Source organism: Adiantum capillus-veneris, chromosome 2, assembly GCF_014529385.1.
Source record: "Adiantum capillus-veneris isolate H3 chromosome 2, ASM1452938v2, whole genome shotgun sequence".
Lineage (NCBI taxonomy): Eukaryota > Viridiplantae > Streptophyta > Polypodiopsida > Polypodiales > Pteridaceae > Adiantum > Adiantum capillus-veneris.
In genome coordinates, this window is record NC_140932.1 from 131,000,526 (window position 1) to 131,072,614 (window position 72,089).

Here is a 72,089-nt window from a genome sequence, read left to right on the forward strand (position 1 = left end):
TCGCATCGAAGGAAATGGGAGCTAAGCCGAATTGTTGCGATAGTGCGTATCGCGGACAAGGGAATAAGCTCAAGCATGTAAGTGTGAGTACGGTTTCCTCTCTCAGCGAAGAACATGGTTTTGTAGTTGGGGGCAATATAGGTGGTGTAATGTATGAAGCGTGACCCACCGGATTTCTCCCAAGCCGTAATACATTGGCGTTGTAGAAAAGCTTCATTCACTTGAGAGTCAATTGAAGCATCATGTAGCAAGTGTAATGCATCTCATCTCCCAAACCACTTCTTTATGTCTTGCATCCATCCCGTGCTCAAGATCTTGCTTTTATGCGTCTTTTGAACTTTTTTGCTTGCTTCCCATGCAATTATAGGAAGTCGATGTGAGGGGTTTTGACGCATCTTTATCATGTACTCCACAACCCTTTCCATGCCCATAACCTCAATTGGAAGAGATCCCAACTCAAGAAGTAGGAGCATATATGGTGTTTGTTTCTTAACTTGGAGACAGTTTGTAAGAAAACGCTTTTGGACATTCTCAAACTCTTTCCAAGTAAACTTTGAGATGCTCCCGCCCCACACTTCAACTCCATAAAGAAGAATCGGTGTCACCAATGCATCAAAAAGATACTTCTTGAGAACCCAACACTTGATGTTTCCCGCATTACACATGTTCTCAAATGCATAATATTCTCTCTTTCCCGCTTCCAAACGACGCATAGCACATTCATGCCACTTGTGATTGGATGGAACCTCAAGGCCAAGTTACTTAAAGCTCTCAACAACTTCAAGTGTCTCGTTGTTGTACACAATGCATGGCTTCTCCTTATGGTTGGTTTTCACAAGCATAACCTTTGTTTTGGATTCATTTACAATCAGCCCACTATGCAAGCAAGAGAGAGAGAGAGAGAGAGAGAGAGAGAGAGAGAGAGAGAGAATTTCAACGTTGTTGGAAGCTATCCCAAGAGACCTCAATTATCTATCCAAGAGAGCTAAGTAATGAATCATTACCAATTGCCTCATTGTTTTAAAACATTATGTAAGCAAGTATGAGGCACAGGAGATAGACAGAGTGAGATTACCAAAGAGGGAACAGGTCGGCCAAGGTTTAGTCCAAGAATTGTCAACTAGATAAGTGTGTGTGTGTGTGTGTGTGTCTTGCCCTCCCCCATCCCAGAGGAGAGATCCACTTGGTAGAGGATGGTCCACCAAGTGGACCAATTACCACCGATTGTAGTACATGCTTCCTAAAAAAAAATGTCTATAGCTCATTCACTTGTACTGTGTTAAAAAAGGTTTTAGATGTGCGCATACCCATCAATAACGTGTTGAACAAGGTGTAGATGTAACAATACCCAATTTTTGTATGATAAAGGGGTCCTCCATGGAGGAGAGTATGGTTTAGATGCGTGAATACCCATCTGTATTGTGTTGAGCAGGGTTTAGATGTAATAATACCCAATTGTTGATTGATAAAAGGGCTCCTCTAGGGATGAGAGTATGGTACTATGAAACCTACATACCTATCATCTCATGCTTTTGATTGATGTGTCATCTCAATTTTGTGAACTATGTCATCATCGTGGTTACTATACAATATTTCGATCCTGCAAGATAAAAACCATTTGAAATGTCACACCTGCTCAAGGGTGGATAATGATTACAGTATATGGATTATATGTAAGCATGTAGGTACTTGATCAATTTAGGAGCTGAGAGCTCCAACCCATCCCTTTGGATTAAATGGATCAAGCTAATAATAATATAATTTGTATCAACTTGACCTAATTAAGGAGCTAAAGATCCCCAACCCATCCCTTTGGATTAGGTGAGTCAAACTATTAATAATAGACATTAAGTGCTCCAATTCCTAGGGAATAATTATACAAGAGAGCCGCCAATCCAATTCTGAGGGTATGAATACCCATATCCTGACAGAAACCATTTGATTGAAGTCAGGATAAATTGGAGTAGCTAAATTATTATTTAATATATTATCTAATTCCAATTGTTAAGTATGGCACTAGTCCAAAGACTAGTAGGGAAAAGGAGTGTGTGTTTAAGTATGAAAAATCCCTTCATAATTGAACCATACTTAGACAATATATTGAATAACAATATTTTAAAATAAAATGTCATAAAACTCGATTAACATTTCATATACAGCAATACAACATTCTGTATCTAATGGATAATACACTTATTTAGATTAGAAATTTGATCTCTAATCATTACAAATTGATATCTTATCGTTGTATCTTTGTGTGTCCACCCTTTGGGATGAGCTTCCACTACATCTACATGGAGAAGGATCCAACTGTTACCTGCATCCATACAAAAACATTTAGTTAGAACTCTCTATGTTTGTGCATTTTGCAGGTGTTGACACTGGATCCAGTTGTCATCCATGTCACACCTGTAGACCTACTTTACAACTTACCCTTAGGATTGACTATTAAGCTAATATTTCAAGTAAGATAATCTCTAAATGTATATGCATGTGTAACCCAATACTCATCGAGCTCTCTCAAAAAACTACTACTGTGGATTACTATATATGATGCAAATACGTATGTACTTCTGGGTTATCTATCAATGTAGAGCACCTGGCAAAAATCGGACAACACCTCCTTTGTAATTCAAGTAGTATTTAAAAAAAAACCCAGTTTATTCCATCTCCCAACGAGATCCTCCACAAGAGGTTTATGGCTTCAAGAACTAACATATATTTCATGTATCAAAACCTAGCAGTATATCACATGTTACTAGCTCATAAATATGGTAGCATCCTCAAAACATATTAGAGACTAATGTACTCTGCAAGTGATTCCTTTTGAACCTCCTATCATATCATATATATTCAATCATGAATAAGAATCAATAGTCTTCACGACCCCATCAGTATCACGATTTTCAGTTTATGTAATGTCAAACAATCACCATGCTAGAATACGAATGCAATGTTTATACCCTTTCCACCAATTATCTCAACAAAAGCTAAGTGTTTATTTGTTGTTCCAAACCATTGTTTTTTTGTAAGCAAATCTAACCAATTTTGGTCATCAGTGAGTATGATAAGTTAATATGATAAATGGGGTTTGACCCAAAAAAAGATCCTTTTAGTATGATAAATGAGGTTTGATCCTTTAACTTGGTACGATAAAAAAGGGGTTTGACTAAATTTTGACAGAGTTTTGTTTGTATTTTGGGGAAATTTTCAAAAGAAACAATATACACCATCTCCTCAAGAGACCCCACATAGTAGGTTTGAGGCTACGAGATAACCCACCAACAAATATCCCGTGTATCAACATGCATCATACTTCATGAAGACTCATCCCAGTATCATTCATTGAAGTGGAGATCAAAAAGTATAATTGTAAGGTTATCCACCTAAATTAGCCTTCATTTTATGTCAAATATCTTCATCCCAGCTAGGTCATTCAACCAATAGAAAGTGTGTTATATTTTAAAGGTCTCAGATATCCTTGATCTTGTTAGTCTATGTCATGCCATTTTATGGCCATGTGTGATTTAAAACATCCTCGATAAGCAATGCTTTTCAACAATCTATTAGTATAGTTTGTACCGTCGTGAATATGCACTAATACCATCCCACAACCAACAGTACAATCTCCCAACTCACAATATGGCATTCAACAATCACAAAATGTCCTTGAAAGATATTAAAAATTCTAACACATAGGTTCTAGTTTATTTTATTTGTTACATCAAGCTTGATGTTTCAAAAAGAGATTGAAAAAAACTAGAAAAATTATTGATATAATCATGTCCAAATTCTAAGCAGGTGCCAGGGCACCTACCTGTGGTCTTCATCTTGTTCCATGAAGTTGACTTTGTATTTTGTAACAAAATTGACTCCCTGATCCGAGTTTCCATTGAGGCCTATTGCCGCAAAGGGCATTATCAATGAACAAGCCTGCATGAACCAATTGCCCTGAAATGGTTGCCATCTAGGAGAGTGTGAGTGTGTGTGTGTGTGTGTGTGTGTGTGTGTGTGTGTGTGTGTGTGTGTGTGTGTGTGAGAGAGAGAGAGAGAGAGAGAGAGAGAGAGAGAGAGAGAGGGAGCAGAGAGATACAGTGTATGCATACGCATAGAGTCAAATACACAAATAAAGATGGCAATCAAGGAAGCTTGGTAGAAAAACTTGATGAGCATGGGATTACCTCACACAGCTAATCCTTGACAGGGATCTAAGAGCAAAAAGATAAGAGAGAGGAGCATATCCCGTCCATCAGATGGGCTACCGAGTATGGTCGTCCTTCAGTATAGCCAAAGAGCCAGCATGTCGTCCATTGAGCCAAAGAGCCAGAAGAGTTGTCGAAGCCCAATATTGCTAATAAAGCCGGTAATGCACAGAGCTCCAAACTCACAAGGCACAGAGAAATTCCCTTGTGTGTGTGTGTGTGTGTGTGTGTGTGTGTGTGTGTGTGTGTGTGTGTGTGTGTGTGTGTGTGTGTGTGTGTGTGTGTGTGTGTGAGAGAGAGAGAGAGAGAGAGAGAAAGAGAGAACCTGAGAACAAAAGCTCTCCATATTTACTAGAGCAGCAGAAGTGTGCATTCGACAGTGTGTGTGTGTGTGTGTGTGTGTGTGTGTGTGTGTGTGTGTGTGTGTGTGTGTGTGTGTGTGTGTGTGTGTGTGTGTGTGTGTGTGTGTGTGTGTGCAGGCGTGTGTGTGTGTGTTGAGTGGTTCCTCTTGCGCAATCTCATCTTCTGCGCACTCTTAGAGCCAGGCTTGGTGAGTGAAACCAAATTTCCGCTTAAAAATCAAAGAAACCCTTTCCATGTGTAGTTATGAGGCCAATGACGCAGCTGAGAGGGGGAGTTATGAGGGCTCATGTTGTGTGGGTTAATGTATATATGCACAACCTCATAAATTTTCCCAAGGATATACCATTATGTAAACTAGCCAGTTGCCAGCATGATCCTTCATGCGGTGGTTCAGTGGACAGAGTGACATGATCTGTAGAGTGATTCAACAAGAGTGGTGGTTGCCCAAGGGAGCCATTTAAAGCGAGAAATACCAATATGTTACATAAGTATCATTAAAAACCAATACCGCCACTCCTATGAGAATATTACAGCTCAAGGATTATGCAAAGAATACAAAAATGAACTGATCATGTGTCGTGATACTGTACGAGGGATAGTGTTAGAGAGAGACAGAGAGAGAAAGAGAGAGAGCAAGAGAGAGCGAATTTCAACGTTGTCCTAAGCTATCCCAAGAGACTTCAATTATCTATCCAAGAGAGCTAAGTAATGACTCATTACCAATTGCCTCACTGTTTTAAAACATTATGTTAGCAAGTATGAGCCACAGGAGATAGCCAGAGTGAGATTATCGAAGAGGGAACCAGTCGGCAAAGGTTTGGTCCAAGAATTGTCAACTAGATAAGTGTGCGTGTGTGTGTGTGTGTGTGTGTGTGTGTGTGTGTGTGTGTGTGTGTGTGTGTGTGTGAGAGAGAGAGAGAGAGAGAGAGAGAGAGAGAGAGAGAGAAAGAGAGAGGTATGTCATGTCCATGGTGCAAAAAGAACCTCTGTGGAATGTGCAAGAAGAAAGACTCCATTGTGTAGTGTAGCTGTCTCATGTAAATACATCCTCCCAAGAATTTTCTTGATTATTTGTTAATGTACTGGAAGATAGATTTTGAACTTATTTTGTGTTGTAAATTAGTTATTAAAGGAGCTATCTTGTGGCTATTGAAAAAAAACTTCCCACCCCTAAAATCGTACCACCCACTCATGTTTCCACCCAGATGTGGCAACCCTTACCACTGCTTCAAAAAGCGAAAGCGCATCACTTGCAAGTACAACCCGTGGCTTCTTTTGGATGTGTGGTGTGCTCCACAGTGGTTCAATTTCAAGGCACACTCACGAGGCATTATTAGATACTGATAGCACCATTTCTTCTATTAGCTAGTACTTAGTTTTCACATTAGGTTTAAGCACAAATACCACAAACCCTTTTGTAGCCTTTACCTTGGAGATAATAGTCAAGTGTATCACTATCACACAATGGCTCATTGCACTTTTCTTTTCATAGTACATATTCTCATGATTTTTATGTTCTCTCTCGCAAAAATTTCCTATCACACAAGGGTGTAATTGGTTTGTCAACTCTAAAGGACGTCTTCAATTTGGCATTGAGCACTTAATTACTCACAACAAACTCCTTGTTCCCTTTATCTCCTATCATGAAGTCCCAAACTTTGTCCACGTCCAACACACAGATGTCAATGTAGATACCCGCACACACAACCTACATAGACTACTTAGTCACCCTCTTGGATTGTTTCAAAACAGAGAAGAAAGCGGCATAGATCAACCCTCCTATTTTCACGATGATATTCTTGTGCGACCAATTCAACACAGTTAGAATATTTCCCTCACAAAGATCCTCCCTTGCTTCCAATGTTGAGATCAACACGGCCATATAAGACATGCTAAAAAAAAAGGTTGTAAAATGGTCCTTCGAGACCCATCTTATTTGTAAGAATGATGGCATGTAGTTGGATTGATTTTAGTCCACTCAGTAGGATCACTACCCATGACCTTTACCCCTCGCATCAAGTAGACAACCTTCTAAATGACTTACACAAGTCACGCTCCATTCCTACCCTAGATCTTTCGAGCCTCTAGAGATTGGTAACACTGGCTCTTTAGCATCAACTTGTAGGTGGAGTGTGGCTGCTTGTGCACTCTTCCTTTGGGCAGAGAGGGCTGTTTTCTTTTGCTGCAGTACATGCAGCATCAATTCCTAACCCTCTTTGCCCAAAAAACATTTACAGGTTTGGTCGTCTCAGTACAAAATCGGGTATAGGTGCCGATAGACACTTCAAAACAGACATCAAAATATTTAAAATAAATATTGGTGCGTCTAAGAGCGTGTGTTCCGATGATTATTTCATAGTCTATTCCGACGGTGCACATATCAGTGCATATACGGACAATGCGATACCGACGACTGTTCCGATGCCTATTTAAGTGCATTTTAGTTTTAAAACAAACTTTGTCTCATCGCTATCTGCACCGATTTTTGTGTGGCGTGTTGTAGTGATTGTACTTGAATAGAGATTTTGATTCTGTAAATGCGTAATTTTTAATTCTGTAAATGCGTTATAAAAGAAGCTATCTTGTGGCCTTTGAAAACAACTTCCCACCCCTAAAAGTTTACCACCCACTCATGCTTCCACCGTGATGTGGCAACCCTTGGCACTGCTTCAAAAAGCAAAAGGGCATCACTTACAAGTACAACGAGTGGCTTCTTTCAATGGATGTGTGGTGTAATCCACACTCATTGATCTTTAATTAACACTAGGTTGGTAACCTAACAGGACATAAAAGTGTTGTTTCAGGGTTTTGAAAAAAACCTCCAAAACCATAGTAGATCCATTCATTTTGTAAAATCCTTTCATGAGGTTATAGTTCAAGGCCTACTACACATGGAAAAAATAAGAAACTTGTAAAATTTCTCATCTTTTGGTCACACCAAGCCTCAAATATGATGGACCAGTACATTTTCATCAAAACAGTCATTTCTTATGTTTTGTTGCATAAAAATAAGATTAGGGATTTTTGTAGGACTTGAGATAAATTCCCTAGTTAACTTCAATGGGTTGGTGATCAGAACATATGATTGCTTCTCACTCACTATTTTTTTTTGCCAAAAAAATAGGTACAAAAAAGTTGAATTTTTACCATTCTGCAAACCTATCATCAAAGTTTCTATAGCCACGCTCAATACAAATAATATATGCATGTTTTCTTAGTTCCCTATTTTCCTTTAGGTTCATAAGGAGCCATGGAGCATGTCAAAAGAATAATACATTTCTTACCAAGGGGAATCTTTGGGACAAAGATGAAGTACTAAATACAGCAAACATGAAAAAACTGGGTTCAACATTATGAGTTGTAGAATCACATAGAAACTATTCAATATCTAGCCAAATTTGATCCTTATGACTAGATATGGTTACTACCTACAAAATGCATGTAGTTGTCACAAGAAACTAACAATATTGACAAAGCTATACTTGATATACTAGAATGTTTTGTTTTCTTCTATAATTGAAAAAATCAACCATCGTTGTCTACTATGCAAAATAGGGTATTAGGTGCCCCAAAACTCAAGGAATATTAGCTTTATGTTACAATATGGGACATAGAAAATCAAAATTGTATTTGGATATCATGAAAGCCACCAAAAAAATCATAGAAGAGCTAAAATTGGCTAAAAAACTGGATTTGACAATTTTTGTAATTTGGTCATAACTTACAACTTTAGCATTTATTTCTCCCTAGAAGCATCAGGACATATTGAGGACTACTAAAGATAGTTCTCTAGCATTATAGACCTCACAAACATGAATTCTAGAGTGGTATAGTTGCAAAAAGTTGAAAAAAGCCAAAAACAGGACCCTTTTTTTCACACAGTTTAGGTTGTGAAATGTTGTGCAAGGACAAGGTTAAAGATGGAATTGATATTCCAAAAAAATGTCGAGTTTTTTTCAGGTTATGAGACAACTTTCTAGACAGATAGCACCTCAAAATCCATTTTGAAACTCTTGACATAATTCAAGGAAAATGGTCACTTAACAAGACATAAAAGTGTCCCAGGACATAAAAGTGTCCCATTACCAACCTTGTGTTAAGGCACACTCACGAGGCATTATTAGATAATACTAGCACCATTTCTTCTATTAGCTAGCACTTAGTTTTTACATTAGGTTTAAGCACAAATACTACAAACCCTGTTGTATTTCCTTGGAGATAACAATCAAGTGTGTCACTATCACACATCCCCTAATTGCACTTTTCATTTCATAGTACAATATATTCTCATGATTTTTACGTTCTCCCTAGCAAACATTTTCCTATCACACATGGTGTAATTGGTTTGTCAAATCTAAAGGATGTCTTCACATTGAAATTAAGCACTTAATTCCTCCGAGAAAGCGCCTTGTTCCCTTTATCTCCTATCAAGAAGGCCCAAACTTTGTCCACGTCCAACAAACACATGTCAATGTAGACACACACGCACGACCTACATAGACTACTTGGTCACCTTCCTGAATTGTTCCAAAACAGAGAAAAAAGCGGCACAGATCAACCTTCCTATTTTTGGCACTAATCTTCTTGTGCAACGAATTCAACACCGTCAGAATATTGCCCTCACAAAGATCCTTCCCAGCTTTCAATGTTAAGATCAACCGGGTATAAGACATGCTGAAAAAGGGAGTTATTATGGGCCCATCTCTCTCCCCCTCTATCTTCCTCTTCACTACACATGAAATTTGCCTTATCTCTCTCTCTCTCTCTCTCTCTCTCTCTCTCTCTCTCTCGTTTGCGCACGCCACGTGCAGGTGCATTATGAATTGGTAGCTATTTGAAGTCTAGCAGTTGACTAATCATGGTTAATCATTTCGAGAAATTTCCAACTATTTTGGAAGGTGCAAAGAGTTAGTAGCAATCGTGGCTAGTTCTTACCTCCCTTATCAAGGAAAACGACAAAGGTTTACAATCTTCAAAGCTCTTTTTTAGTGAAGATTTGACGTATAGAGAGATAAGGCCGATGACCGATGAATGGACAACAAGCTCCAGAGTAGGGCCACATGACCAGGTCTATGACTACTATATGATAGCTTTTGGAGAGCTATCAAAATATATTAGCTAGAAGTAGATTCCCAATAGATATCATATACCTATCTGTAGACAATGTGCTTCATTCATAGGGATCAAGTAAGCTATTAGATAACGTCTAGACCCCTTTCAATGGAACCTAATCTAAACCTAATCTAGAGCTTAAAGGTTCATTAATCATGGATATAAAATGACTTTTGTACGTATTTAAAAAGATTTTTAAAGATGACAAGAACCGTGCAATCAAATTGATTTTTGATTGTGAGTAGTTCAAAAGATAAGTAGACAGAAAATAACTATTTTTGAAAACTCTTGATGCTTTCTTTAACTTTAAAATCGGATTACGCTTCTTTTACTTGAAAATTAAAGCAAATTAAAACTCTTCAATGCTTTCTTTAACCTAAAAATTAGAGCAACCTTCTCTAACTTGAAAATTAGAGCAGGTCATCCTCAACAAATTAGCCAAATCAGTAGCTAGAATTTGCATTGATTCTATCAAAGTTGTCTTCAACTTAAAAAAACAAAAACATATCCATTTAATTGAACAATTCGACATGACATTCAACATTCCCACCCCTAAAATCGTACCACCCACTCATGTTTCCACCCAGATGTGGAAACCCTTACCGCTGCTTCAAAAAGTGAAAGGGCATCACTTGCAAGTACAACCCGTGCATTCTTTTGGATGTGTGGTGTGATCCATAGTGGTTAAACTTCAAGGCACACTCACGAGGCATTATTAGATACTGGTAGGACCATTTCTTCTATTAGCTAGTACTTAGTTTTCACATTAGGTTTAAGCACAAATACCATAAACCCTGTTGCAGTTTTCCTTGGAGATAACAGTTAAGTGTATCACTATCACACAATGGCTACTTGCACTTTTCTTTTTATAATACATATTCTCATGATTTTTACGTTCTTCCTCGCAAACTTCTTCCTATTATGGGCCTCTGAGCCCCATCTTGTTTGTAAGAATGATGGCATGTATCGTCGTTGGATTGATTTTAGGAGGCTCAATACGATCATTACCCATGACCTTTACCCCTCACCTCAAGTAGACAACCTTCTAGATGAATTATGCAAGTCACTCTCCTTTCCTTCCCTAGATCGTTCTGGCCTCTACAGATTGGCAAGCCCCCCTTACACTATAATCATGCCCATAAGATCGCTTTTAGAGCCCCAATCGGCTCGACGAGATCACTAAGGATTTAGCCAACATCTTTCAAAGATCACCAAACACCCATTTTCTATGGCCTTATACAAGATGGTGTTGTTAATTTGGTCTACCTTGACGACACATAGATGCATATGCATACATGGCATGGACACCTATCAGTTCTTTGTGAAGTCCTTAAGTGCATTTAGATATACAAGGTACGACTTCAACTCAAGAACTGTAACTTTGAGGTACTTCAGCTTTGTCATCTCTGTGTAGACAGCATTGAGATGGACCCATCCAAACTTATCGCCATTCTAAATTACTCCCCTTCCTCAAACACGAGGAACCTTGAGAGATTTCTTGGCTGGACCAATTTCTCTATGGGGTTCCTACCACAAGTGACATGTATTACTTTCCCTCTTTGTCAGCTCCTCAAAAAGGGCGTTGAGTTACAATGAACAAGTGCATGCCTGTAGGACAGTTCGAGCAAGGCCAAAAAACTAAGGTGGTGATTACAGGAGGCTCAGTTATCAGCTATTTGAGCAGATAATTGAGTCCCCCCATTGTGGTCACACGTAGATTATTGAGCCCGATCTGCTGTACTAAGCTTACACTTGTGTAACTACAAGCCAAAATCGGCAAAGTTGTTGCGCAAGGGAACTCCTTGAGGCAATGATTGCATGCTTCTGTGGCATATGTGTCTCGCCTCTATCTCTCTCTCTCACACACACGCACACACACACAACAGTAGCATAAGCGCCACCAGCAATGCTGGAGCCTATAGCCTTCATCGGCTGCATGCAGAAAGCGGCGTTTCTGTGGCCCATGATGACCATGACTAATTTTGACTAACCATAGAGCTAGTCTTCATTAGCGTTGCTGATAATATTGTCCTTTCTTCCTGATGGCCACAGTAACGACGTAGGTGCTGGAATATAAAAGATGCATGGGGATGTTAACGGCTCCTCAGAAATTAGGAGGATGCCCTGACGATGCGCCCCATGCACATTCCATCGTTTCACGTATCATCTCAGTCTGTCTGTCTCAGCGTTTCATGCTCCTGTTGGCTGTCTGTCTCAGCGTGTAATCTTTATAAGCGTTTCTTGCTCCTGTTGGATGTTTGTCTCAGCGTGTTGAGGTGAGCTTAGGATATTTCAGCGAGGGATCTCCGAGGCTTAGCCGATGTCAGCACCGGCAAAGCAGGAGCTCCAGCCGTTGCCACGCTGGAAAGCTGTTGCCACGGGGCGGCGTTCAGTGCGTGCCTTGGCCGCTGCGATCTTGGACGTCATGTACTAGGCTGCGAAATTCGCGCCAGCTTTGGTCAACAGTCCGGCGACCATACCCTACTCCACAGCGTGAATTTAAAGAGCTGCTCATTTACCTCACTCAATAATTAAGTTGCTGCACCAGCTGACTCTAAGGTAGGTAACGTTGGGATTTACTTGGGAAGATGGAACTTCAACAGACAAAATTCCCCTCCCCCGCCCAACACCAAAAACCCACACACACCAAACACACATACATTACATCTATCAATAAATATTAAAGAGCGCTCTTAACACACAAAACTCTCTCTCTCTCTCTCTCTCTCTCTCTCTCTCTCTCTCTCTCTCTCCATATACACATTCTCCAATGAAGAGTACAGACAGACTCACTTGAAGCAATCTCTCTCTCTCTCTCTCTCTCTCTCTCTCTCTCTCTCTCCCTCCATATACACATTCTCCAATGAAGAGTACAGACAGACTCACTTGAAGCAATCTCTCTCTCTCTCTCTCTCTCTCTCTCTCACACACACACATAGTGACACACCCTTCTTAAAAATTTAAACTAGTAGATTATCTATTGCACCCTGATGGCTTCTCTCCTTTTTCTACCCATCCAATAAAGCTATAAGCCACATTTATTATTACTTACTATTCATTCTTTATCAATAGTGATTGCTCGCTGTCAATCACTATTCATTCTTTTCCATCTCTCTCTCTCTCTCTCTCTCTCTCTCTCTCCCTCCAATTTACGATGGCGTTTCAAAATGTGCAATTTCCTCCCCCTGGTCCATTCAATGCTAGTGGATTGCAATGGATATTGGTGCGTGATGAATGTTCTAAGTACAAGGTTATGCAGCAAGCCATGATCCAATGGTCGCGCGTCAATGATTTCGTGCACGGCGAGGGAAAAATTGAAGGATACGACACTGTTTTCAAAAAGTACATGCACCATCGTAAAGACACTACCCAAATAAAGAGAGCATGCAATGATGCATGGATCGAGAACATCGTGTAAGTATTTAAGCGTTTAATTACACTACTCATTCTTTGTCGTCATACGTTTCTCATCATATGTTTTTTTTTCATCTTATCGAACCATCGATTTCAGCCTCACAATTTTCTTTGATCAGCCTCACAATTTTCTTTGATACATTGTAGATTTTGGTGTGCGTATGGCCCTATTGATAAGCGTAATACCACATTGGACCGTTCAACTTCCAATGCAAATCATGAAATGCCAAATCAACTGGATACAAGCCGTACTGAGAGTGTTAATCACAACACAAAAAGCAAAAGGCGACGAAACAAAGGCCTCCACAAAAGGGGGTGTCAATGCCACTTCTCAATAAGCCGCCTATTTAAAGATCCAAACATTGGATTGATATCATATATCAATCCTTATCATACCGACAAGACAGATTTAGTGTGTCATGGCGAGGGCTCCAATGTGATGTTCTCTCCTTGGGTCTCCAAGGAAAAGAAGCTTTGGGTATACAATCTTCTTCGTCGAGGCTTCACCCCACACCAAGTTCTAGATGGTCACATCCAATCACTACATGCTGAAGTTAATGCTAACCCCAATTGCTCAAAGTTGAGGGATGATTTCCTATCTGTTCGTGATATAGTGAATATATCAAGAAAGCTAGCAATCGAAACCTATCAGCTGCATGAGGATGATGCTGAGAGTACACGGCGTTGGTGTTTGGACAATGTGTCTATTGTTTTCATATATCAAGAGCAAAATTGAGTGCATCAGCAAGATTTCATTTTGGGGATTCAAACACCTTGGCAGAAGGAAATGTGTAGAGTACACGGAGATGGCAACCTCCTTGCTATGGATGAAACTTTTGGGACAAACAAGTACAAGGTAAGATTCTTTCCCACTAAGTTTATATGCAAAACCTCACAATCTAGTCTAACTAAAAAAATGCACCTTTTTCCAATTGTAGTTTCACTTGTACACCATACTTGTCTTCGATGCACATCGCAATGGGGTGCCAGTTGCTTGGGTTCTGACTTCAAGCAGCACAATGGAAGCTACCTCCTTGTGGCTTTGCAAATTTAGGAACACAATGTTGGATCACCACAAGTGTTGGGAGCCCGCTGCTTTCATGGTAGACGATGCAGAAACTGAAATACACGCAATCAGGTATAGGATCATTTTTTTGAGTGCAATTCCAATTTCCTTGGATGTATTCTTTGCTTACACATTGAAGCTCGTTTTGCATAGGGAGGTCTTTCATGTACCCATCTACCTTTGCTTGTGGCATGTGAGGCGGTGTTGGCTAAAGCATCTTGTGAGAAAGGTGCAAGATTGGCCAACTAGGGCCATGATGTTTCGCCGACTAGGCGAGATCATGCACTCACGAGGGCCCTCTTGCGCAACTGACACAGAGACAAGACAAAGCATTCAACACATGATAGGCACATTTCTAGATGACTTCCATTTGGAAGAGGCATTTTTGGAGTATTTTCGAACTTATTGGCAACCTAAAATTGGTAGGGTATTGGAGATTTAATTCTACCCACTCATGCATGTTTCTTGGCCATGAATTGGTTACTTTTTATTTGTAGATATGTGGGTGCGTGCAGTAAGGACACTGCCACACTCTGGGCAAGACACAAATGGGGCCATTGAAGCATACCATGGCGTTCTCAAGGCCAAATTTTTAGGGAGCTCTAAGAAGATGATGGGTAGACGTTGTCGAGAAATTTGCGGTCTTTCCAGGAAAGCACCGGGCTTATGGCTGTGAGAGTTTGTGAGAGAACTCAACAAAAACTATATGAAGGAGTTAAACCATAGATGCCCTGAAGACTAGGGTTTGGAAATAAGTGCAATCAAAGAAGATTCACTCTTTCTCTCTTGCACTCACACACACAAAGAAAGAACGCAAAAGAGAATGTCAAAACAATACGAAGATGAAAACATCAAGGCTATGGTCATATCGTATCATGGGTAATATGAAAGGGTTAATGGATGAGTTAATGGCATTCAATCTTGGCTGACCAAATAGGCTACGAATTGTTCTTTGGAATTGTAGTTTTGTGCTTACCATAATATATATATTTTGTCTAGTGATTGGGATTAATTGTGTGTACAAATCCTCTTGGTTCATAGCAAGATAACTACGCTAACATCAAAAGAAAAATTATAGTCTATGAGAGGTAGTATGATGGAATCCGGTGATAGAAGTATTTCATTGAGCCTTTCAGGGCCAAAGAGAAACACTATACGTTGTTGAAAGTGTATTTTACGGCTAATCCATACGTTAATTCTAATAGATTGTACAGAGTGAAAGCGATAGAAATGATCATCATGTGGGTTATTCATCTAGGATAGTATGTGAGAAATGTAGATATGAGAGAAGTGAAGAGATGAGAAGTTTCCCTCCCAAGCCCTATTCTTGCCCGTAGGTAATAAGGATACTGCGGGGAGAGATGTACTTGTAGCAAAGAGAACCTAGAGAGGATGAATTGCTAAGAATGAGAGAGATAGGTTTGGTTAAGGAGATGAGATTAGATACATATATATGTATATGTTGGATTAGAGATGAAAATGAAAACAACAAGAAATCAAGAAAACATCAATGTAGAACACATCTTACTTGAAACCCTTCGGCACCATTATTGATGGGAGAGAGAAGAAGAGTGGATAATTCCACTTTGATTGATACACCAAGTGCAAGACCTTCTTTGATTAGATTTGATCTTCCAAGGTTAGCTTGTTGCAAGAATGGCTAGTCTCCCTCTAGGAGAAAGTGTAGGCTTGGGCTTATGTTAATGGCTAAGTACAATTAGGCATTACTACTCAATCCCTCAAGAATTCCTCTCATCAATGGCTTGAATGCTTGAGTTCCTTTCAAGGAAGAAGAGGTCCCCTTTTATAGGTGAAGGGAACCCCCAAGGGTTTACACAAGAAGAGAGGAGCCAATGTGAGCAGGAATTGGAAAAGTTGGAAATGAGCTGCCCCTGCATGATGTGGGCAAACTGGGGTCCAGTATTTTGATCATTTCTCCTCAACCGTGGCTCCAAATAAAAAAGTAAAAATATGGGCAAAAACTTCAGCTCATTAGCTACGATTTTCATTTTAAAGTCGTTTTCCAATTCGGATTGGAACCTTGTGTAAACAATTCATCAAAATAGGGTCCATTTATGGCAGCAAAAGTCTTCATGTGATCTCCTTAGCCTAGACTTTCATTTAATTCCAAAGGACACCTCATGCCATATGAAAGCATGACATTGCTCCTTGACAAAGTTTTGTAATCATTCTTGCAATAATGCATTAAAATAAGTGTATCTTTGAAATCATGCCACCTAGTGTCCCACTAGGATTTGATTATCTCCTAGTAGCTATTTAAAAAGAAATATAAGAAAAGTATAAAAAATACATAGAATATATATATATTGGAGTTTACCCTAGATATAGGATCTAGCTAGGATGTGAGATGATAATGAAATAGTAGAAATAAAGAATCAATTCTTTTTGCCCCAAGTTAAAGAGGCGGAGCTATTGATGCTTTTCCCATAGTATTTTCTGATGGTAAAGTAAGGATATGTTACCCTTGAGAAAAATAATAGGATGAGATAGAAGGCTTATTATTATACTTAAATATGCATATGTACACTATAGGAAATATAATTATGTATCTATCTGTTTCTACAACCACACATGCACCAATTAGGTACTCTTTCCCACTTTTCAAGGCTGTAACCATACCCCATAACTCTCTCTTTATCTGTGGATAGTTTCTTTGGCGAGCACTTAGTACCTTTGCTCCAAATCTTACCACATACCTGTGTCCTTCTTTGTCATCTTGCCCTATTGCCCATCCAATCCCTGTAGGACTGGTATCTACTGTCACAATCACTGGCCTTCGACACTCATAGTCTACCTTTCTCAAAGTCGTTGTTGACTGGAGTAACTCCTTTAGCTTTTTCATGGATTTTACATGTGCTTCTGTCCATTTAAACTTTTGATTCTTTCTAAGCATTTGATAAAGAGGATCAACTACATGTGCATAATGTGGAATCCAAATAACATAGAAGACACATGATCCCAGAAACCTTCTAACCTCAGTGATGCAAGTGCATGTTTCTTTCATTCTTTGGATGGCATCTACCTTTGATAGACAAGGTTTCCTACCATATGGCCCACACATGTGCCCCACAATGAGCACTTCTTTGACACCAAACATAGACATTTACCCTGACAATGTAAGATTCACTTCTTCCAACCTAGACAAAATTTTATCACAATCATTTATGTGATTTACCACAAACCTGCGACATCTCTTGAGATCCAAAGCTTCATCTTTGTCACTTTCTTCACATCCTTTGATAGGAAAATCATCAATGAAAGGCATTGTGATTTGAGGAATAAAGTCGCGTAAGACCTTATTCATCCCATTCATCATATGTGCAACCGAGTTGGTTGCTCCCTGTGGCAAGGTACACATCCTTACTAAACCCAAAGGTGTCCTCATGGTTGTCAAGTCTCTGCTTTCGATTGCAAGCTGAAATTGATCATACCCTGAGTAGAGATCCCCCATTGAGTAGATTGCCCTCCCTGCAAATGCCTCTGCAAATTCATCCACAATTGGACCTGTACCTACATTTCTAATTGTCACCTTGTTCACTGGTTGCATATCTTGGATGAAGCGTAGAGAACCATTCCTCTTTGGAACTGTGAACCACCTGTTTGAGTATGGAGCACAAGAAGGCTCCAAGATTCCCATTTTGATTTTCTCATTCAGTAGCTCTACTAACTTTGGCAAATGAGCCTTTGGAACCGGAATAGGCCGCAGATTCCAAGGCACATGAGGTATTGTGAAAATTACCATAGGAACTACAATATAAGGATCAACACATCCTATCTCATGTGGCTCAAATGCAAAAGACTTACCATGCTTTGAAAGCATTTCTTTCAAGCACTTTGTCTCCTCTTGTGTTAGAAACTCCTCGCAACCAATCTGCAACTCTTGAAAGGACTCCTTTGTGAAGGTATGCCCGATCTTTTTAGGATTCCACAAACTTGGTCGTAAAGAAGCCTGTTCAATCTTTTCCCTGTTGTTGGGTGGTAAGGGTGAAGCTACTGGTTTCACCTTCTTTGCTACACTCTTGTATTTAGTTTCAACATGGACTTCTGGGCCAACTGTTTGGCTTTCTTTAAAGGCTTCTATTACTTGATACATTTCCATAGAGAAAACTTCCACAACTTCATTTTCAAGATGCAAACTAGACCTCATTATAGCATCAAGCTCACCCATAGTATCTACAAAAGAAACTTGTTCACACAAACCCAAAACATTTTCAGTAGGCTTTAGCAACCCGCTCTTTTTCATGCCTATTTGTACATTATGCACATATTGCCTCTCATATCTCTTCAAATCTTCAAGTTTTGTAAAACATACTGATCCATTCCTTGTTACCAAGGAGCTCATCGAGAAAGTTTCACCTATTTTTGGATCAAGCGAAACCCTTTTTCTTTCTGTACCACTACAATCCCGCTTTACAATGGTACTTGGCCAAAACCCATCATTTCTCTATGATCATGAAACTCTTTGCTTACCTTTGGTAGAGGATGTTCTCTGAGGTTGTCACAATTTCTTTCATGGTTTACACAGACTGTGAGAAATTGGACAGCTCGTTTACCATCTTTGCTACGTATTCTAGCATATGCTGAACCATCATCCATTACCTTTGTTTCCATTCGAACTCCCACAATGTAGGGTTGTCCAAGGATGAGATGATATGAAGATATATCGTGTACAAAGAAGTTTTGGTCAATCTTTACATCACCTATTGTTACCTTCACACCTGGACATGCTGCATACAATTCACCGGATGAATTGTTTGCCACTTTTACCATCCAGCCATGATCTTTGTCCATCGGCCATTTGCACTTGTTGTAGAGACTCTTTGACATTATGTTTATTTCTGAACCATGGTCAATCAAGGCAACAAATGGCTCTTCAAGATCACCTACCTTGACCAAAGTTTCTATAGTAGCCCTTGCCCAATGACTTCGTGAATAGTAACTCCTAGGAATATCTTCAACTTCTTCATCATCATTTGAGAAATACACTTGCTTCACTCTCCCACTAGATTGGTAGCATCCTACCACAGCTCCATCATTCTCCTTATTTTGCAGTTGCATCCCTTGTGTCTTTGAGGTTTCCCCTTCAACCCGTGGACGAGAAACTTCAGCAAGGGTTTCCCTCTTTCTCTTGATGATGTCAATGATATCCTCATGGAATTCACGCTTTGCAATGCCAAGAACTTCTCCCATAGTAAACTCAATCTTGCTATTCAAGATCCCCTCCAAGACTTTCTTTAAATCTGTAGCAACCTCAATATCAGATTGTAGTTTATAAGTTGGGCCTTTTGTCTTACCTTTCATTGGCTCTTTCTTCTTTCCTGTTGTAGACTCCTCCATGAGTACTTCAGGTGGAGATGCTCCTTGTGTTGAGGGTGTTTGAGAAGGCATTGAGTCGCTTCTTCCCCCACTTCTAGAAGCTCTTTTTGATGGTCCTTCATCAGCATTCTCACGTCTGCGCTTCTCTTCTACAATTGCCTCATTTTGTTGGCATTTTGTAATGTAGGCATGCACTGACAATGAGTCCACTGGATCATTCCATCCTGTTTCTAGACGTATGCAATCACCTGCTTCATGTACAATCTCTTTTGTAAGCTTTCCCTTTTTAGCTAATTGCATGACATTTGGCCAAATTTGACCATGATGGTCACTCACCTCTTCATCACAAAAATGTTCAATTTTTACTCCATAAGTAGCTGCCTCAACTGAAGACGTGGCATGCTTGGTTTCCATATCTTCAACTAAGGTTTGCATTCCCCCCTTCCCAAAGTTAGTTCTCAAGGGTAGACCTGTCGCTCTTAAGTGGATTTTACCATCCTTAAAAAAGACAACATCTTTTGACAAAGCATCACTAAAATCATCACAATCCCTTCTTACATGGTCTGTACTATCACACCAAATACATCTATTAACAAACCCTTCTTTGGGCTGTTGTCTTTGCCTAGGAAGTGGCCCTGATGGTTGGCCTTTTTCTTCAAGCTTTGCAAACATCACCTTCAAGTCACGCATTCCCTTCACAAGCTCATCTAGCATGGACTCATCAAACTTAGGAGCGATAAAAGTAGGCTTTACCATTTTGTCAGAAGTTGAGGTGGAAGGACTTGTACTGTTTACTACCATCTTGTCCCTTCTTCTTTGTCGTTTGGCAAGCAGTGAGACAGCACCTTCAACCTCATTCCAGTCAGTCTTTACTCCTTGCTCAGCATCTTTATCTTCAAGAAGAAGCTCCAAATTTTCTTGAAACTCTTTACCTCCAGCTTGTAAGAAAAGATCTGTCTTCTCTGCATGTAGTGTGGCCCTTTCTGTCCTAGTGAGTTGTGCATAGCCCCGCTTAAATTCCCTAAGTAGCTCTGTTATTGATAGTCCTTGCTTTGTCTTGACTACCCATTCTAAGAATGTCCTTTTGGTCACTCTCTCCGAGTCCTCCATGAAATATTCCTCCTTTAAAGCTACTTTGAGTTCTTCCCAATTTCTCCCATGCCCATCTTTAATTGCCCTAACATGCTTCCTAATTTTTGGAGCAACAACCAGCTCAAAGCTTTGAATCATCTCACCTTCTGACACGCGATGCAGCTCCATCTCCTTCACATACTTGCATAAGTACTTGGTTACATCTTTGCCATTGAACTGATCCATTCTGTTGACGACCGCTTGTATGGCTTTCGTTGCTGAAATCTCCCTTCTTTCAGTAGCATGTTGTTGTTGCATGAACATTGCAAATGCTTGAAACATTTGCATTGTTGCTGGGTCAAAATGCATACCCTGTTGCTCAACATGATCACCCATGATTACCCACAAACTCTCACCCTGGCAGTTTCGCGTCGGGTTCACCAAAAATATGTCGAGAAATTTGCGATCTTGCCAGGAAAGCACCGGGCTTATGGCTGTGACAGTTTGTGAAAGAACTCAACAAAAACTATATGAAGGAGTTAAACCATAGATGCCATGAAGACTAGGGTTTGGAAAGAAGTGCAATCAAAGAAGACTCACTCTTTCTCTCTTTCACTCACACACACAAAGAAAGAACGCAAAAGAGAATGTCAAAACAATACGAAGATGAAAACATCAAGGCTATGGTCATATCGTATCATGGGTAATATGAAAGGGTTAATGGATGAGTTAATGGCATTCAATCTTGGCTGACCAAATAGGCTACGAATTGTTCTTTGGAGTTGTAGTTTTGTGCTTACCATAATATATATATTTTGTCTAGTGATTGGGATTAATTGTGTGTACAAATCCTCTTGGTTCATAGAAAGATAACTACGCTTACATCAAAAGAAAAATTATAGTCTATGAGAGGTAGTATGATGGGATCCGGTGATAGAAGTATTTCATTGAGCCTTTCAGGGCCAAAGAGAAACACTATACGTTGTTGAAAGTGTATTTTACGGCTAATCCTTACGTTAATTCTAATAGATTGTACAGAGTGAAAGCGATAGAAATGATCATCATGTGGGTTATTCATCTAGGATAGTATGTGAGAAATGTAGATATGAGAGAAGTGAAGAGATGAGAAGTTTCCCTCCCAAGCCCTATTCTTGCCCGTAGGCAATAAGGATACTGCGGGGAGAGATGTACTTGTAGCAAAGAGAACCTAGAGAGGATGAATTACTAAGAATGAGAGAGATAGGTTTGGTTAAGGAGATGAGATTAGATACATATATATGTATATGTTGGATTAGAGATGAAAATGAAAACAACAAGAAATCAAGAAAACATCAATGTAGAACACATCTTACTTGAAACCCTTCGGCACCATTATTGATGGGAGAGAGAAGAAGAGTGGATAATTCCACTTTGATTGATACACCAAGTGCAAGACCTTCTTTGATTAGAGTTGATCTTCCAAGGTTAGCTTGTTGCAAGAATGGCTAGTCTCCCTCTAGGAAAAAGTGTAGGCTTGGGCTTATGTTAATGGCTAAGTACAATTAGGCATTACTACTCACTCCCTCAAGAATTCCTCTCATCAATGGCTTGAATGCTTGAGTTCCTTTCAAGGAAGAAGAGGTCCCCTTTTATAGGTGAAGGGAACCCCCAAGAGTTTACACAAGAAGACAGGAGCCAATGTGAACAGGAATTGGAAAAGTTGGAAATGAGCTGCCCCTGCATGATGTGGGCAGACTGGGGTCCAGTATTTTTATCATATCTCCTCAATCGTGGCTCCAAATAAAAAAGTAAAAATATGAGCAAAAACTTCAGCTCATTAGCTACGATTTTCATTTTAAAATTGTGTAAAAACTTCATCAAAATAGGGTCCATTTATGGCAGCAAAAGTCTTCATGTGGTCTCCTTAGCCTAGACTTTCATTTAATTCCAAAGGACACCTCATGCCATATGAAAGCATGACATTGCTCCTTGACAAAGTTTTGTAATCATGCTTGCAATAATGCATTAAAATAAGTGTATCTTTGAAATCATGCCACCTAGTGTCCCACTAGGATTTGATTCTCTCCTAGTAGCTATTTAAAAAGAAATATAAGAAAAGTATAAAAAATACATAGAATATATATATATTGGAGTTTACCCTAGATATAGGATCTAGCTAGGGTGTGAGATGATAATGAAATAGTAGAAATAAAGAATCAATGCTTTTTGCCCCAAGTTAAAGAGGCGAAGCTATTGATGCTTTTCCCATAGTATTTTTTGATGGTAAAGTAAGGATATGTTACCCTTGAGAAAAATAATAGGATGAGATAGAAGGATTATTATTATACTTAAATATGCATATGTACACTATAGGAAATATAATTATGTATCTAAAAAAATACAAGATAGATCTTATAGCATGCGTTCCCACTATGTACGTGTCACAGCACGACAACGTGTTGATTGGCTGCTTCACAAAGTAATTCCGTGCGCTCTACCGTATTATTGGTATGTACAAATGATGAAAGATAATGGTTTCATTCGTAATGATGCAATAGAGAAGGTATTGGAGAACTCTTTTGAGAGAGCATCTCACATTCTCGATGAGTATGTCACGATAGTTTCTCGAGACGAGGGAGTTCATGCCGTAGTCCGCAGTCTTTCAAATCCTAACCTATTACACACTGTGTACAACCCTGAAACCTCATGGGCGTGTTGCACATGTTCGTGGTCTGAACAGGGAAATATATGTAAGCATCAGGTCAAGGTGATGCTTGCATTAGGTGTGTCCCCATTTTCGTTGAAGGAAACATGCTTGAAACTCTATGGAGAGCGGATGGACGACCTTCAAGCGAGGCCGGCACTACCTATTAGGAATGATAACATTAAGGAGGAAGTTGATTCACCAAATGGCACTCGATCTTGCAACAACATAGACAATGTGAACTCAGATACCAACACCAAAGGTTTACAAGATCTACAAGACCTATTTCAGGAGCTGGTCATGTGTGTGGGTGAGGATAGTCAGCTACTTGTTTCAGCTTGTTCTCTTTTGAAGAAAACTATTGGACAAGTGAACACAATGAAAGCACGCAAAGAGGATGCTTATCAACCATCAAACAACTTTGAGGCCAATGAGGATGCATTTGGAAACACTCTCAAAAGAAAAAAAACTTTCATAGAAAAGCGAATTCGACGAAGAAGAGCAACAATACAAGGAAGGATAGAATGCTTTGCAAATCCATTCAGAGCATCAACACCAAAGAAGCGTCACACTATGCAAGCGAAGCTGGATCATCAGGCACAAGCAAAGGGTGCAATGGGTAGCTCATCAGACATGAGTGGACATTGAAGCAGTCACACATTCCTAAAAGATGTATTTTTTTCTTCACAAGAAAGTCTCATCTTCAACTAAATTTTACATTTGTGTCTCGTGTAAGTGTGGGCGTCTGCTTGTGCATGTGTGTGTGTGTGTGTGTGTGTGTGTGTGTGTGAGAGAGAGAGAGAGAGAGAGAGAGAGAGAGAGAGAGAGAGAGAGAGAGAGAGAGGTTTTTGTGGGGGGAGGGGGGTTGGGGGGGAGATAGAGATTGAGGAGGACACACATAAAATATAGAGTGCAAGAATAACTAGATCTAAATGTATGAATGCTAATGTCAATAGATATATGTGAGAAAAGGAGGGGGGGGGGGTGTTCTTGAATGTTAATATTGTGAAAAATTTGCCAATGGATCTCAAAGATGCAAAAACTGTCCGAGCACGGTTTTTTTTCCTATTGGGGGAGGATTTCTTTTTGTTTTTGTTTTGTTTTGTTTTTTTTTTTGGTTTGGGGGGGGGAGAAAAAACAATGTGGGTTGTTTGGTCCCATTTTACAGAAATAGAATAGTGCATGAAAGAGTCCTCAAAAGATTTGTCAATGAGGCCAAAGACGCATTGGCAGGCCATCTTGCGTGAGTGGAGTCACGTTACTGTTCACACATATGAAAGTTGTATTGATTTATTTACATGAAGTTCCCAAGTTTCAGCACATTCTCGATGTGTTCTATGTGTAAATGTGTGTATGTGTGTGCGTCCGCACGTGCACATGTGTGTTTTAACAAGGTAGGTGAGAGAGAGAGAGAGATAGAGAGAGAAGGAGAGATTGGTGTGTGAAGTGAATTAGATTTTAATGTGCAAAAAACTTGGGAGGTGTTCATGTGTGTGTGTGTGTGTTTGTGTGTGTGTGTGTGTGTGTGTGTGTGTGTGTGTGTGTGTGTGTGTGTGTGTGTGTGTGAGAGAGAGAGAGAGAGAGAGAGAGAGAGAGAGGATTGTAGGGGACACCATGGACAACAAAATGAAATGCAGATGTTGCATTATTCAAAGTTTAAACTGACACACATATTTGAAAGCTCTAGACCTAACCATACATCCTAAGCATAAACGTTTTTGCTTGCAAGCAAGCGTTTTGAACGCCTGAGGACGTGATCCTGAACATTCTCTCCACTCTTTTTGGCAATCAAGCGTGCCGACCGCCTGAGGGAATCTATGTTGTGCTTGGTCAGATCGTCAGGTTTCCTTCGACCCTGCAAAACACATTTATCATGCATATACTATGTTAGATTGTTAAACTTGAATTGATCAAGTACGTGTAGTAACATGTACCTTTGTAGGCTTATCATTTGATATCTGAACTTCTCCTTGCATTGTCGCCCAAGTCTCTTTTTCTTCAGTCATGGTGTTTGACTCCATGATTTCAATTTTGTTGTGCACCACCTTAGATGTCTCTGAATCTTTTGGCACATGGCTTGCCTTGTCAGGGGTTGGGGTGCAAAGGTAAATCGGGTGGTGTAAGCCACCTAATGAGGGCGGTGTGATCAAGTCTATGGGCTTCTCCATGCTTCCCATAGGAATAGAATGCCATCGCACAGAGCCTTTGATTGTAAAATGGGACATGGTCGTACGCAAGAGAAATTCCACCCAAATATTGAGAAAACAAAATAAAAGGATCCAAGATGATGTACATTCCCACTATGTATTTATGTTTGGGTATATGTGTGTGTGAGACATGAAGAAAGCAAGTTATTGAAAGTAAGAGCACTAAACATCAATGTGAGGTAGAATGCGAGCGTGTGCATTAGTGCATGTATGAGCAGTCTGCAACATTTTGAGAAAGAGTACGCAAACGAGACAATTGTAACAAAATCTAGTCGACTTGTAGGGATCCTAAACTAGCATGTCCAATTGCAATCAAGCTAATCTGACACTTGAGATGCGTGAAAAACCTAGAACAGTTCGGGGAATAGAAGCGAAAATGTCCCTATTTTGTCTTGGAAATAGACTCAACATTATCAAGTTCAACTTCGTGTATTTTGTTGCATCTTTCCATGAAATATAGCGCTATATCTGCGCATTGTATTAGCTTACAATGACTGTGATTTAAAGTCATTTAAGACAAGCATGATTTTAAATAAAAATAAATGTTTAGACTTGAAAAGTTGTGAACAGGACTCACATTCAAATAAAAGTAAAGTTTACAGTTAACACATATCAATAAACAGTCCTTAATACATATCAATAAACAGTCCTTGAAAGTAATCGCCACACCCATAAACGGCTCCATAAACATGAACGTCATGAATTCACCTCTTATTGGACCTTATTTCGAGCCTCAATTTCTGCACGTCAACCTTCTAAGCCAAAGATTGTGTCTTCGATTGAATTTGCACTGCAGTGTGGATTTCGTCGGGCTTCGTCGAGTTTGCTCTAGCTGAAGGATGGGAATCTGGGCACATCAAAAGAGGGAGAGAGAGAGAGAGAGAGAAAGAGAGCGAGCTATGAAATAAGCCGAAATTGCTCAGTCAACGCACCCACCTATCCCTGTGTGTGAGAGCGTGAAGGGAGAGAACGAGAGAGCGAAGGCAAGAGAAATTTCAGAGGTGAGCTTAGGATATTTCAGCGAGGGATCTCCAAGGCTTAGCCGATGTCAGCGCCGGCAAAGCAGGAGCTCCAACCGTTGCCACGCTGGAAAGCTGTTGCCACGATGGAAAGGACCTTGCCATGCTGGACAGAGGGGGGCTTGCCACGGTGGCTAGCACCCCGATAGTTATCATCAGCCCAGGAGGGATGGCTCGCTCGTACCTCAAATTTGTTTTCAATACAGACCCGCGTAGCATGCACTTGGAAGGATGTGCACTCGCTCCCCAAAGAGAGAGAGAGAGAGAGAGAGAGAGAGAGAGAGAGAGAGGAGATGGACACTAAAGGCTGCAGTCGCTAGCTCAACGGCTCATGCATGGAGGGGAGTAGCAGCTAGCTCGTAGCTATCGGCAAGATGCATTGGGATGGCTTGTGCAAGATGCAATGGATAAAGGGACTCTCAAAGGAATTAAAATACCTGGGGCAGACAAGGACCTTGCTTGCAGCAGTTTGCAGATGATACAAATGGAATTATGGCCAGGGATGATCAGACTTTTCATATGGTTTTGTGATGCCATAATACCAATTCTTTATAATACGATTTCTTTATAATACCAATTCTTTATCGGTCCTATGAGCTTACACCTAATTGGTTTTCTTAACTAGAAATTTTAATTTTGTTTCTGAAGGAGGAAGAAAGAACTTCGTGTTTGCATGATCAGAGATTGGTCATTTACTAAATAGGGACTTTTTCAATTTAATGCATAATTAGAGCAAAAAAGGAATATTTAACTCTGGGATGGTAATATGTACCAAAGGAATTTGATATTCTACTAAAACCAATGATTGAACAGTTAATTTAGGGATTTGTGTGACATCTCTAACAAATAGAATCTTTTCAAGCATGCAAAGCATATAAAAGACTAACAAATAGTTTTTTAATTTCGATATGAAAGCGAGGTTTTTTCTCTCTCTCACTCCCCCCCCTTATCTCTCTCTCTCTCTCCCCCCCCACACAGAATGGTTGTCGTTTTGGTCTACCCAACAGACAAAGGCTATAGTGATGCCTTCTCTTTTTGCTGACTAAAATAGAAAAAAAGTTAAGTTATATTTTCAAGCATTTTTTGATAGATCAAAAATGTTGATTGGTTGAAATAAGATAGTGGGCACTCATTTAAATGAAGAGTGTGTAGATCTAATGATGGACATATCTTGAATTTTGAAATATGAAATGAATGCTCATTTATGAAGGAAAGAATGTTGGACTGCTTTTGAAAGAATGAAACGTTGAAACTTGAAAGCAGGTTAACAAGTGACAAATCACAAGGCCTGCCAATATATGAAACGAGTTAAGAACATGAAGAACACAAAATCTACAAGGATGGAAGTCACATTGATCGATTGAGAAAGTGATTTGCAGATTATATTATAGAATGTCGGATTGAAGAGTACCAAAGTTGCATCTTCTTAGGATAAAGGAAGGCATAGAATATGGAAACATGGAGAAGATGAGGGAAGGTAGGGATGAAGGAAGGGAGAGAGGGAGGGAGGGAGGGAGGTATAAGAATCATTTAGGAATGATTAGATGTGTGAATGAATGATCAAACCAGAAACAAAACCGTGTGCCTGCAATGAATGATGTTGGGGGTTTTTAATCCAAACATGATCGAGCTTTGAGTTGTACACAGTGGTTACATCATGAATTTGTTGTGTGTAGCCATGTGCCTGGAGCTTCTCTTCCAAGTAACGATATTGATTGTTTGTGGGCTCATTGTCTACATTAAAGTCTCCCATGATGACACTCATTCGTGTAGGATGGGATTGTTGTAGCAAGGTATAGAGTTGTGTTACCAATGCGGTTGAAGATGTGTTTAGTGATTTGTAGATGCATATAATTTCCCAATCAAGGTGTTTATGAATGGCTAATATAAATTGAATGATTTCTATCCCTGGAGCTAGCTATGTTTTTGCAAAGTGGAGCTTGATGCTAGGCTTGTAGTAGATTAAAACACCTATTTTGCTGTGGTGATAGACATGATGAAACTTTGGTGCAAGATCATTGGAAGGATTTTTTTGCTTTGTTTCTTGGAGGCTCAGAATGTCAGAACTTGTAAAATTCAAATCGTTTTTGATATGTTTGAGATATTTGTGACTAGAAACGATGTTCAATGATTGAATGATATGATGCATGCGTTTGTATGCGAATCAAAATTTTGTCAAATACTCCCATTTGGCATCATTGTTGAAGTGGTCAAGCTCATCAAGCACAATTTTGACGACTTTGATTTGAGCTAGATGAATCTGTTTGAGAATGTGGAGGTTTGATGGATCTTTGATGCGGGAAAGAGCTGTGTAAACCAATCCATGTGAGTTTTACAGATGTTGAATCAAATCAAAGGCTACTATGCTCATTGTCAAGCCTTGTGACCTATGGATAGTGCGTGCATTGGTTGTTTGTATTGGAAATTGAGTTCGGAAGACAGTGTTCAATGCATTTTTACCAACTTGAAATTCTTTTGTTGTTTGAAAAATTGGTGTCCACTGAGGGCCAATGAGAATTGTATTAAGGTGTTGGTTCACATGTCATTGTTTGGAGCCTATTGAGGAATCAAAAAACTATATCCATGCAATAGGACAGTTAACTCTACTTTCCACAAGTTTTAGAATTCCATCTTCGCCATTCACAAGACCGTGGCAACATTCTTTGTACTCTTGACAAGTGTGCCATTACATTCACAATGCTTCCGCACAAACCAAATTGACCTTCAAAGTTGAGTTCTCGAATGTGTGCGAATAATATGTGCAAAGATACAAAACGACTCTCTACTGAATTCAACCTTTCTACACTAGATATTTTGACACTAAAATCCATCTCTCTTCTCATGCAAAATAGTGGTTCTTCTTGTTTCTTCAATGCGACCTCGCACAGGCGACACACTCGAAGCACCTTATCCTCAACCACCACAACTAATTTTAGTTTCTTGAGAAGCAATAACCACCTTTGACATGCCATGCAAACTTTGACGAAAAATAAGTGAACCACATGAACAATCAAAAGAAGGGGTATCCTCGATGATCTTTCCATATTGTGAAGTTTTACTAGATGAAACTGTAGAGATTCTTTCATGTATTCGAGAAGACTTGGATATATTGTAAATTTTGGTTGTGACTTGCTTCAAGGTAAAGGTGTTGGGGTATAGACTCAAGAAGATAGATGCAACTTACTGAACAACAATGGGTGTTGACAAGAGTGGCTAGAGATAAGGTAGCCGCTTTAGTCCATACACATCGTCTACGTTTAGCACGATCAAAACCGGCAGGAAACTATAAAAATTCACCATGCAAGCTCAGCACAACCAAAGATGGAAAAGTGGATGAAAATGGACAATCATGGGCAGCAAAGGAGAGTTTCACAAATAATCTCACCTTGGTAAAAGTAAAGTTTACACACAATGAAAATTATCCCTCAATATCATTGAGGATTGACGACTAGACAAAAGAGAGATTATAAATTCTTGTTGATCAAAAGAGGACGGTTGAAGACTTATAAACCAAGGCTGCACCCAGATTTTCAAAATTCTTCATTTCTTAATGTTATTTGCTCCACAATAACATCAACTTCTTTAGACTCAAGAGATTGCAATGACAGGCCCAAGTCAAATAGGTAAGTAAGCCTAGCAAAACATCTTTGTTGTTCGAAAAAATACATATAAATATGGGATCAAGGTACAATCTTTTACTTTCTTCCCACAAAATAAGATTGCTTGCCATTCTACAAAAAGTAGTCTAACAATGAAGAACACAACTAATTACCTTTGAAAGCAGTGACATGATACGATTTGTCAATAGTGAACCAACCAGCCTTCTTAAAGTGCAAGAGCGAAGATTTTAACTCCACCTAGCTTTTCTCAAAGAGATGCAAAAATGGATGAGAGAATGTCAGCACAAGATCGACTACAGCACCTTGTACGATAACACCAACCTCTCCGTCTTGAGGATATCATTTGGCAAGTAGCACTGGTTGCTTATTGATTGTAGATTGTCTTCCACAAGAGTAGCAAAATGGGTTGCTAGCTTGACAACTAACATTCAAACCTTTATACGTGCCACAAGATACTCCACATCCAAGCGGTTCACACTTGCAATCTCCAAATTTCCAAACACCTATCAACTTCACATTCATCAAAGAGAATTATAGCGATTTTTAATTGATATACAATCAAAATATTTACCTTCTTCCCAAAACCTACATTCGAGACTTATTTATGCAAGTATTCTTGGAAGACATTAGCCAATGAAGGAGGTAGTGGACACAAGATTGTAGCATCGACGACACTTAGAGTGTTCAATAGGTGCTTGAAGACATTGATGATACGAGCAACACACGTGTAGAATCCCTTTTCTTTGGTCTCTTTGACCATAAGTTGATAGTCGAAGCGCCGTGTTGGAACAAAGAGAAGCTGCCATAAACACAAACTTGAGAAACGAAATACGCACTACTACTCTAAAGGCTGCAAAAAACTTACACTAGCTTGATCGATTGTTGACGGGTCATCAACAATAATCAATCGAAAACTGGGAGTGCCATCACTTCTAGTTGCATGCTTTTTTTTTACAACAATGAATGCAACTGACAGCACCAACTCGTTTGCATTATAACTTTGGGCCAATAGCTATTTGATCTTTTGCTCTAGATAAAGATACAAGTAGCATTTGAAAGGCTCTGCCTTCACAACCAAAGTGATTGGATCTGCATACAAAGCCCACTAGCAGGTACCGTCTTTTGAAACATCCCTTTCTACGCATGCCCCCTCGATGCGCACGTAATCGTGGATAGTGAAGGCCTCGATAAACTCAGAGATATATCTCAATCACAACAAACATCACAATATGATTCTTTGTTAAGGAGGTCTGCATGCATGTACCAAAGTTAGACTTGGGTATTTTATAAGTACTATACAGAGCACTTGGAAGATAGGAAATCTAAAATTGTCAATATCCAACAACTTGGAGATAGCTAAGTTTCTTAGGACGGGGGTTATGGCTAGCTGTCAAATGAAAGATTCAGCATTAGTCTTGCGCTCCATTTATATTCTTTATCAACGGTGACGAGAATGAGGTATTTGCCAAGCACCTCGACGCTTTACCTTAAAACAACCATTGGTGTAAGTAATAAACTCTATCGAATCAAGAGAAAACAGCAAGGCTTACCTCAGACTGCGAGCAATGCCTTTTTTATGGCTGAAGAAGGGGCTTTATTCAACTTTCCTTCAGGGCTAAGTTTTTTGCTATGCGAGGAAGAATCAAGGGACTGATTGAGGTTTCGAGCCAAAAGTGAAAAATCAAGTATTACACTTCGTACTCTCAAGAAGCTCTTTACGCAACGAAAGTGCTTTGACACGCTCGGGCTCATACAGTACATCATCAAAACTTGCATCTACAAACATATGCTCATGTCAATGCTCGAATCACATGCTCAAGGTAATCAAAGCTTAAGTAACTGCTTGTTAACAATGTATTCACCATTAGGTATATACTAGAATAGCAAGCAACTAAGAGCAAGAAGACCTTAGGCTTCAGGAATAGCATATGTATATTGTGCTAGAGATAGATGTTTATATAGGAGGGTGAAAGCATGTTAACTTGTCATGCTTTTTCATGTCCCGGACAATGCTAACTAGCACAATTTTGACATATGCTAACTAGTACAATAACTTGAGCTACATCTCCAAGATCTATGACATATGATATATCAATAGAAAGCACTTGAAACAAGGAATCCAAATGTACAACCTCCAACAAATTTTGATATTATTTGTAAAAAATTTACCGGACGCCCAACTTTTCGAATATGTACTAACTTGAAACTGCTAACTAGCACAAAAAGCGCGGCAGGTTAACATGCTTTTACCCAGGATCTATGAGAGAAGCAATGGAAAGCAAATGCAGTGACATGTGTTTCTATGATGAGAGCCAATGCCTCACGTTCAGCATAGAAACCAAGGCAGAGGATTGCAATAAGATGATGCAATATCTTCTCATAAATGAGAAGATACCTTTTCCGACTCTAAAGTAAAATGCACATTTTTTGAGGGTGACTGTAACATGGCTTGGTAGCAATGAAAGTGTAAGTAGTACTAATTTTTCTGCTTTTAAAAGAGTGAGTTGATCATCTCACAATAAATCGGAATAAAAAAGCATAATTTATTGTTAACAATTATCTACTAGGATGATGCATTTATCATGGGCGACTTGTTTTTTTCCTAAGATTTTAATATTATCAACAGCTTTTAAAAAAAATTCAATTTGGACTTATTATTTTAAATATTAAAACATCTCGACTCCATAAAAACACCTAGTGCAAAACAACTTTCTAATATTTTTAATAAGGGTAGAATATGTTTCTCAAAAATAATATAAATCTTCTTTCTTTATTATATTGAAATTAAGTTTGCGTACAATAATATCTTCTTAATTTTGATAAATATTTAATGGAAAATGATGACTAAAGAGACTATTTTACAAAAGATTTTATCATAAATTAGCAACAAAACAGGATTTAAAGAGATTATTAAATAGAATAATCCACCAGTGCAATTAAATTCCGCCTTGACATTTGTCTTTCCCTCTCCCATAAGCTCATAACAGAACACCCAACAACATAAAGGATGTGAATCCATAGTTGGGCATATACTCATCATCACAGCTTATCCAGTAGATGAGTATACCATTCGTTTTAATGCTCATTCTTTTTTTTATTTCATCTCTATTCATCTAGATATGAATAGCAAATGAGTAGACATCACAGCAAATCCCCAATAAACTGAGAGCAAGTCGCAAATAAAAGGCTCTATTGGTTTGCCTGTAGAGGCATAACAGAAATACTTAAGGACACAAAGAACTTGACAAATACTACATACAAAACACTCACCTTAAGCACAAGACAACAGGGGATGGAAACACAAGGGTGCTAATTCTCACATTACCGGAAAGAGTGAATAATATAAAAAAACATAACCAATCTCAAGCATCAAGGATGCTATCACGGGAGTATAAAAAGCAAAGTACACTGTTCCAAGATGTGCCTTGCGAACCTGAGCAGATGAAAGTAGCAAAACATTCTAGGGCACTCAAAAGTCTTTTCCTCACTCAGCTTAAAGAGAAACAGTCCTAGATATTAGCCTCATCAGTGAACATCAACTGGTGCATACAAGGAGAGGCCTTGGGCTTGTTCGGCAGCCACAAACAAGAATTGAAAAGGTGTTAGGGTTGTACAAATAGCCAAAACGAGGGCCTACAATCTATAGATATGTGTGTAGGTACTCCATAGAAGGAGTCATTAGCGGATCTGCAAAGTCAAATCAGAAAGATGTTATCACAGACAACATGAATAAACACCGAAATCGACTATACTCTAAACAGTTTCAACACTAAGAACAGACAAAGCTTCTCCTTGCGTCACGATCAAACTATCGGACCCCTTATCGATTCCAATCCACACCAACTAATAAATATAGAAAACGACATGAAGCATAGCCAAGGCTATCCGGCCCCAGTCCATACCCGAAACCTCGACATTATCTGAAGCCAATAATTAGTAAAACTAATCTCCAAGTGATAATGCTTGCATTGCGTCCCAGCCCCTGTCAGTAAACTGCTTATGGGTGCATCCCAGCAAACCCACCTCGATACCTTGCACTGCATCCCAGCCCCTCTCAACCAACTGCTTACGGCTGCATACCAGCAAACCCACCTCGATACTTGCAATCCGAAGCTAGATACAGAAAATACAAGTAATAAAAAGCAAGGCAAGCTAGAAATATAGCACATATAAGGAAAAATAAATGCAGCTACCTCTGCAATATATCTGCACATCAACCATGCCAAGATGTGCTCTTGCATTGTATCCACATGCAGCTTCTGCACCGAATTCGAGGTCACGCTCAAACTGTCAAGCTCGCGAGCAGTATCAACTCACGACAGTTGTGTGTTTGCAAGAGACTTCGCTTATTGGCTAGCATGAGAGCTTGGAGAGCTGAGGATCCATGGAGACCGCAGTTGGGCAGCCCATGAGATACCTCTTGAAGAATGCCTCGTACTTGATACATGAAAAGACCCAAATGTCAAGGCACAACGAGAGAGAGAGAGAGCGAGAGAGAGAGAGAGAGAGAGAGAGAGAGAGAGAGAGAGAGAGAGGTATGGCGCTGCACCTTGCTGAGCTTGCAAACGCTCAGCCTTGAACGGGTCACGCTCTGGTCATCACTGCCTTGAAGGGGTCTGCACAAGGATGCACACCCAAGCAATCCTGTCGAGCTCTCACAATCCCTCTGCCACTGTGGTTGCAGACGAGAAAGAAATGCGCTCTTCGAAAACCTAGACCCATCCCTCCAAAAATCATCACAAGCCAATTAAAATGCTACACTGATGCAATCCATATCCCTACTCCTACCAACCACCTAGGATACCCATTTTGTGCGCATAGTGGCCACATTTCCAGTCACTTTAATCATGCCACAAAGCGGTGCTTGATAAAAAACCACAAAATGAACATAAAATAAATAAAAAATATTTTAGTCAGCAAAAAGAGAAGTGATCTCTATAGCCTTTGCCCTTTGGGCAGGCCAAAAATGATAAAGACTTAGGTCTAGTGGCTCCACAAATCCATCACCTTTTGCATTTTGAGTAGTTCTTTCACCACCTTTTCATTCCATTGCTAATGAAAAAGAAGAGCCAGGAGGTTATTCAAGAAATATATTTTTCAATAAAAAAATCTTACTTTTTGATTGGTGCATAAATTAGTTATCATTTGTTTTATTGCTTGGATCTTGGGAAAAGCAATCAATGGAGTTTTTTTTCGGTGAATGAGATCTTCAAAATATCTACACTACTCTATTATTTACTCTATTGTCGTAATAATATCGAGGGCTTGTTTCACGTGGCATGGAACGAGGTGGCGAGCTAGGAGCTGTGAGCCAGATGAGAAAAGCCGTACGATGCCAGCCACAGGGAGGCAAAGAGGTAGATGGTGCCACAGGTGCCCGAGGGAGGATAAACCGTCATACTGAGGGGAGAGAGAGAGAGAGAGAGAGAGAGAGAGAGAGAGAGAGAGAGAGAGAGAGAGAGAGAGAGATCTGTTGCTCCCACCATCAAAATTGAGGTTGCGGCATCGCTACCAGATAGCCCTGGCACAACGTGTCGGGCCGCTAGTCTCCAGCCACAATAGGATTCTCAGGAATCTTCCACTATTGGCTGTCATTCTTGATCACAATTGCTTCGGCCAACCCTCCAAAAGTGCTTTTTTGTGAAAAGCGTCGCTCTGATTGGGTGGGAGGCAGACGTTGGCTATGGCTGGAACAGGTGGGACGTGGGCTACACCGGCCAGCCAGCCAGTTGCCAGGAAAAAAGGGGGAGGCACACGTAGGCTCTCGCCCCTGTAGGATTCGTTTTGGCTAGCTGGCTGCACTCGTTGTGCTCATGCTAAGAGGAAGAATGTCACGATCGGCAAGTGACACAATTTTGTTGCTTTCTTTCAAAAAAATCGTTAAAAATTGGAATCAGAAAGTGATGTGGTCTGAGCGAAGGGCAGAGGATGAAGGAGGTTGGGATTTAAGCAAAACCATCTTCCCCCTTTCTAGTTCAAGCCTCCCACGGACTCTCTCTTCTCGCTCTATAGAGTTCTGTAATGTTCTAGCTCACGCATGTCTCTCTCTCTCTCTTCTCTCTTTCATGTGCTGGAAGTAGAGGCATGTCTTTGATGGTTGCAAGCAAGGAGTACTTGAGCTACACCTGTGTCCCCACTGCCCCATATCGTGGAAGAACCAAATCTCGGTCTCTCTCTCTCTCTCTCTCTCTCTCTCTCTCTCTCTCTCTCTCTCTCTCTCACACACACACACACACACACACACACACACACATAGCTCGCCAGATCTATTCTGGTTCCCCTCAGCAAAATCCCTTATGCAAGAATGCCCGCCAGGAATGTGAGTAAGCTGCATGCCGGTTTTGTTGTGTGTGTGTGTGTGTGTGTGTGTGTGTGTGTGTGTGTGTGTGTGAGAGAGAGAGAGAGAGAGAGAGAGAGAGAGCCTCCTAATTCAAGACCTCTGAGGAGCTAACGTGCTTGCTTGTGTGTGTATGTGTTCCTGCCCTACAGGGTTTCTTCAGGCAAGACATGGAAGCTCTGTGTGGAAAAGCAGACCATGTTGCTTATGGATGACATGTGAGAGATAGCAAGCAAGTTCTGTGTATTAGAGCTATGGATGCCAGAGCTTCTAGTGTGCAGTGTGTGGATGGGAACGAAAGCGATCCGGGGTTCATACGCTTATGTGCAGGCACCAGAGCAAGCAACAATGGTAGAAATTTAGCGTGGGTAAGGAGTAGCTCTTGGAATGGGACCCTCATTTAAGAGAGTTCTCGAGGAGGGACGGAGGGAGTAGTAAGAGCCGGGTTGCACCATGGATTAGTGGGGGCAAGAAGGGTAACGCATTGCACAAGGTCGCACCCATAGGAGTAGATGAAAAGAGTTGATGTTTCTATTTTTAAGGAGATCATGGGAAGTATTTGATTGGAGAAGGCAAGCCTCTTTTTGAGGAGAGCCTTTCACTACCTAAAAGATAGCTTATTCCCCTCCTTTTTCAAAGTGTTAGTAGGGTTACTTGGGGTCTTCTATATTCGTGCAGGAAAACATGGACATACATCTGTTTAGTAAACACTCACCCTACTAACCCATGGTGCGACCCAGCTCTAACAGTACATGCAATAGTCTCCCTAATTTTAGCTAATATGTGTAGCTGTGCACGAGTGGCTTGACAATGTTTGCAACCTAGTTAAAAGCTCTCTCTCTCTCTCTCTCTCTCTCTCTCTCACACACACACACACACACACACACACCATACTTCTCTTCTCATAACCTTGGTCACTTTTTCACTCTCCTGCCGCACGGCTTGACGATTTTTTGGCGCTCCAGCCCGTTGACCTTCCCGACTTTTTTACACCATGCGATTGCCCTTCCAATTTTAACCCAGATTTCTTTGTGCATTGCTTTCGAAGCTGTGCAACTCTGTGGCAATTGGGGCCACCGTTTCTCTGTAGGCATTTGCAACCCTGCCTTTTGGCTGATTGAGTTAATGATCATGTTTTGTAGGTTTGTCTTGATTAAAACGTAATTGAATGAAATTCTGCAATCGGAACAGTAATCTTTTTGATAAATATGTTGAATCATTTTCATGAGTTTTGTAGTCATCTGGAGCTCAAGGAAGCAGAGTGTATTCGCATGTCTGTGTCTGTTTACTAAGGTTCTGCATTATGGTGTGTAGCTACATCATGACTTATGATATTTGTAAAGTTTATGATCAAGCTACTCAAAGCTGGCATTCAAACCGTATTTTCTATCATGCAGAGCTCGAAGCTCAAAAATAGTGGCATTGGCATTAAGATTCTCAGTTCAGGGCTATGGGAGGTGATGCATGGCATCTTGGCAGGGAGAAAAGGTCCAGTTTGTCTTCTCTTCTCTGGATTGGAGTAAAGCTATTCAATGTTGATACAATTTAGATGAAGGGTTCTAAGCCACTTACACAATCAGGGCTTGCATATAGATTTCTATGACAAATGAGATGGTGTGCAATTTCAATATTTATATTGCAAGCCTTGTGATTTTATCACTTGTTAAATAAAAAACAAGTGGCTAAAAAGATTATGGTTTGATACGTGGATAAGTGAACTCATTATAAATTTATTTTTGCAATGTATCTTTATAGAGATTTAAGTTTTGTTTGGTTTTGAAAGCCTTAAAATTCTAGTGAGAATCTACTAAATATGAGGCCTATTTATTTTAAACTCCAAAGGAAACTCGTAACAGTTTTTTTTTTCAAAAGATTCAATATCTACAATTTGTATATATATTATGGAGGCGGTCAAGTCGACTATACAAACACCATAGAAAGAGTAATATATGATTACTTTGGCTTTTGTGCATAGAGGGCTTGTTTAGTAGTATAAGATCCATAGATAGAGAGATTCTCATGCATAGTTTTGGTTACACATTAACATGGTTACATAGTGCGCTCCTATTCTTGAAGGCGTGCCCTCAATTTGTCATGAGAACTCTGGAGATTGTGCAAACATTTTCCATGGCCTCGGGATCCAAGTGCAATATAGATAAGTCAAGAGTAATCTCCCTGTCGGAGAACTACTCTTCTGACCATGCAGTTTAGACATGAGAGATTGTCTCAAAAGGGAGTGTATTTAGACACTTAGGAGCCCTTGTAGGGATGGACGTAACCCACAGTCAAATATTTCAATGGGTCCTTGAAAAAATAAGCTAAAAAATGAGAAGATGGGAGTTTGTTCTCCTCCCCTTTCAAAGCCGGATTAGAGTTATTAATGCTTTTATCATCCCGTATATTGCTTTCCTTAGTCCCGTGCTCAAGATGGCTAAGTGTAACTGGAAAGAATTCTTAAAACCAATCACTACAAGAGGCTATTCATATTAGTGACGCTCACACAGCGACGCTCATAGCGACGTCGGCTGGGCTTAAAAAAATAACAGAGAGCGCCCAAAAACTCAAATCTCAGATCTGAGTTTTTCGGCGCCCTGAAGCAAGGAGCAGGTAACGCTCTCCCTCTCTGTCTCTCTCTCTCTCTCTCTCTCTCTCTCTCTTTCTTCTCCACACACACACACACACACACACACACACACACACACACACACACGAGGAGAGGAAGGAGAGCGAGGTATGCTCCTTCCCTCTCCTCACTCTCATGTTCCCTTCCCTTCTTTCTCTCTCCCTCTCTCTCTCTCTCTCTCTCTCTCTCTCACACACACACACACACACACACACACACATAGTGTTTTTGAGAGAGAGAGAGAGAGAGAGAGAGAGAGAGAGAGAAAGAGTACAAACATAAACAAAAACGCACACACACATACATAAACAAAGAATGCACACACACATTGAGAGAGGAAAAGAGAGAGAGACCATGCATAAACAAAAAACGCACACATTGAGAGAGGAAAAGAGAGAGAGAACATGCATAAACAAAAAAACCGAACATTGAGAGAGGAAAAGAGAGAGAAAACATGCATAAACAAAAAAACGCACACACATTGAGAGAGAAAGAGAGAGAAACTAATTTAACGTCGTAGGAAACTAATTAAAATTAAAAGACCTAAAGATCTAGCCGACGAGGAGTTGAACTCAAGACCTATTATTCAAGAGGGAAATGGCATAACCAATCTATCTTACTTGGCATGGGTGATAGAAAGGTTATACCATTTATCTCTTTTTATTGGCACACACATCCACACACGCGCACACACACAAGAAGAAGAGAGTTATAACGTCGTAGGAAACTATCCTAAAAGACGTTAAAGATTAGGTTAGATGTAGACTTACGTTAAATTAGATTTAGGTTTATTTAAGTTAAATTAAATTAGATTTAGGTTTATTTTTAGTTAGATTTACGTTTATTTATGCTAGATTTAGATTTTCGTTATATTAGATTAGATTTAGGTCTCCATAGACTGCGATGCCTGCATGAAGCGGGTGAAGAAAGCCCTCAATGGAATATAGGATATTGCTGCCTTCACTCATGGTGGGTCCGTCGATCCAAAAGTATTGGTGAAATGTCTTCAGAAGATAGGGAAGAAGGTGGATCTTCAGGGCGGCAAGAGTCACTACATCCCTGACAATGACCATCTAGACAACCTCTAGTCATTCAACAGCAACTTCAAAGTTAGTAACAAGAGCAAGAACGGTCCAAAGGGCCAATTTCTGTTGTCAGATGTGGATGGAGATGAGGCAGCGTCACCGCCGGAAGTTAACTCTCACATCTTTAGTGATGAGAATGCCAACTCTTGCCGAGTTATGTGAAAAATTATGTGTTAAATCAGTTTTAAGGTTCTTATAATCCCTGTTAGTTTAGTTCTTTGTTTTTAATATAACATAATTTACGTTAGATTTAGATTTATGTTATATTAGATTAGACTTAGGTTTATTTAGGTTTACCCACACACACACACACACACACACACACACACACAAGAAGAAGAGAGTTTTAACGTCGTAGGAAACTATCCCAAAAGACGTTAAAGATTAGGTTAGATGTAGACTAAAGTTAAATTAGATTTAGGTTTATTTTTAGTTAGATTTACGCTTATTTACGTTAGATCGAGTCCACGCAAGAATTACTTATGGTTTAGGGTTTAGAGTTAGACGAACAGTGAAAAGATCTACTGTGAAAAGATGTTAAGATGCTGTGAAGTGCTACAGCTAGAGAAGAGGCAAAGGGGTTTTGTCCACTACATGCAGTATCATGTAGACGTGGGTCTGTAGATTTCTTGTACCCACAAATATAGGTATTGACCAATAAAGACGAGATTATAACCCGGTGGTTCTGATCTCCGTGCACCTCTAGACCGAGGTGTGCGGGGATTGGACATGACTAGAGAATGTGAGGTAGAGAGAGAGAGAGAGAGAGAGAGAGAGAGAGAGAGAGAGAGAGAGAGAGAGAGAGAGAGAGAGAGAGAGAGAGAGAGAGAGAGAGATAAGACGAAGAATGCCAATAGAATATTAAATTTGTTGTCCAGGTTATAAGATTTTTATCCTCATTATGAGTAGTGACGAGGATGTGGGACCGTCCAACCGAAACACCTATCTCTCAACGAGGGTCTTATGTCCTTGTAATCAATGCAAGCATGATGTGCGACGGACAAGACGTGTTTCTTTGTAGCACGTTCGCGAATTTGGCAAGTTCGATCCATCTATTATAGATCGAGTTGTTGCTAATTATAACTCGTCGGACTCTGACGCTGGCCAACAAGCAGCAATCTTGCAACCCAATAGACGTGTTCGCAGGCGCTTTGGTCAAGCAGCATATGTGAAGCCACAAGATGTAGCCTCTGACAGCTCGGGGGATGATCATGCAGAGCACATTCCCAACGAGGCAATGTTTGAGCCCGAGATTGATGAAATGATCGAGACGATCATGGATTCAGAAAGGCTTATCTATGATGATATGAAAAGTGAAGCCGATACGCCATTGTATAATGGAGCACGTCTAGATTGAAAGCACTCCTAGTTCTTCTCAACATGCAGGCAAAGTTTGGATGGAGTGACACTAGCGTCACAGCGCTTTTCAGGTGATCTATTACAATTAGTTTACTTTAATAAAACTCTAAATGTATAATGATCTGATAGATTTTTACACGACTGTATCGTATTTTTATGTTGTGTAGATTGCTTAAAGAGCACATACTACTAGCTGACAATGTGATGCCAGATTCCCGAGATGAAGCAAGAAAGATTTTTCGAAACTTGGGAATGGATTACAATTCTATCCACGCTTGTCCTACAGACTGCATTCTTTTCAGAGGGGAATACATAGACATGGAGAAGTGTCCGAAATGTGATTCCGAAAGATATCGAGTAGATCTCCACGGGACAAAAATTCCACAAAAGGTTTTGCGACATTTTCCTCTGCTTCCTCGCATCAAGCATTTCTTCGAATGTAAGTCCATGGCTGCCCTAGCATCATGGCATGAGCAGAATAAATCTTCGGATGGTGTGCTACGAATTCCTGCAGATTGCGTAGCCTGGAAACATATAGATGGAACATGGTCGGATTTTGCCAGGGAAGCTTGAAATTTGCGCTTAGGCCTGGCTATGGATGGCGTAAATCCATTTGGTCAAAGATCAACATCTTACAGTGTATGGTCCGTTGTCATCGTCAACTACAACATTCCCCCATGGTTGACTACGAAGAAGGGGCACCTATGGCTAAGCTTGATTGTGCCAGGGCGATATAAAGTGGAGAATATGGATGTGTATCTTCGTCCACTATTGGAAGAGCTACAACAATTGTGGATTGGCATAGAGGTGTTGGATATGAGCCGGCACACAGGACGACGGAATGCTTTTATCAGAGGCATTCTAATGTGGACCATGCATGACTATCCCGGGCTAACAGAATGCTCAGGTGATCTATTGACACTCCTCACTCAGACACTGTAAATCTTGTTTTTTCCCATAGTTGATCTATTATCATGTGTATACATGCAGGGCTTCAAACAAGCGGATACAGAGCATGTGTCACATGTGGACCTAGACTGAATGCACGTAGGTCGCCCGCGCTGAAGAAGCAAATCTACGAAGGTCATCAAGCGTATCTTCCAGAGAATCATGTGTTACACGATGGCTTTTTGGGAAGAGAGCCACCAAGGATGTCTGCACAAGCATGGTTAGAGCAGAAGGAGATGTGCGATGACGCATTGCCTCCAGGGATGAAGAGACTATCTCTATGGTACGAGTTACCATACTGGCCCCGACTCAGGATCAATCACTTGCTCGATCCAATGCACATATTCAAGAATGTGGGTAATCTACTATGGGACCATCTGACCGGCAAGAAAGATACTTTGGGAGCCAGAGTTGACCTTAGAAATGTGGATCGTATGGAGCAATATTGGCCGCAAACAACGTCTGATGGATCGATAAAACTCCCTAAAGCACCATGGATTTTCACAGGAGCCCAAGAACGCAAAGTAAAAGAGACCATTCGATCTTTGCGGACCCCCACTGGCGTAATGCACTCGCTCCGAACGTGTTTTACTAAAGAAGGAAATCTTACCGGTTTGAAGTCACACGATTGGCATAAAATGTGTCAGGTACGTTCATAGTGGACTTTAATATCATTGCATAAAATGTGGACTTTAATATCATTGCTGCACATACTTTACAGTTTATTTTACCGGTTGCCATTGAGGGATGTTTGTCTCTCGACATCCGTAACACAATCTACAAACTTGCAAGCTGGTGCAATGGATCTCACAAAAGGAGATCAACGTAGAATCCATACCATTCGCCAAACTAAATGCTGCGGAGCTTGTGTGCATGTTTGAGAAACATTTTCCTACTACCATGCTAACCATTCAGGTGCGTCTTCATTTGAGGCCGATTTTGTAAGTGTTTTTGCATTGCTCTTTATGTTCGATAGTTTAGGGTTTATGAGTTTTTTAATTCTAACATAATGAAATCTTTGTATGTTTTGACAGTGGTCGATGACAGGACGTGATCCCACACCGTACGAGCGCAAGTACGCAGGCAGGAAGGGCTTAAACGCCCTGATGTACATTCTCAGTTCTCGCGGTGGCATGGTTAGTATTAGGGTTTACTCTTTTCTATTTTTTGTATTGTTTTATAAATGTCGTTATAAGTTTATACTTACTGAAAGCTGTCTTATTGTCTTTTTTTGCAGAATTCGACAGATACGCCGCTTGGACGTGATGAGACATCTGACTAGACGACGTCAGTTTAGCCATAGCTAGATAGCATTAGTTTAGGGTTTCTCATAGCTTATGTATCATGAGACGGATTTTATACTTCTTTTTGAACCATGTATATTATTACATTTGTCACAGCAGTTCATTTTGCCAATCAATTCTTTATGCCTATGATGTTGTACAATTGTCATTATTACATTTGCCAATCAATTCATTTTGCCTATGATGTGTACAATTGTCAATTTTATGCTTGTCAATTTTGCAAACAATGCGTCTTGTGGGTGACTATTTTGGGTCTATTATCTACCCTTGCACGTTTTTCAAAAAGTGAATCAAGTACAATATGGTTGATGGGTGGCAGGGCATTCAATGCCCTGTCACCAAAAAAAAAATCTCTCGGGCGTCGCTATAACCGTCGCTATTTATGGCTCTGTAGCGTCGCTATGAGCGTCGCTATAGACTTCTGTGTAAACGTCACTATGAGCGTCTCTATATAGTGTCGCATATAGCGACGCTCTCGTAGCGACGCTATTAGCGACAGTTTTAGCGACGCCGGGGGTTATAAAAACCCAGTGTATTTCCGTCGCTAACAGCGTCACAAGAGGACACAACCTCTTGTCGTGAATGAAGAGGTTTCTTTGGAAGAACAACACAAAAACCTCCCGGCCATGGCAATGGGCTAGATGGGAGGTAGTTGCTTGCCCGGTAGATCAAGAAGGGTTGGGCATTCTTAACCCTGTATCCCATGCTGAGGCCTTTTGTGCCAAATTTATGGTCTCACTGGCTAAACAGAACCAAGCTTGGGCTATCATGACCAAGGAAATGCTTGATGCAATAAAACTGGGATCGAAAGGGGGAAAGTGAAAGGGGGTTGTGATGCACGACAAACTTCTCGTCGCGAAGTGGTATTATCTTAGATCTGGTGGACTCTCAGGGGAGTTGATGAGGAAGTGCAAAACTATAGCTGAGGTTTTGGAATGGGGGGAAGTAACCAGATGCTTTAAGAACTCCATTTTTCACTAGTCCCCTTGGCTCTCTAAAATATTGGGGCCGCCACAAAGCCCCTATTGGATAGAAATGGCCAAGAATGTGAATAATAAGGGGCTCGTTCAACTAGAGCAATTCTGGGATGGCAATAGGAAGTGCTGGAAAACTGCTCACTCTTTAGCCATCCAATTTCAACTGAATGGCTTTGAGATCTTACTAGTCTACAGGGTGATGAAAGAGCTTGATAAGGTGGTGATGCCAATTTGTGAATCCAACTTTGAATGGGACGCTTGGAGATGGCCCAGGAGTAGCCTCTTTTGGAAACGACACTCTAAAGGCATTTACCATGCATATAATGCACGAGGCTAATTGGTGTAGCCCCCTCAACAAACTATGGAAGAGGCACTCGACATAAAAACGGTGGGAGGGAGTCATAGAGAACATCTGGAAGCCAAGGTGGCTTCAGTATATGAAGATAATTCTATGGAAAGTGATGTGGGCTGCTCTGCTGACGGGCGTAAAGATACAAGAAAGAAGCATCGGGTCCGATCGTTTTCTCGGGGTGCAGAATAGCTAGTGAAGACCTAGCCCACCTTTTCATGGGATGCCAGAAAATCAGGGGCATGGCTGGGAGAAGATGCAAGTGGATTCAAAGGATATGGCAAATTAAGTTCTTCAAGAATGATGTGTTCTTTGATAGTAACAGGTTGGGAAGTCCTGCTCTTCTTGTCTGCACTCAAATAATCAGGTACTACTTCTTGCACCATATTTGGCAAGCAAGGAACTGCCACGTGTTTGAGGGGGATCTGACTGTGGCAAGCTTTTGTGAAATCATACCATCCTGTTCTTTGTCGTCACCAATTTCATTACAGAGAGGAGCTTGGAAGTCTTCTCAATGCAAGCAGTCCTCAAGACGAACATCGCTTCCTTCTCTTTGGATTGTTGCTCAAAAATCTCCCAACTTATGCAAAGCATTTGCAATTTCAGTTAAAACTATCAGAGATGCATTAGATGCAAGAACAAAGCTGGTACCTTGTAAATGCAGGAGTTGGTGCCAAGGCCTGTGGCGCAAACAGGAGTAGCAATCCTTGGCATTGTGGGGTCCTTGTATCTGCTGCAGTCCTTGTTCTCAATTGCTTTGTTTATACTGGCTATTGGTGGTGTTGGCTACTATCTCTTCTATTCTTTGAACAAAGATGATGACGACTGTGGAGGTGGGAATTCCTCCAATGGTAGAAATCTAGATTTGACACTAGAGGAGGCCAGGAGAATAATGGAAAAATACAAGTAACAACTGACTTTTTTTATCACTACCTTTTTGTTTGACACAGATTTTAGGTGTTTCTTATACATACATTGCTCTCATATTGTTTTGGAGGTTTTTTATGATTTATCAATGACTAGAGTCTGCGTTATGTTGAAGCAGCAAAGTACACAATGGAAAAAGCAAGACAAAATTTTTTGTAACAATATCTTGTATAGTTACTCAGGGTTAGCATCAAGAGAGAGAGAGAGAGAGAGAGAGAGAGAGAGAGAGAGAAGAAGAAGAAGAAGAAGAGATTTTTAACGTCGTAGGAAACTATCCCCATAGACCTTAAAGATCTAACCGACGAGGAGTTGAACTCAAGACCTGTTATGAGAGAGAGAGAGAGAGAGAGAGAGAGAGAGAGAGAGAGAGAGAGAGAGAGAGAGAGAGAGAGAGAGAGAGAGAGAGAGAGAGAGAGAGAGAGAGATAGATAGATAGATAGATTGAATTATCATCCACGGAGGTCAGATATGACCTATGGGACCGCAAATAAAAACAATACAGAGAGAGAGAGAGAGAGAGAGAGAGAGAGAGAGAGAGAGAGAGAGAGAGAGAGAGAGAGAGAGAGAGAGAGAGAGAGAGAGAGAGAGAGAGAGAGAGAGAGAGAGAGAGAGAGAGAGAGAGAGAGAGAGAGAGAGAGAGAGAGAGAGAGAGAGAGTTCTTCTTGCTCCTCTATGATAGAGGTAGATAGAGAAGAAATCCAGAGACCTGAGAGCTTTGAAATGCAGGCTGCCTTTGTGCTACGGCTAGCAGTGTCCTTCCATAAGCTATCTGGGCAGAGGACTGGGTGGATGCAATAACTATGCTAGTTGGTGGCTTTGACATTTTAGTGCATGGCGCAACCATGCCCATGTTTCGTCTTTTCCTCGACAAGCTCATGGACTTTATCTGAAACTTTTCAGACTCAGATTGCATGGCCAAGCAGGTTTGCAAGGTAAGTAATAGCTTTGGCTTCCTACTATTTCTTCTGTTAGAATTAACAACAACAGCGCAAAGGAATGTCATTAGAAGGCTCGACTTTCCAATTATGTGTTTGTTTCTACGATTTTCTTTGAATGGCTTCATTGAAGATTGTTTAAGCAAAGAGCTTGATTTAATGATTCAAAGTTTACATTGTCTTTAGTATCGATGACATGAAGTGATGTTATATCCATCCCCTTGACTGAAACATTTCTTCTTGGTGATTATTTGCAGTATGCACTCTATTATTCTACCTGATCTTGGTGTTGTTTGGGACTGGATAGACTGGTAAGCCTACGTTCTCATTCGCACTTAGCATTTGGATAATTACGATAGAACGTCACGAGTACAATTTATTTGAAAAAGAAATATAGACATTCTACTATGTAGTGTAGAGGTCTCACTATGGATGTTCACTGTGGATGTTCACCGGAGAAAACAAGCTGCATGATTAAGGATTCGCTATGTGAAAGAGATACTTTCGCAAGACGTGAGCGTTTTTTAACATCAATATATCTACCGATGAGGTTGTAGATGGCTTTCCAAGTGATACCAATCTTGCCCAAGAGCCGATTGCGATCTAAGGTTCATTTTTTTAGCTTCTTAGTTCTTTTGTACAAGTGTTTTTTTTTTTTCAAACTCATTGAGGGTGCTTGTGATTTTTGTGTTTTTTTTCTACTGACAGGGAACTTGTACCATCACATGGGTCAATTTGTGTGCGGTATGGTGCTTGCCTTTCTCTCCGTGTGGCAGTCATCTCTGATCACTTTGGCCTGCTGCCAGTCATTGTGCTGGCTAGAGGATTTTGTTTCTATGTGATGATCGGAATTGCTGCTAGAAACCAAGGTACATAATCACGAGCAACAAAATGGCTTTTGAGGTTAGATCCTTTATTACGCTTGTGCGTGCATCAAGGATGTGTTCCCCTGCCCGCCTGGTGATTCAATGTACATATATATCTCTTGCAGGGTATTGCACAAATGAGGACAATGCACTCTTATTTTAAAGAGAAAAATATTTTCAATTCTATTCAGATGTTGTGCAATCTATCAAGAAGCGGGGAATCAAAGCAGGCTTTGCCAAAGGGTTGGGAAAAGGATTACTATAAGGAATGGCCTTCATGTTGCAATTACATATCCTATGTTGCTTTTGCCTGAGTGACCTCTGCAGTATGGGAGGACGGACTGGGGAGCTACTAGCAAAGCCATCAGTGCCGTCCTTGCACGGTCTAATAATGATGCGCCCTTCACTTGCTTGCCAAGCTCATTTGGTTGCTGGCAATTTTGAGTACAAGCGAGGTAAACAACTCGATCAACATGCCAAAGTCTAGTATATCCGTACTCTCATTTATAAAATACACATCTATACATGATTTATGTAATTGTATGAATGAGGCTTGGATGCTTGTTGGCCATGTCTCTCTGAGTTGTGTGCATATATCTTAATGGTGGCTTAAAATGCACGTAAATGTAGGCTGAGGACACAAAATATATTGAAAATCATAATAGTCAATGGAGCTGTTGGTGTTTTGTCATATGGATGCTTACCATGGCTTCTTGTCCCCAAACAACTATATTTTCTTTAGGCAAGGACAATCCTTGAAATTGTTACTGAGAATTTCACTTTTTAACTTCTTGGAGGGTGCTTTGTTGTCGAACAAAACCTTGGCTTTGCTGAACCAAGTACATGGCTGTTGTGCTCACATTTGTGCCTGTGTCTGTGTTTCTTTTTTATGCCAACAGTTCTTAACTTGATTCCCAAATCATGACCAAAACCTTTGTGTCATACCATAACCATAACCTCCGTGCCATACCATAATTGAAAAACCATAACCATAACCTAATTGTCATACCACAATCATAATCGCAAACGGAATGCAAAACCCTAAACATAAGCGTGAAGCTGTAGTGTATACAATCATTGAGTAAGACTATATCAAGAAGACCACAACTACAAAAAAAGACTATACCAAGAAGACTGTATCAAGATGAGTGAGTGAGACTGTATCAAGAAGACCCTCATGGTAATGCCTCCCAGTCGACGTCCTCTCCCTCCTTCTCCTAGCAGCTGGGTCAAAAGGGCCACAAGTCCATGTTGGTACCCATACTTCTCCTCTCGGCGTGTCGGAAGGCGCCTCACAGAAACTTCTTGCAAAATTATGGTTTAATCATGAGATAAATCTTCAAATAACGTACATAATTTCAACAATTTAAAGCATATGTATAATACTTACAAACTTATGTCGAAGTGTGTGGTAGCCTCCACTCCCAAGATGTGACGCTATAGTAGACTCCAAACGTGCTCTGGCTGCATCTCTCTGCTGCTGAAATCTGTCAGGATTGTCTTGTGTCTCTCGTGCAATCCCCGCCCAGTTCTCTGCGTCCAACCATGCCGGCTACTCAAAACCTCAAAGTGTGGATAGCAAGTGTAGGCTACTCCTTCATTTTTTTCGTTTTTCTTTATGAAGTATGTCTACCATAATGCGTTGTACTTCTACAAGTGAAGAAATCTTTTGACACACCTTTTGTGTTCATTATAGTAGTATGTGGACTGTTTGTGTGACAAATGTGACAAGTTTTTGAAAGCACATAAAAGTCAGTGATATCCTTCAATGTGCAAATGCGATCCCTAAACTTCAAAAACAACAAGCATGAAACATTGAGTGTATGTAGCATGTGTAGCTTTCTCCATCCCATCTCTTGAAGAACTGATAGCCATTTCTTGGCTCTCAATTTTTTTTTTTAATGAGCCACTTCACACAACACAAACACCTTAGCACGATGCCTAAGATTGCTCCTGCATTGTACATAGGCGTGTGTGTGTTAGGACTCTTTTCCATATTTTCTAAAAAATCTTCATGGAGCTAGTCATCAGGTTAGGTTAAAAAACTAAAAATAAATAAATAAATATATATTATGGTCCTATTCAAGTATAATATATTTCTTATAAAGGACCTAAGCATAGTATTATTTTCACAATTTATTCGGTAATTGTGTAATTATGTAGACCTAAGTGTGTATTTTTTCTAAATCTCTTTGCATCCTTTCATGGCATGAAATATTTCTATGTTAGTGTGTACATACCCCCTAATATATATTTTTACAAAATAAACCCATGCATTTCATCCCCCACCCTCGTGGAAGTCGAAATTTGTTTCTACACTGTCACTCACTTTCACTAGACATTTTCTCACTTGCATATTTTTCTCTTTCACCCAAATACAAAATAAAACACTCCTATCATGATATTCCTTCATGGGTCATGCACATGTTTTTCCATACACCATGTGCTCATAATGACAAGGGCTAGGAAAAATCCAAGCACTAGGTCTATCATGTACAATTGTTTTTTATTCTTCAAAAATCACCATCCATGCATGTGGAAAGGGCCACTTGGATTCCTTAGGTCATGGCATGGCTCATGGGGGGACTCACCTTTGGATGTATAAGGAGAATTCAACCAAAAAGGGTCCCACATAAGCACCTTCGCAGTCCCGCAAATACACAGCTTTTTGGGCGAATTTTGGTACCCTTCTATCATCCGAATCAGAAAAAGTTGTCAACATACAAAAGGTAGCTTGTGAGCTGAATTATTTTACATAAATATTTTAGCAATTTTGGAGAAAAGCACGAATTCTGGTGAATTGTTTGGTGCGACCCAGTCTGCCCATTCTATGCACACAAGGATCCTCTCACCTTCTTCACCATCTCTCCTTCCCCTCTTACCACCATAGCCTTCTACATACACATATGCTCTCATACCGCTCTCTACTACCCCCAAATTACAATTTCATGTTAATTCCTCTAAAAGGCATGAATTTTTAGCACTTTATCCTTGCATAACCTCTGCAAATCAGAGGTTTTTCATCAACAATCCTTATCTTCATCGTGGAGATCAACCGTGAAGGCGGCGCAACAAGTAGAAGTAGAGTAAGAAGAAGAAGCGGCGGTCATTTTCATAAGGGTGAGTCCATAATTCTTGGAGGTTTCATCAATCTCAAGAGCTCATCCACCTCATTCACCCTTGGTTCCTTGACAATCAAGTCATCATCACTTTTGTAAATATGCCACTAACATTTTTTAGTGATCACTAGCAACTAACCCTTCTTGTAAATTGCACCCTCTACTATCTACTAGAGTAGGCACCTCCAAGTTACTCACCTCTCTCTCCTTTCACTCTCAATAATTCCTCCCCTTGAGCCCACATCCATGTGGCTTAAGGGATAAGAAAGACCTACTCCCATTTAAAAAATCAAAATATTTCCTAATCTCTTGTTTTGTCAATAAAATTGATTAGAACTAATCCGAATCAAAGCTTCCAAAAACCTATAAATAGAACCCATCTCTCCTTGTAAAAGGCATCTCTACACCATTGCACACGAGATTGAGCATAGCACATGCCATTTCTATCTTGGTTGTAAGGAGAGAGAAAGCTTTCTATACACCATCACTTTGGTGCATAGAAAAGCTTGAGTTAGTTGAGTGAGTGCGAGTAGTTCATATATCTTTCTACCATTGTTGTATCTACCCCCACATCAATGAATTGGTAGTTTTGGGTGCAATTTCATGTCCAAAGGCTCATGCTTCTCCTCCAATTTGGTTTGGCAAACTCATTCAGCTTCATAAGGTGACTTGTTTCATTGAAGGTTGTTGTTTTATTGCTTGTCCTTGTGATTCATTGGCTACTGTTTGTTGGCTACCATTGTAAAAGGGTGGATGGTGAAAGGGATCCCATAACCCTAAGACAATGCGCTAGTGATGCTATAAGCAAATCTTGTCACTTGAATCTGCAAGCTCTAGGTGCCTTCTTGGGAAAATCATAAGGTTGAAGCTAAGTTGTACACCATCTCTCTCTCTCTCTCTCTCTCTCTCTCTCTCTCTCTCTCTCTCTCTCTCTCTCTCTCTCTCTCTCTCTCTCTCTCTCTCTCTCTCCTGTTTTAGTGTGCGAGAGTGTTCCATTGGTGTTAGGGTTAGTGTAAATTCCTTACTTAATTTTGGTTTGCTTTAACAATTCTCCCTTTTTTTGCATCCTAGTTTGCTTTTAAACTAGGTGGTGCCCCTTGTGTAGTTGGGTTTTGGCTGTGGGTTTGTTGTTTTGTTGTGCTTGTGGTTTCCCCAACCCCAATTGAGCAGCATGGGAGCCTTGATGGGTGTTTAGAGGTCGCCTTTCTTGTTGCCTGCCCCGGACCGCCTCAATTTTGGTGGCCCCACTGAGGATGAGCGGTTATGTTGGCATACACAAGGTAAGTCTTCAAAAACTAGTTGTGTTTACATGAACAATCCACCAAATCCACCACCTCCTAATCCTGCTCATGCAACTCATTTGATCAGTTTCATTGGGTGCAAGGGATTAGGATAAATGTTCTCATTGATAGGAAAATCTTTTTTCAACAACGTATTGTATTCCTCTTTGGTGCTGAAGCGTTAAGAGATATTCTACAATCCCCAAATCCTACTATACTCCCACTTGTAGACTATGATGGCTCTTTTGATGTGCATGTGTTTATCTTGTTTTAGCTAGGTTAATGAATCAAGAGGACTTGTATCGTACATTCATTCCTTTGGCTAGACAAGACCTGCATGTAATAGTTGGCACAAAGTTACAATTTCAAACGTATTTTTCGTCGTATGTTTGAACCTAGGCAAGTAGTGGCTATCAATGCCTCAGTCAATCCGTTCATTTTGCCATTGATTCGCTACGATCTAAGCTTTGATGTTTACATTTTCATTCTACTTTGAGATTTGATTTTGCCAAAAAAAAAAAAGTAAAACCAACAACATGGATACAACTAGCCAAATGAGTGGCTACCCCTTGTTCTTTGGAGAGCCTAGGGAGGATGAAGAATTATTTGTAGCAAATTTCAAAATATCTTGCCGTATCAAGAAGATAGTAACTGATCAAGAACGTGTAGAAATGTTTGAGGTAGTCCTTAGGAAAGATGCTAGCATTTGGTTTTACTCTCTGCCTGAGGAAGTTAAGGGGAATTACACGGAAGTTTTGACTCGTTTCAAGAAATACTTTTTTGATCCCCAAAACACTCAAAAATTATGGCAAGACATTGTTTCTCACAAGCAAAAGGACTTAGATGACTACTTGTACAAGCAAGAGTTTCTACGTCTTTGGGCTCTATGGATAGGAAATGTTGCTAACCCTGGTGATGGTGCAGAATTTCTAAAAAAGGAGAGGTTCATAGCCGGACTCTTTCCCGAACTTAAGGTAAAGTAGAGGCATGTGCACCTACTACCTTTGATGCAGCTGAAACTAGGGCTGCTGAAAAATATAGGAAACTAAAGTGCTTAGGGGGAGAGGTTCCAATCGAAGGTCTTAGACCCAAAGGTAAGTCACAAGCATCAACATCTAGGGAGCTTCCTGAGGTAACAACGGAAGTGATTGAGAATTTAAATGAATCTTTAAGCAGCATGTCAATTCACCTTGCACAAGCTGTAGGTCCAAAGAGACAAGCAAAGAAGTCTAAAGAGCGAGATCCACGACCTAAGAGAGTCTTGCACTGTTGGAATTGCGGAGAGTCTAGACATGGGATGTATAATTGTCCTTGGCCCCATGGGGAGCCAGGGAGACCTAACTTGAATTACCCAGTGATGAATGCAGGTGAAGGAGATGGCCAACAACCGAGGCTTCTACAAAGGCCAAATGGACCAAGACCACCTCCACAAGGTGTGGAAGGAATTCCACCTTTTCTTGACCCAAATTTCAATGTTGTAGAAGTCACACAATCCAAAGAGTGTGACATTGAAGAAAATGGCATCAAACGTGGGTGGAGAAAAGGTAAGGAAAAGGAAGGAGTAACATCACAAAGTGACCATGCACGAGGAAAGAAAGCAAAGGAAACCAAGGAAGCCAAGAGGACACGTCGCCGCATCAACCTTCAAGACTTCCCTCTTGGACATGGTATGGCTCCCTACAACCTTATGGAGGACATGAGAGGTAAAGGTCCAAGCATATCATGGCCTCAATTTCTTGCATTGTGCCCACAAGTTAGGAGGGAGCTAACAAAGATAGTAAGCATTAGGAGAAGGACGAAAGAAAATGTTCTTGTTGTTAAAATTGCACATGCCCAAATGAATGAGGATATTACACCTGTGTTAGATTGCTATATCAAGGGAAACTAGTTAGGAAGGGTCTAGTGGATGGGGGCGCACAAATTTGCATTATGACAGAGGACCTTATGCAGAGACTAGGCATGCACATTCATGAGACGCGTGAAATCAAAGTGAAAATGGAAAATAATAGCAAGGCTACGTGTTTGGGAGTTTGTAAGAATTTTTCTGTGGAAGCTTTTGGCATTAAGATGGCTGTTGATTTCTATGTTATGTCTACAAAAGGAAATGGCTATCCATTTATCCTAGGTAGACCATGGCTAATGAGGATGCGAGCTTTGCAAGATTGGGAAAGTGGAAAGTTGATTTGCAGGAATGACAATCACAAGAAGGTTGTCTTTGACATGAAGGAGCAACGTCAAGAGGAGCTCCAAGAGGAATCTTCTCAAAGTGAAAGCGGGGATGATTGGACCAATGACACCTCGGAAGAAGAAAGCAGTGGTAGCACTACGGAGGAGGAGTCATCCATTGAAGTCATGGGTTTATTTTTTAGGCCAAATAACGAAGAGACATCTTGCCAAGGTTTAAAAGAGGTAGGCCCCCAGGAGAACCAAAGTTTGCATGATGAAAAAATGCTACATGGTATGTTGTCAAAGACTTTTACTTGGGAGGAAAGAGAGAGGTTCAAAAATGTGCTAAGAAAGTTTCCTAGGATTTTTGCTAAAGATTACACAGATGTACGTGGAGTGGATTCCATTCAACACAAGATCGAGCTAAAGCCAGAGGCCAAACCTAAATCACAAAAGCTACGAAGGTTAGGAGTCATCAAAGAGCAAGCACTACTCAAAGAGGTGAGGAAGCTTCTAGCAGCAGGGTTCATCTACCCCATAGAGAATTCTGAGTGGGTCTCTCTAGTTGTGGTCACCCCAAAAAAGAATGGCAAGTGGAGGGTATGTGTCGATTATCGTCCACTCAATGAGGCAACAAAAAGGGATCACTTTCCCCTCCCATTTCAAGATAAAATTCTTAATGAGGTAGCAAGCAAAGAAAAGTACACGCTATGTGATGGATACTCCGGTTACTTTCAAATAGGTATTGCATTGGAGGATCAAGTAAAAACAACCTTCATCACTCCTTGGGGTTGTTTTGCTTTTAGAGTCATGCCGTTTGGTTTGACAAATGCTGCAACAACGTTTCAATGATTCATGAACATGGTGTTTCAAGCATTATTTGGTAAGTCTATCACAGTATTCATAGATGATTTTTTCATCTATAGCTCTAAATCATTGCATCTACAGAAGTTAGAAGAAGGCTTGAAGAAGCTATATGATATGGGAGGTCAACTCAATCCCGACAAGTGCCACATAGGTGAGGATGAAGTGATCTTGCTTGGTCACAAGGTTTCTTCCAAAGGCATTGAGGTAGATCCAGCAAAGGCACAAGCTCTCATTGAGCTACCATCACCAAAGAGTCTTAAGGAGGTAATTTCATTTATTCAAAAAAATGAAGTACATGTCACGCTTCATTCACTTGGAATCGGAGTTACTTCACCCCCTCCAAAAGTTGACACAACATGTAGAGTTTGCATGGTCTGATGAGCTTGAAGAGTACTTTTCTTGTATAAAAATGGTTTTGGCGGAACTACCAACACTCATTCCTCCACGTTGGGAGTTTACATTCTTTGTTAGCTCAAGTGTGGATAAAGAGACATTGGGTGCAGTATTGTTGCAACAAGATCCTCATAACACTAGGATGCGGCCTGTCTACTTTGCTAGCCGGGTCATGAATGCACTTGAAAAGGATTACACAGAAGCAGAATCTATGATGCTTTCTCTTGTCTTTGCAGTGAGAAAGTTTAGATCCTACCTCCTACCAAAACCCTTTATCATAATCACTACTACTGAAAACTTGTTTCCTTGGGTGTCATCTCAAATGACACTAAGTCCCAGGATTTCAAAATGGATCATGGAATTGCAAGAGTTCCAATACTCTTTTAGAGTAGAAGATATTTTACGTGCACAATTAGCAGGGATTCTCACCTATAGAGTGCATGAAAGGAACATCAAGGTGCCTGAAGTAAAAACCCTACCCTTACCACCACCAAGGCATTTACCTAATGCATTCACCTTGTTCTTTGATGGAGCATTTAAGAAGGCTACAGGAAAAGCAGGGGGAGGGCTTGTGTTGCTTGATTCAAATGGTGAGTTTGTTATGAAAGAGCATGTGAATTTGCCCGGTTCCACAAGCAACAATGAAGCAGAGTACGACATACTAAACCATGGTTTGTAGATGTGTGTTTCTCAAAAGATACAGCGTCTCATAGTAAAAGTGAATGCACTTCTCATTGTGAAGCAAATTTTAGGTATTTGGGCTTGTAAGAATGAAAGGCTAAGGCAAAAGGTTCATGCCATCCATAAACTCTTCAATCAATTTGAAGAAGTACAATTGTATCATATTCCTAGGAAACAAAATGAAGATGTTGATTTGCATGCCCAAAAAGTAGTTGCATGAGTGGAGAGTGAAGTGCATGTCATCATGGCAGCAACAATGATAAAGCAACCAAGGTACCAGGGGATGGAGTCATTGGCTCCCATTGTGAGCTACATTTTAGAGGGCGAGTTTCCAAAGGGCTTCACAAAGGCTCAAAAGCAGAGGCTCATTAAGAAGGCGAGTTCATGTTTGTTTTTGGAAGGTGCCCTCTACCAAAGGGGAAAAGATCAAGTTTGTAGGAGAATACCAACAACCAAGGAGATTCCAGCCATTCTTGAAGGTTTGCATGAGGAAGCATGTGGTGGTCATTTTTCACAGGAACTCACTGCAAAAAAGATTTTTCTTGCGGGGTATGTTTGGCCAAGCTTGCACATTGATGTTCAACATTGGTGTAAAAGCTGCCACAATTGTCAGATTAATGGAAACAAGCGCCTGTTACATGGTCCATGTCAATGAGTTCTTGCAAATGGTCCGTTTGAAAAATGGGGCATTGATGCTATGGGTCCATTGCCTAGGACTAGAAATGGAAAATTGTATATCTTGGTGGCCATAGACTACATGACTAGGTGGGTAGAAGCTCAAAGTGTGGCAAGAGTAAATGAGAGGACAATTAGCAAGTTTGTGTACACTCACATTTGTTGCAGATTTGGCACACCTTTGGAGATTGGATAATGGTCCAGGATTTAGGAAGGGCTTGCTCACAGAAGTTTGTGATGTTCTTCACATTCTACATCGGCATAGCACACCCTACTATCCTCTGTCAAATGGTTTGGTAGAGAATACTAATGGCATCATTGCAGGAATCATCCGAAAGATGGTAAAGAACAAGAAAAAGCTATCGGATGACTTCTTGGATGGAGCATTGTGGGCCTATCGGACTACCTATAAGGGAGCGACAGAGTTCACACCCTTTCACCTAGTCTATGGTCAAGAAGCTTTGCAACCCATCGAGCTCAACATTCCAATGATGCGAATTCATGGAAAGGTGGCACAAGGAGAAGAAGCAGCATGGGAAGATCGCCTTCTCACCCTAGCAGAACTAGAATGGAAACGGGAGGCGGCTTATCAGTGCTATAAAAGAAAGGCTACACAAATAAAGGACAAGCTCAACAAAAAGGTCAAAGACAAAGATATCAAAGAGGGAGACCTTGTACTAAGGTATGACAATCGCCTTGATAATTGGTTTGATGCCAAATTTGAGACTAGATGGCAGGGACCATACATTGTCAAGAAGATCTTCAACTCTAGCTACTATCAGCTTGTGGATTTGGATGGAAAGGAGCATGCTAAGAAGGTAAATGGCTACCGACTAAAGCCATATTTAAGCCGCCTCCTTCCAAAGGACTTAAAGAATTACCAACAATGCAAGGATAAGTCTAGGGAGGTATGCTGCTACTATTGCTCTCTCTCCCATCAAGAAAATCATGCTCTTCATATGTGAAACATCAGAATGAAAAAGTAACAAGGGACAAAGGAATGATAGACGAAGCACTACATAACCACCCGCAATTAGCATTCCAATGTGCGCCGAATGATGGTACATGAATATACCATCATCCAAGGGGAGGGCTGGTTGATAGCCGTTTTTTGGCTCTCAAAAATTTTGTTTAATGAGCCACTTCACACAATAAAAACACCTTAGCACGATACCTAAGCTTGCTCCTGCATTGTACATAGGAGTGTGTGTGTTAGGACTCTTTTCTATATTTTCTAGAAAATCTTCATGGAGCTAGTCATCAGATTAGGTTAAGAAAATAAAAATAAAAAAATAAATATATATTATGGTCCTATTTGTGGATAATATATTTCTTATAAAGGACCTAAGCATAGCATTATTTTCTCAATTTATTCGGTAATTGTGTAAATATGTAGACCTAAGTGTGTATTTTTTCTAAATCTCTTTGCATCCGTTCATGGCATGAAATATTTCTATGTTAGTGTGTACATACCCATAATATTTATTTTAATAAAATAAACCCATGCATTTCATCCCGCACCCTCGTGGAAGTCAAAATTTGTTTCTACACTGTCACTCACTTTCACTGGAGATTTTCTCACTTGCATATTTTCCTCTTTCACCCAAATACAAAATAAAACACTCCTATCATGATATTCCTTCATGGTCATGCACATGTTTTTCCTAACACCATGTGCTCATAAAGACAAGGGCAAGGAAAAATCCAAGCACTAGGTCTATCATGTACAATTGTTTTTTATTCTTCAAAAATCACCATCCACGCATGTGGCAAGGGCCACTTGGATTCCTTAGGTCATGGCATGGCTCATGGGGGGACTCACCTTTGGATGTATAAGGAGAATTCAACCAAAAAGGGTCCCACATAAGCACCTTTGTAGTCCCACAATACACAGCTTTTTGGGCGAATTTTGGCACCCTTCTATCATCCGAATCAGCAAAAGTTATCAACATACAAAAAGTAGCTCGTGAGCTGAACCATTTTACATAAATATTTCAGCATTTTTGGAGAAAATCACGAATTCTGGTGAATTGTTTGGTGCGACCCAGTCTGCCCATTTTATGCACACAAGGATCCTCTCACCTTCTTCACCATCTCTCCTTCCCCTCTTACCACCATAGCCTTCTACATACACATATGCTCTCATACCGCTCTCTACTATCCCCAAATTACAATTTCATGTTAATTCCTCTAAAAGGCATGAATTTTTAGCACTTTATCCTTGCATAACCTCTGCAAATCAGAGGATTTTCATCAATAATCCTCATCTTCATCGTGGAGATCAACCGTGAAGGCGGTGCAAGAAGTAGAAGTAGTAGAAGAAGAAGAACCAGTGGTCATTTTCATAAGGGTGAGTCCATAATTCTTGGAGGTTCCATGAATCTCAAGAGCTCATCCACCTCATTCACCCTTGGTTCCTCGACAATCAAGTCATCATCACTTTTGTAAATATGCCACTAACATTTTTTAGTGATCATTAACAACTAACCCTTCTTATAACTTGCACCCTCTACTATCTACTAGAGTAGGCACCTCCAAGTTACTCACCTCTCTCTCCTTTCACTCTCAATAATTCCTCCCCTTGAGCCCGCATCCATGTGGCTTAAGGGATAAGGAAGACCCACTCCCATTTAAAATATCAAAATATTTCCGAATCTCTTGTTTTGTCAATAAAATTGATTAGAACTAATCCTAATCAAAGCTTCCAAAAACCTATAAATAGAACCCATCTCTCCTTGTAAAAAGAATCTCTACACCATTGCACACTAGATTGAGCGTAGCACACGCCATTTCTATCTTGGTTGTAAGGAGAGAGAAAGCTTTCTATACACCATCACTTTGGTGCATAGAAAAGCTTGAGCTAGTTGAGTGAGTGTGAGTAGAAGATATCTTTCTACCATTGTTGTATCTACCCCAACATCAATGAATTGGTAGTTTTGGGTGCAATTTCACGTCCAAAGGCTCATGCTTCTCCTCCAGTTTCATTTGGCAAAGTCATTCAGCTTCATAAGGTGACTTGTTTCATTGAAGGTTGTTGTTTTGTTGCTTGTCCTTGTGATTCATTGGCTACTGTTTGTTGGCTACCATTAGAAAAGGGTGGATGGTGAGAGGGATCCCATAACCCTCTGACAATGTGCTAGTGATGCTATAACCAAATCTTGTCACTTGAATCCGCAAGCTCTAGGTGCCTTCTTGGGCAGATCATAAGGTTGAAGCTAAGTTGTACAACATCTCTCTCTCTCTCTCTCTCTCTCTCTCTCTCTCTCTCTCTCTCTCTCTCTCTCTCTCTCTCTCTCTCTCTCTCTCTCTCTCTCTCTCTCGTGTTTTAGTGCGTGAGAGTGTTCCATTGGTGTTAGGGTTAGTGTAAAGTCCTTACTTAATTTTCGGTTGCTCTAACGATTCTCCCTTTTTTTTTGCATCCTAGTTCTCTTTTAAACTAGGTTGTGCCCCTTGTGTAGTTGGAGTCTTACCAGACACCGAGAAAAAACTTCCGCGCAAACCAAAAAGCGAGCGAGATCAATACCTAGGGCAATTACCCAAGTTGTTACCATATACATGTGGTAGTGATGTGTGTGAACACACTAGGGCCGTCGGGGGATTTTTCCCCTCTTTAGGAGGTTTTTTCCCCCGTGCATTGTATATACGCCCATCACTCTAGGGCTATGTATCTTTCCATTGCACACTAAGTTATACACTCTCTATTGTGTGCCTTGAGCTTCCTTCGTCTTCTCCAAGCTGTGTGTGTTTCTCTGCAACCCTAATTCCAATAGTTGGTATCAAAGCAGGTCACGTCCTTCTGGGCTTAGTCGCCAGCCGCTCCAGCACACGTCTGCTCACCTTCTCCGATTTCAGTGAGCTTTGGCGAGCGTTCGTAGGTCGACAAAAATTTTGGGAAAGCTCAAAGAGCTTGGTCTGCTCAGAATTTTGATTTGGGCTCATTTCGGCCTCCGTTTCCACTACAAGTAGTACTGCACAGGCTATTTTGTCATTTTGTGCAGAATTTCTGTCAGTGCCGTTTTCTGCATAACAGGTGCCTAATAGTCTTCTACGGTTTGTGCTATATAGCACAGGTTGTTCCCGCTCCATTTCTCCTATTTTCGGGCAGTTTTGACATCAGGTGCAGCATTTACCATGGTTGACAACGACAACACATATGTGTTCAAGATGTTTTTTGCTGAGGACAGGTTGTATGGGGACAACTACCCTATGTGGGCTTATATGATGCAACATGTTCTTGTGTCAAAGGGTGTCTGGAACATTGTGCAGGGCATTGATGTACGTCCTGGTTCTGAGGATGCAGGCGATGTTGACGATGTTGCAGGTCTTGCTGCAAGGATTGCAGCTATTAGATTTGTTTTGCCTACGGCAGAACAAGCTTATTGGGATGTTAAGGATGCACAGGCTCATGCATTGATTGTGTTGTGTGCGAAGCGCACCATTGTTCCTCACATCCGTTCAGCAAAATCTGCAAAACAGGCTTGGGATATTCTAGCAGGTCTTTATGCAAGCCGCAATGAGGCTAACATTGCTTTGCTGCGTAAAGAGCTGGAGTCGAAGATTATGCATGAGGAAGATGATATGGACACTTTCCTTGCTAGTGTCAAGGATATCAATGAGCAGCTTATTTCTGCAGGTGAAGTCATTTCAGACAGTTCCCTTGTGCAGACTGTTCTTGATGCCTTACCAAATTCCTACCAGACTTTTGCTAGTACTTGGAGACTTATGACCCAAGGAAATCCAGAAGTTGTCAAGTTTGATGCATTATGCACGTTGCTGTTGCAAGAGTCACTGTCCAGAAAAAACAGAACTAGACAGTGTGTAGTTGAACAGGCTTTTATTGCTTCTCAAAGAAAGGGTGGTAATAGCAATGCAGCCACTTCTTATGGTTTTGCTGCGAGTGGCAAAAATTATGTTCCTAATGCTTCTGCTGGCAATACTTCGTCTGGCAATTCTGGTGATAAGGGCAAAAAGAAGATGCGTTGCCATTATTGTAAAGCCAATGATCACTTGATCAAGTCGTGTCCTAAGTTGAAGGCCAAAGAGGCTAAGAAGAAAGAGGGTGGTTCCACTGCAAATGCTGGTTCCACTACAAATGCAGCCATTATTGAGTCTTTTGTGAAAGGAGACTGTGTTGCTGATGTTGATGCAGAATGGGATTTTAGCGCAGAGTGCACTTACAATCCTGTTGTCCATGATGCATGCTTGTCAGTCGTTGCTGCAGATTCACATGTGTGGTATTTCGACAGTGGTGCTACAAAGCACATTACCTCACATCGTGAATTGTTTACCTCTCTCGAGTCTGTCCCTCATGAAAATTCAGTCACTTGTGCCAACAATGCCTCTTATCCAGTTCAGGGAGTTGGAAAGATTGTGCTCACTGCTACTAATGGCAGTTCCTTCACACTTGTTGATGCACTTTATGTACCTGGGATCAAGAAGAATCTCTTATCTGTATCCACACTTGCTAGACTTGGACTTGTAGTCAAATTTGTGGATGACAGATGTACAGTTCATGATCTCAGTTTTGGTGATGAAATTGTTGCATCTGGGCTTCTGTGTCGTGGGCTATATAAGCTCACTTTGTATTACAAGTGTGGAAAAAATTTTGCAAATGTTGTTGCAGATTCAAGGGCTATTTCAAATGAAAAACTTTGGCATGCACGTTTTGGTCATCTGAATTTTGCCAGTTTGCTGCGTTTGCAGAAATCTCATATGGTTGCTTCTTTGCCGCCTCTTGAAGCACCTGTCAAACATGTTTGTCAAGGCTGTATTTTGGGTAAGATGCAGAGTTCTAAGTTTCCAAAGGATGGTTTAGTTCGGGCCACATGCAGGTTGCAGCTTGTGCACAGTGATGTTTGTGGGCCCATGCAAACTCCGTCCTTGGGAAATTACTTGTACTTCATGACTTTCATTGATGATTACTCCATGCATGCATGGGTATTTCCGCTTAAAGAGAAGTCCGAAGTCTTTATGTGCTTCAAACAATTTCTGGCTATGGCTGAAAATGTGTCGAAATGTACTATGGGCACCCTCCGTTCAGATCGAGGGGGGGAGTATATGTCTCATGAATTTAAGGCATTTCTGGCTAGTCGTGGGATAAAACACCAATGTACAGTGCCTTATACACCTCAACAAAATGGTGTTGCTAAGAGGAAAAACAGTTCACTGACGGATATGGCACAATGTATGGTCAAAAGTCAAGCTTTACCGCATTCTTTTTGGCTTGAGGCCATCATGTGTGCCACTTATGTACTTAACAGGTGTCCTACGAAAGCTTTGCAGTCTATTACTCCATATGAAGCATGGCATGATAGAAAACCTTCTATTGAGCACATGCGTGTTTTTGGTTGTTTGGCATATGCTTTGGTGCCACAAGTGCAGCGTAGAAAATCGGATGATAAGGCTGTCAAATGTATTTTTGTTGGTTATAGTGCTGAAAGCAAAGGTTACAGGTTGTATCATCTGCAAACAAAACGTATTTTGGTTTCTCGGGATGTAGTGTTTGTGGAAGAGTCTGTTCAGCCCTTGCTGTCATGTACTAGAGACAGTAATGTAAGCTCACAGGACATTTATGACACTTTGTTGCCTCTTTTTAGTGGTGGAAATACGAATGTAAGTTCCAATGAGGCAAATGTACAGCCTATGGGGGTTTCTGAAAATGTTTTTGATCAGCCTTTTACTGATGCAGATGTACATGATGTACTTGATGAGGAAAGGGCTGAAAATGAGCAGGCTAGAGGTATGCCAAAATGGCTGGTGCACACTTTGCGTGAAAGTAAATTGGATGCACCTTTGTCTAGTTGTACTCGTTCAGGCTCTTGCCATGCATCTTATGCATCAGATTGTTATGCTTTGGCTATGTCTAGTTTACATGATGTTGAGGAGCCTCTGTCTTTTGATGAAGCACAGAATTCAGAAAATTGGATGGCTGCCATGCAATCAGAATTTGATGCACTTATAGAGAATGACACATGGACTTTATGTGATTTTCCTCGTGGCAAAAAGGCCATTGGTACGAAGTGGGTTTACAAGTTGAAACGCAAGCCGGATGGTGAGATTGATCTCCATAAGGCTCGACTTGTTGCAAAGGGTTATGCACAACAAAAAGGCATAGATTATGAAGAAACTTTTGCTCCCACTTGTCGTATGACTACTGTCCGTTTTCTATGTGCATTGGCATCTCATTTCGGTTGGGATGTACATCAATCAGACAATGTTACTGCTTTCTTGAATGGTGACATATTTGAGGAAGTTTATGTAACGCAGCCTCGCGGTTTTGTCATAAAAGGACAAGAGGACAAAGTGTGCAAATGTAACAAGGCTTTGTATGGGTTGAAGCAATCTCCTCATGCTTGGTATGAGAAAGTTGACACTCATTTGGTCAAACAAGGCTTTCGTAACAGTCCAACACAAAGCACATTGTATGTAAAGCATGAGGGTGATGTATTTCTCATCGTGGTTCTTTATGTTGATGATTTGCTGATCACTGGACCAAATGAGAGACATATTGCTGAATTTAAGGCTGATTTGAATGCTACTTTCAAGATGAAAGATTTGGGGCTGTTGCATCATTATTTGGGTATACATGCAGTTTAAGCAGTGTGATGGTGGTATTGCCTTGTGTCAGAAAAGTTACATAGAGACATTGCTATGTAAGTTTGGACTTGAGGATTGCAAACCTATTGCCACTACCATGGAAACAGGTTTGAAGTTGAGTCTACATGATGCTGGCGATCCTGTTGATGTCACTCTTTACCAAACTGCTGTTGGCTGCCTCATTTATGTATGCAACACGAGGCCAGATATTCAGTTTGCAATCTCACAAGTCAGCAGATTTATGCATAGCCAGGGGTCTAAGCATTGGCAAGCTGTCAAGAGGATTTTCCGCTACCTTAGTGGCACTTTACATCTTGGCTTGTTTTATCCCAAGGGGGGATCTTTACCGCCAGACTTACATGCTTTTTCGGACTCAGATTGGGCTGGTTGTTTTGACACAAGAGTGTCCACAAGTGGTTTTTGTTTCATGCTTGGCAGTTCATGTATATCATAGTTGAGCAAGAAGCAACCTACTGTGGCCACTTCGAGTTGTGAGGCTGAGTACAGGGCAGTCTTCACAGCTACGGTTGAGTGTGTATGGCTCAGACGCCTTATGGCTGATTTGGGTGTTGGACAGGACACTACCAACACTATCTACACTGACAGTCAGAGTGCATTGGCAGTTGCGAGGAATCCAATTTTTCATGCTCGCACAAAGCACATTGAGGTGCATTACCACTATGTCAGGGAGAGGCTCTCGGCAGGAGAGATCAGCTTGGCTTATGTACCAACACAGGACAACCTTGCAGATCTTTTCACAAAGGCATTGTCTCGTGAGAAGCTTGAAGCTTTCCGCAAAGCTTTGGGCTTAATCCCCTTTGTAGATTGATCCTGTCCTCAGGGCATGGCACTTCCCTTTACTCATGTGCCAGCTCTCGTTCACCGCATCACTCCAAGGGGGATTTGTTACCATATACATGTGGTAGTGATGTGTGTGAACACACTAGGACCGCCAGGGCATTTTTTCCCTCTTTAGGAGGTTTTTTCCCCTGTGCATTGTATATACGCCCATCAATCTAGGGCTATCTATCTTTCCATTGCACACTAAGTTATACACTCTCTATTGTATGCCTTGATCTTCCTTCGTCTTCTCCAAGCTGTGTGTGTTTCTCTGCAACCCTAATTCCAACATAATACACATTCTTTGGCATTGGTATACAGTACTGGAGATAGGGAGTAGAGAGAGAATGCAAGGAATGGAGGAGACACAAGAAAGACCATAAGGCTTCATCACTTCAAGAGAAAGGTAGGTTTCACATGAGAGAGGATAAAATCTTGCTACACAATAGCAACTTGTCTATTGCCGCGACAAGGGCTCTACATCGACAATCAATCCAAGTTTTGAGAGGATCAGGAAGGAAGAGAGAGTTTGCCAGCTTTGTCATTAAAACTGGAAGATTTGGGAATTAAAGTTGATTTAGACATTGTGATGGAAGAGGGAGGTGTTTGGCTCTCCATCTCTCCCTTGCAATGTCAAGTTAAGGCGGAAGTGGCAACTATCCTAGACGAAAAAATCTCAAAAAAATGCAATGGTCTATGATGACAACAAGAATGCCTTTGGAGCCCATTTGGCACACTACATGGTTACTATCTTCTTGCTTTGTGAGGGTCGGGGGGGGGGGGGGGGGGGGGGGGGGGGATATCGACCAAAAATTGTTCGGCCCAGAAGGGGACAAGGTTTTTTTTGTGTGAAAGCATTGCAAACAACACATCCTTTCCGCCATCCCATTGTCAAACCAAGCCTTTCGCTGGGTTAAGATGAGCCTGATAGAAAATTGAGAGATTTCATCTAACTCCAGAAGGGACTATAAAATGGTTTTAGGGAAAAAAAAATCGAGTTGAAAAAGGGTGTATTTTATTAGTAAAACATTCATAGATAAGGTCTTTTATAGAGGAGTAGGCTTCTTGTGCACAAGCGATGGAGGCAGCAATTCTATTAAGAATAGAAGCAAATGAATCAGTCATCGATAAAATTAGCATAGTGTAAAGTTGCAAGCACATTCTATTGCAAGCGAGAGATTTGAACTGCATTCTCTACTTTTTCCGCTACAAAGTACTTGATAGGTTCTCATTTCTGAGGGGGAGGGTGCCGCCCAAGTTCTTGTGGGTTCAAAAAAGGTGTTTTCCTCTGTCGACCAAACATTTTGCTCCAGCCTGGACCCTTGCTCTCTATTGCTAGGTGTTCTGAACCCAGCCTTAAAAAGGCATACTCAGGAAGTGTTCGGTCTCTTGAAGAAAGAACTCTAAAACAAAGGATTGTTGCCAATTGGCCATTCACAATATTTTTTTCTAAATCAAATCTCTCTCTAGCAATCCACATTGGCATGGGATTCTAGAAAGAGAGAGAAAGACATCCTGAACTCCTTTCAAGGAAAATCCTAAATCAAATCTCTCTCTATCTATCCACGCCAGCGTGGACTGGTAGTAGGTAGAGAGAGAGAGGTCTACTAGTCCCCTTTCAAAAAAAAATTGGAAGTCAAATCTCTCTCTAGCAGTCCCCGCCGACATGGACTAGTATATATATATAGAGAGAGAGAGAGAGAGATCCAATGTTAGAAAAGAACTTTCAAGTTTTCCTTTTTTTCACCAGTTAGAGAAAAATTAAAAATGCATTTTTAGACATAGAGAGATTTGCTTATCTCCTTTCACACTTTTCTAAATCAAAACACTCTCTAACTATTCACGGCGGTGTGGACTCCTAGAAAGAGAGAGAGAGAGAGAGAGAGAGAGAGAGAGAGAGAGAGAGAGAGAGAGAGAGAGAGAGAGAGAGAGAGAGAGAGAGAGAGAGAGAGAGAGAGAGAGAGAGAAGAAGAGGAAGAAAAGAGTTTTAACGTCGTAGGAAACTATCCCAAGAGAGAGATCGTCTCCTTTCAGAAATTCACACTTTTTTTCTAAATCGAATCTGTCCCTAGCTGTCCACGGCGGCATGGACTCCTAGAGGGAGAATGATAAATGAGAGACATATTAGAGAGCGCACATACTTACTGATCGTCAGCTAGCGTAGATGCAATAAGAGCCACCAAGAGGGCATGTCTGGGACTGTATGTGAATGTGACCCAGTCACCGGAAGACCCAATCACTCAGCAGGACGTTCAGAAGCGGAGATGGCTACTGCCAGTTGTCGGTCCATACCTGCAAATGATCTTTAGTGGAACAGCTTCTTCTCTCTTGTCCGTCGATCCTTCCTCTGGTTCGAGATTTTGGTGATCCATGAGCGATTCTCATTATTTGTCAAGTTTGCAGCACAAGTTTGGTACGTATGTAGCAGCTACTAGAGGGAATGCCAGTAGCTCAGAGAGAGAGAGAGAGAGAGAGAGAGAGAGAGAGAGAGAGAGAGAGAGAGAGAGAGAGAGAGAGAGAGAGAGATAGGTAGAGAGAGAGAGAGATCTACAATCTGCGCAGCGCAGCCTCCTCAGCTTTCAAGCAAGCTTCTAGAATCAAAACTCTCTCTAGCACTCCACGCCGGCGTGGACTGCTAGAGAGAGAGAGAGAGAGAGAGAGAGAGAGAGGGAAAAAGAGAGACATCTAGATAGTTCGGTGTGCCATTGTACTATTGGAAGTTTCATGCTCTGTGTTGTGCTTTGACTTCAAACTTTCAAAGGCAAATCATATACGACTTGAGAGAGAGAGAGAGAGAGAGAGAGAGAGAGAGAAAGAGAGAGGACCCAGTCCTGACTTGCGAGCACATGCGACCAATGCTAGACCTTAAACATCAGCTACTGTCCGCACATGCGGTGGGGAAAGCAGCGATACCAGGAACCAACCTGTAGTTAGCGACAAGCGCATGAATGCCAACATCTCTCATATCGACGTTGCAAGGCTACAAGCTAGTGTGTGAAAGAGACGTCTAGACTGCCGCTTTTCAAAAAAAACTAGAAGCAAACCTCTCTCTAGCTGCCCACGCCGGCATGGACTGCTAGAGAGAGCGATTTGGAAATTTTAATGTTAGAAAAAAGAAAAAATTACCAAAATACCCCTCAAATTTCAAAAATTCTTAAGATACGCCCAATATTTTGTCATAAATTCCCAAAATGCTCTTCAGATTTTTCAAAATTCCCAAAATACCTCTGGTTGTGAGAGTAATTTTCTCCAAAAATAAATTTTTTTGTAGCTTTTCATAAGAAGACTGATTGTCTATCGTACAAGATGCTAAAACTAGAATTTGAGTTGGTTTTCTAGGCTTTGGAGATGAATTGCTTCATTATTTTTAGACATAATTACCTTCTTTGCGACGACAAATTACATAATAAAAACTCAAAAACGAATCTCAATTGTCAAAAAGAAATAAAGATTAGAAAATCTTGCACAATCCAACAAAGTTAGATACAAAGGTATTTTGGGAATTTCCACAAATTAGATGGGTATTTTGGTAATTTTTCCTAGAAAAAAACCAGAGTCCAACGCTGACTTCGCGATTAGATTTTGAGCAAAAAACGGAGAAATTTACACAAGTTTTAGTGTAAATAGCAAAAGCTTCAAATTTTGACTTAAAAACCCTAGAGAACTTCAAGTTTGCCCTCATTTTCTTAGGTTAGGAAAAATGTATTTTTCTAGCCCTGATCTTATTATGGATAGTGCCTTGCTTAAAGTGTGCACTATGGGGCTTCTATTCCAATATATGGACTATTGAAATTTGAATGGCTCACAAGAGGAGTGAGTCTTGAGAGAAGAAGAGGACGTTGACAACAATTGAAGCTTTAAAAAGCCTAACCCTTTCCATGATTGGCCGTCGGGGTTTCCATTGAACTCGGCTACCTAAAACAGGCACCCTTATTGTTTCGAGGTTTACTTGTACAATGTTACTTTATAGTGACTTGAAAGTTCATGTTGAATGTTGTATCTATATTGCGAGGGATTCCTTCCTAGGGGATAAGAAATGGGTTTGGGGTATTCACAAAGTATAGGGGTTTCCCTTATTACTTCTCTTCTTCCAATTCCGATAATTTGGAAGACAAGACGAAAGTGGAGTCCTCATGTCATCAGGGCCGGCAAAACGCCAATAAAGGCTCCACGTCGACTGAAGATTTATCTTTTCCTCCTCCTCCATCATCTTCAGGGGCGCCATGATGGGAAGAGGAGTTTGGAGGGGATACTCATGAAATCAAGAATAACAACCTCCACTCCAGAAGGGGACGAAGTCAGACATGAATTAAGATTCAATTACATGTTGCCACCCCTTCTATAGTGGACCAAATATGGAGGAAGACACTAGTTCCAAAAATGAAGGGAACGGTCAAGATACTGGGCCGAGCGATAATGACCCCAGAGAATAGGAAGCACTAGGGGGAATTTCATGGCTTTTCCCCTTCATGCTTCCCAAAAAAAAGAATAGAAAGGATGAACCCGAGAATGAAAAAAGGAGCAACGGTGGGTATTCGAAACGTATTTAGTCCTTTGACAAGCCCTGTGGCGTGAAATCTATCATTAGCCAAACAATTGTTCAGTTCTGTTACTCCATGCTTTGCCTTAACAAAATCTATTGCCCTGTTTGCTCTGATGATGGCGTTTTAGATATTATTTGTATCTGAAGGAAATCCACTTTTGATAAATATAGATAACTAGCATTACTTCAGGGCGGCCTTTGCTTTGGTCACCCCCCACCTTGGTAACATAATGCTAATGCGTTAGACTCACAGTCCTAGAATGATGGTTCGACTCCATCCCCATGATTTTTTCAAGTAAATCCAATGTGGCATGACGATACATGACAAGGGATCCTAGCTTAGAATGCAATGGATGTATGTGGGTTCCTCCCTAGCTACCTACTCCTTTTGGTAGGGATTTGGACACACGAGGAGGAGGGTATGTTGCCAGCCCTTATTGAAATAGATCTACCACCTACTTGGCAAGAGCTGTTGTCTTTGCTATATCAACCAGATAAAAATGTGAAAAAAAATTATTGAATATAATCAAATGACATCACTCAAAAACTTGCAAGGGGCATAGTGGGTAGAAATTGCAATGAAAACATGTAGGATACCCTCATAATGCTTTTTTAAACAAGCCCATGGTGACAATTCCTAGTTCCGTACCTTGTGACTTCTTGGGTTTGAAATTAGTTTATGAGTACCCTTACTCTAGTAGGCTTGTCCCTTGTGGTCTAAACAGGTCTTGCTTCTATGAGCTGCATTATTCACACTCATCTCTTTGTCTCTACATTCTGACACAAGAAATATCAGCCACATTAATACTAAGGAGAAGTTCCTAATTGTTCATTAGCTGAATCCTTTGTCTCCTTTGCAACGTGTTACCATTTCCTATTTTCAACTTAATATCCACCACCTGTATCTAAGCTTGGATAGAGTGTATGAACTAAATAAAAACACATATGTGAATGAATATTGAAATATGTAGAAGTTCCTTGACTACTTTGGACTTTTTGAAATAGTACATTGCTAATTTTTGCTCAGTTTAGTTATCGCTCGAAAAAACCTGCTCGGGATTTGGGATTCCTCGTGTAGTTGGGTTTTGGCTATGGGTTTGTTGTTTTGTTGTGCTTGTGGTTGCCCCAGCCCCAATTGAGCAACACGGGAGCCTTGAGGGGTGTTTAGAGGTCACCTTTCTTGTTGCCTACCCCGGACAGCCTCACTACCAAGAATTCAAAGTGAGTATCTTCCTCCAAATCGCAGAGGGGCAATGCGTGCATTTTGAAAGTCATGTGGTACTTTGCAAGAAGTTCACATGGGTGAATTTTTGTGTGTCAAGATTTTTTTTTTTCTTAGTTTTCATGTCTTTGCAAGCATTCTTGGCTTTGTGTTCATAGAGTACCTTGAAGAGACCCCCCCCCCCCCCCCCCCCCCCCCCCCCCCCCCCCCCCCCCCCACCCCAAAAAAAAAAGAAAACCACGCGAGCTCTTCGCTGCATAAAAAGATATCGATAAGGGCTTGAGAGAGTAATGCGTCTCTTTTGTGATCTCACTAAGAACCCATATAAAAAGATTTTATAGAAGGATTTGTGCCAAACACATGCTCATATTTATGATAGGGGGTTATTTAAGGGGACATGTGGGGTACAACAAATCCTTGAAGAGCCCACTATTTCGGACCAGTAATAGTAATGTCCTTTTTAGGAGTTGACGAGTCTCTCTCTCTCTCTCTCTCTCTCTCTCTCTCTCTCTCTCTCTCTCTCTCTCTCTCTCTCTCTCTCTCTCTCTCTCTCTCATGTCTTGCTACTCCTAGAGCTTAAAGGAGATGGCTAGCTGTGAGTTCGCACGCACTTTGACACTCACACAGGCTCGCGGGATATGGCAACGGAGCATTTTCAGTAGATGCAGCTATAAGACTCCTCGGCTACAAAATCTTACACATCGCTATGGTCATTATCAAGAATCGAGCGGAGGAGGTACACGCACGCGCACACACACACACACACATAGAGAGAGAGAGAGAGAGAGAGAGAGAGAGAGAGAGAGAGAGAGAGAGAGAGAGAGAGAGAGAGAGAGAGTCTGTTTCATTGCATGCATCGTTACATGCAAGAACTTTTGCACGTGTGTAGGCTTTGCACATTGT

General features: G+C 40.7%; 3 protein-coding genes across 3 annotated transcripts; 2 read left to right on the forward strand and 1 right to left on the reverse strand.

Moving 5' to 3' along the window:
• Window positions 1-12,831: 12,831 nt before the first annotated feature.
• On the forward strand, window positions 12,832-23,896 carry LOC147463626 (uncharacterized). Its single transcript, XM_086496968.1, is given in 8 exon segments — window positions 12,832-13,091; window positions 13,239-13,791; window positions 13,873-13,947; window positions 14,030-14,127; window positions 14,297-14,385; window positions 14,460-14,579; window positions 14,655-14,774; window positions 23,103-23,896. Coding segments are annotated over 8 exon segments (2,109 nt in total).
• A 1,054-nt stretch (window positions 23,897-24,950) lies between these two features.
• Window positions 24,951-26,630, reverse strand: LOC147463627 (uncharacterized). The gene is made up of 4 exons (XM_086496977.1): window positions 26,532-26,630; window positions 26,164-26,195; window positions 25,183-25,477; window positions 24,951-25,103 (listed from the first exon to the last, which is right to left on the reverse strand). Exons 1-4 carry the CDS (start codon window positions 26,628-26,630, stop codon window positions 24,951-24,953), a joined length of 579 nt encoding a protein of 192 aa, XP_086353103.1.
• An 8,743-nt stretch (window positions 26,631-35,373) lies between these two features.
• Window positions 35,374-46,191, forward strand: LOC147463628 (uncharacterized). Its single transcript, XM_086496987.1, is given in 4 exon segments — window positions 35,374-35,467; window positions 45,473-45,729; window positions 45,732-45,982; window positions 46,119-46,191. Coding segments are annotated over 4 exon segments (675 nt in total).
• Window positions 46,192-72,089: the final 25,898 nt, after the last annotated feature.

What these genes read in the sequence shown, in the direction of transcription:
- LOC147463627 (XM_086496977.1), bottom strand. Translation starts at nt 26,630, where the DNA reads ATGATAACTATCGGGGTGCTAGCCACCGTGGCAAGCCCCCCTCTGTCC. An exon ending in AGCTTTCCAGCGTGGCAACG is followed by an intron (nt 26,196 to 26,531) that starts GTTGGAGCTCCT and finishes GTTGACGTGCAG; the next exon opens with AAATTGAGGCTCGAAATAAG. An exon ending in CAAATGATAAGCCTACAAAG is followed by an intron (nt 25,104 to 25,182) that starts GTACATGTTACT and finishes TGTGTTTTGCAG; the next exon opens with GGTCGAAGGAAACCTGACGA.